General features: G+C 39.7%; 2 protein-coding genes across 8 annotated transcripts; one reads left to right on the top strand and one right to left on the bottom strand.

The window, feature by feature from the left end:
• Window positions 1-1,047: 1,047 nt before the first annotated feature.
• Window positions 1,048-17,453, bottom strand: RPP30 (ribonuclease P/MRP subunit p30). Its single transcript, XM_036385566.2, has 11 exons — window positions 17,336-17,453; window positions 16,579-16,634; window positions 16,204-16,260; window positions 15,414-15,488; window positions 14,809-14,880; window positions 10,192-10,281; window positions 7,989-8,105; window positions 4,508-4,537; window positions 4,063-4,100; window positions 2,856-2,935; window positions 1,048-1,496 (listed from the first exon to the last, which is right to left on the bottom strand). Exons 1-11 carry the CDS (start codon window positions 17,415-17,417, stop codon window positions 1,387-1,389), a joined length of 807 nt encoding a protein of 268 aa, XP_036241459.1. The 5' UTR covers window positions 17,418-17,453; the 3' UTR covers window positions 1,048-1,386.
• Window positions 17,454-23,539: 6,086 nt separating this feature from the next.
• Window positions 23,540-53,029, top strand: HTR7 (5-hydroxytryptamine receptor 7). 7 transcript variants are annotated; one of them, XR_004980457.2, is made up of 4 exons: window positions 23,540-24,336; window positions 45,552-46,298; window positions 50,139-50,252; window positions 52,424-53,029. XR_004980457.2 is itself a non-coding variant. In XM_036385863.2 (3 exons), the coding sequence occupies exons 1-3, from the start codon at window positions 23,810-23,812 to the stop codon at window positions 52,458-52,460; spliced, it is 1,311 nt and encodes a 436-aa protein (XP_036241756.1). In that variant the 5' UTR covers window positions 23,540-23,809; the 3' UTR covers window positions 52,461-53,029. The 7 variants fall into 7 exon arrangements, 4 of the variants coding, with proteins under 4 accessions (XP_036241756.1, XP_036241755.1, XP_036241759.1 ...); XM_036385863.2 differs by lacking the exon at window positions 50,139-50,252; XM_036385862.2 differs by having other exon boundaries at window positions 50,139-53,029.
• Window positions 53,030-72,089: the final 19,060 nt, after the last annotated feature.

The raw sequence follows: 72,089 nt of genomic DNA, 5'->3' as shown, positions 1-72,089 counted from the left end.
TAAATCCATCCTTTTTTAGTTTAAACCCATTATCTTTTGTCCTATCACAACAGGCTCTGATGAATATCCTGGAGTAATCTTTCTTATAAGACCCTTTAAACACTGAAAGGCCCCAGTAAGGTGGTGCTGGAGCCTTCTACTCTCCAGCCTGAACAACCCCAGCTCTCTCAGTACTTCCACACAGAAATGCTCCATCCTTCTTCCCAGCTTTGTGGCCCTCTCTGGACACACTCTAACAGCTCCACATTCTTCCTGTGCTGAGGACACAGCACTCCAGGTGGGAGAGAGCAGAGCAGAGGGGTATTTACATGCTGCATTCAGTTCAATGCCTGATTATCCACTGGGTGGCCTGACAGACAAATATGTCAGAGGATCTCACACTACTTCACCAACCCATGTCAGCTGGCTTTATAGTCTGCTGACCAAAGCAATGTCCTGGGCAGTATCCTGAGGTGGAGTCAGAAGTAGGCAGCAATGAATAGCTTTTCCTGGAAAGCCAGTTTTGGAGTGAAGTTGCACAAAACCCAGAGGAGCAAGAAGAACCACCTATTCTGTCTGCAGGCACCTCTCCTAGACTGAGGCCAGCAGCTTCTCACAGGTGCTTTTCTCACACAAGCGCCGTAACTCACGAGTGCCACCCTGCCAGCCACAGGCCTGATGTGTGCACGCATCCTACTCCACAGAAATCACAGCTCACCTCCACCTGCTGCCCTTTGCTGCAAGCCACAACTTCCCTGCTTGTTTCTGCCCAATTACCTGCACACTGGCAGCAAGCCTGGCAAGAAACAGAAATGACATCAGTGCTGGCTAACTCAGTGCGTTCATCACCTAACTCAGCAGCAGTTCAATCATTCAGGCACCCAAGTGGCCACAACAATGTGCTTCAGAAAACTGGGGGAGAAGACACTTTATTAGATACAGTGCTTCAGGAGCTAATTGAAAAGTTTCTTCACAGGCCACTTGAAGGTAAACTTCATCTACAGGCTTGCAGCTGTAGAGAGATGTGTTTAAAACTTGAGAAACCAGAGGAGCTAGACTATGAAGGCATGTGTTCTTAGACATGTTTTTAATACAAAAGGAATGCACGTGTACAAGTAAAAACTTCCACGTTAGAAATGTTCTGTTGAGTTTGCATTAACTCCAGGACACCTAAGGGAGGGTGAAGAGTCAGTCTCCTGCCCTTGGCCAGAAGCCCAGCATGACCTTTCAGATGTGGTGAATACTATTCAGCAGTCTCATTCACACAGTTTTTCTCACTTGCATGCTGGAAGAATAATTCTTCTGCAGGCTGAGCAAGGTAATAAGGGAAAAATTAGGTTGGCTGGAGGAAGACTCAACACTGGGTAAAGACGAGATGGAGGCTTCTGTTGACAACTTGTTCAGTCCTCAAGCTTGAGTCTTAGCTTTTTTGCAGGCTGGCACTGCTGTTTCTTCCTCCTCAACCTTGCGAGGCTTCTTCACCGTGTACACCACGCCACAGGCACTCTTTCGAGTTTCTGGAATACACAAGCAGAAGCTGCAGTACCAGCACCTCAAATGCTGAAATAAAATGCATTTAAGGCATACTCAGTTCAGGTGTCCATGCCCCAACCCACAGCTGGACATGAGGAGCAGCCAGCCAGTCAGCACACACAGCAGGGAAGCAACCTGCAAGGGCAGGAGCTTGGGATTCACTGCATTACAGAGTGGAGAAAATACCGGGGCAAATACAATGGTGGGTGTAGAATTATAGCAAACCAAGGAACACCAAGGTCTGCAGGGGCTGAGGAGCTGCAGAGACACAAAACCATAGGAAACCAGGCTTAGTCAGTTCAATAATCACAGAAGGACACATTCTTGAAGCGCTGTCAAAAGCACTTCTGAGCCAAACATACTGTTCTTAAAAAAACACTAAAAAATGCATTCACATACCCCAGGATTCTTAGACTATGTGGGCACAATTGTATTGGCAGAGGATCCCCTACATACCAAGGAAGTATTTTATGGTATTCAAGAATTTTATTTACAAAACTCTCAACATTATAATGAAATACTGGTCAAATAACCTACTGAGCCCAATCCAATTTTGTAATTACTGGTGGGAAGCTTCTCTGCAAAATCTGAGTTAGAAGAGATTGCCTATTCCCTACAAATACTCTATTAGCAGAGAGGTTCTGCAAGAACCTTGAGAAAAATATATTGACTTATTCTGGGCTAGTATCCTCTCTGGGACAAGGGAAATGACAGTTGCTATTTAATTTCACAGATAAGATAGATGACAGGCTTGAGAAATCTCACATAAATTTGATAAACTCTGTATTTCTATGTAGATGAGCAGCAGGCCGGAGGAGAACCTGTTGATTTTGCCATGAGTTTGAAATGTTCCACACTGAAGAGTGAATCAGAAATAATCCACCTATTAAAGTATCAGAAAGGGACATGACTAAGCTGCTTCTGCACACATGCTGCAAAAAGGCAAATGCAAAACACATGCATACCCATTTTATGACGTCAATCACTGAGTTTTTGTGAGTGTCACCAAGATCAGCATTCAAACCTTTCCAAAATGGGGTAGTTTCACTATGAAGCACAGCAGCAGGTTCCTATTTTGGTTCAATCCTTTATGACTCATTAATCTGGTTGCATGAGTCCTCCAGCACAGACAGCGCCGCCAGTTCAGCCACTGATTTGCCAACATGGCAACGAGGGAAAATAAAACAGCCTTGCCACACAAGCTCCTCTTCATGCACTGGACAAAGAAGTAAAACCTGATCTGACTTGCTCTGTAAGGTCTCAGACCTTTTGGAGAATATGCATCCACAAGAACTCAGTTTAACAAACATACACATTATTTACAGGAGCTTCCAAGTGCTCACCTCCATGCAGCATGGTGGCTCTGCAGTTGGTGGACACAGCTGCCTTTGCTTCACCTTCTGACAGGCCAAACAGCAAACCTCTGTCACTGCTGCTCAGGATCAAACACACAGGAAGCAACACACACAACAGGGAAGGCTCTCTGCACGACAGGCTTGCTTACTCTACAAATAACTGGGAATTAGCAAAGCTGTAACTCAAAGTGACATTTTGCATAAGGTTACCCAGAAGCAGAAATGAGACACCCAACTCTCCTGGCTGCAGTTCCCCAGCAGCCCTCCTGGAAAGCTCCTGGCAATGTTGCTTCTTTCCAGACAAGAAGCTGTACTTTTGAAAATAAAAGTCTGTCAACACAGAAACATTTTAGATATGCATAATCAAGAAAAAAAATTACCCCTCAGAAAATTTCAGCTTTGGGGACAGGGCACTGTCTGATACATAAGCATTATGCTGAAGTTTCCAGCCACCTTTAGCAAGGATGATACCACCTTAGCTATGTTAATTTGGCTTGAACCTGACTGCTCATTTTAAGAGGGAAGAAAAAACATTGTGCAAAAAATCCTTCCAGGCCACACAGCCTCCCACATGGTTCTCATGACTCAGAGCATGCTCCTTCCCTTCCAGGGACAGGCCAAATATGTGCTTCAGGGGTGGGGAGAGTAACAAAAATGCATCTGAACTCCTAAAAGAAGGGAAGACAAGACACTCTCCTTTGTTTCTAGAACACAACAATGTTATTTAACATTACATGTATAACTAAGGACTGGAAAATCCAGAACAGAAGTAGTTACTGCTCAGATAGGAACTTCAAATTTTACATAAAACCAATTTTATAGCTTCTGCTACCAAAAATGTGACACTTTGGAGATACTAAGTAATAATTTCTCATATGGTTCATAGCGTCCTTAGATTTTTATGGGTTTTATTAATTTCTCCATTTACACCCACACAACATTAATGCACATCACAACAAAACATTCCTGGAGCTGAACACAAACATTGTTAGTTACAGTGACTTCTCATGCCACCCCATGACCAAGATCTGTTGCTCCTTCCACACACATTCAGAGCCCTGATTCACTGAATGGGTCACCAACAAGTACCACTGTATAAAGTTCAAGGACTGTAAAGGATGAAAAGAATTTCAAAACCACTTTGAACTTTCCAATGCTACTACTAACTGCTGCCTTGGACTTTGGGAAAGGATACAGATTAGCCACATCATAAGGACCTCGGAGCTCCAGAGGCTAAAACAAAACAAAGAAGTTTGGATATGTGAATGCCTGTGCTGTTAGGCTGACAGTGTGAGCAGGCAGGGCAAGGCTATCAGATAGGCAAGATTAAATGCTATATAATAGCAAGCTACTGAAGATAACAGTAAATCAAGCAAATACCAATATTTTGGCAGAGTGTCCATCTGGGACAAAACTGTCATGAAAAATACCACAGCAGCAGCAAAAAAATCCCCCAAAAACCAACAAAACAAAACAACTAACCAAAAAAAATAAGTCCCAAAACCCACAATACAATTCTTTGGCAATGGCAACCATATTTAAACATACATTTTTATATGTTTAATGTGTAATTAAAGCTGTATTTTCAGCCACAGATAAATTTCAAATTGTTCTGACTTTAAAAAAAATCTGGGACTTACCCTTTCAGCTGCACTAGATATAACTACGTTCTGGAAAACAAAAGAGTACAAACATTCATCTGTCAGACAGCACCAAGAAATGAAAAAAAATCAGCAAGATGCAAAAAAATTTTTTAGCATTAGCTAAGTTCAGGCTCAGAGCCCAATTAAACATCAGAGTATCTGATGCCCTCAGATGAACTCTGTCAGGGTGGGAATCTTAATTTGGGGACATGATAAACTTAGTTATTGCCCTGTCCCCTACACAGACAAGACACAGACACAAGCCCTCCCTTGCCATTACAAACCTCTCACAGTCAGATAAGAGATTAGTAAGCACATCTCATTTTAGAGTGACAGGCTAAGCAGTGTAAGTGTCCAGAGTGATGGCATTAAGCAATCACCTATCAGCCTGTATCTCTCATAGTGGACTTCAAAGTGCCCTTAAGGGTAAAGAAAAAAATGCAGAGCTGCAGGCACTGTGTTAAGAAGTGTGCCCTTTATTTACACCAGTTGAAAAAGGCCCCACATAAACAACAACTCACCCTGAGCTGTAACAGAAATAGATTTAGGAGCCCAGGATCCCCCAGAAGCAGCTTACAGATAGTGCCTTGAGACAGTTTGGTGCTCCCAGATTTTCAGGCTATGCTGTGGCAGTACCACTCATGCTAAGCATTCATGTTAGCCTTGACCATACCCACACTGGCTCAGGAAATGTATCTACACTTAGGAAATGGCAGCCACTTTGTGCCACACACTCCTCTCCCTTAACACTGGCACCCCTGTGAAAATCACCAGGCAGAGAAATCCTTCTCCCTTCTCTCCCAAAAGGTTTCTGCAAAACAGGCATGTGACTACACTGGGGCTGGCAGATCCCACAGCTCAGCTGCCACAGCTCTTCTGATGCTGAGCTCCAAGGATGTTCACCTATGGGGGGCCTGTTTAGCTCAGGTGCTAACTCTGCAGCAGCAAAATCTCCTTGCACCTTTAATTATACTGAATAAAAAAGGCCTTGGGAATTCCTGCTTGAGTGGGTGAGAATTAGAATTGTGCTGAGGCAGAGACAGACTTTCCCTCTCCGATGTCAGTACCACCAACACATCACCCATCTCTGGTTTCAGGGTGGGCTTTCCCCACACTGCTCTGCTTCCCCTGCCACCTCCTCAGCACAAAGAGCTGGGCAGGCACTGCAAGAAAATGCCCTGTGTGCAGCCAGAATTCAACAGCTGAAAGACCAGTGTAAAACTGACTGCATGTTCACAGTGTGCCAAAGGTTTCCTCATGTGCTGAGGAGAAGAGCATGGGACAGATGACTCTGCCTCACCACAAGGAAAGCCAGAAGCAGAAGCAATATATACATCAGAGTGACTTAACAGCACACATCCTGACAGAGCCCTAGGACATTGTTTTTTTCTGAATACTTCACCTTTAAAACGACTACACTATGGATCCCAAAGGTGCTTTTGGGCATAAGTGGTGCTGACTGCAAGAGTTTGCTGAGAAAATTCAAGTTTCCTGCTGCAAACTGTAGCAACTAATGCCTGTCACCCAGGCTCAGAGGAGCTCCCAGAGCAGCTGTATGAGCCATCTGAAGGCAGCACAGGACTGTGGATCACTGCTGTGCACTGGAGATACAGTGCTGTGGATCACTGCTGTGCACTGGAGATACGCCCTGCCTGGTTCAAAGGCTTTCACTAGGGGATGGGTAACATGGAGGAGGGACACAAGAGCAGATAAGAAAAGCACTGCTGGCAAGTGAAGAGCAGCAGGCAAAGGCAAATCCAAGGCAAGAGCTAAAGGCAAATCTAAAAGGCAAAACACTATCTCCCCAGGTAAAGCAGACAGCAGCTGTTCAGTACATTGCTCCAGGCAGCCTCCAACTCAGTTACCAAAACACAGGAGGTGAGGGACTGTGGCTATACACACCTTATGTCTGGCAAGGCAGGGGAGTTTCTCCTTCATTCCCTGCACATTTTAATATTTTAAAGACACTGCTCAATGCCAGCTCTGATATCACAAGTAAATTTCTGAAGGTTTCTCTGCCCTGCTATAATAGAGGAGGAATAAAAGTATCCAAAAGCTACTATGGGTTGAGCAACTACACGTTACAGAACAGAAGCAGCCTATGGACCAGCCATCCCATGTTTCATTGAAACAAAGGCCTCTACCTCACTGACAGAGCAAACTCTCAGTAAGGGAGAGTTGGTCCACAGCCTACTGAGTCTGGAGGCAAAGAACAAAGACAAGCTAGCAGTCCTCTTCCAGTGCCTGACAACAACTTGTCTGTGCAGCTCCAGCTGATTTACCTTCCAGTCACAGATGAAACCCTGACTGACAGATGCAGAGTGAAAGGGCACCGTGCATAGACTGAACATCTCGCTTGCCCTATCCATGATACCAACACAGCTGGTGCTCTCCAGTTCATCAACGAGCACATGAGAAGCACATCCTGAACTGCACAGAGGAAAGAGGAACAATATCAAAAAGGGAATTCCAGAGGAAAGTGGTCTGGTGTGTATAGAAGTCATGTCCAAGTCAGTACTTCATGTCATCACCTGCCAGAGCTGGGCTTCTCAGGACAGGCTGTGCAAACACTCTTCTGTAGCACCAAGGAAATTAATCTGTTTGACCCACCCTACTGTTCTATAAAAGCTGCCATGCTTGAGGAGAACTGAGGTAATGAGGGATCTACTTTTAATTTACCTTCCAAGCTCTACATCCCACTTCAGATTTTCAAATCCAGCTTCTCTGACTAGCTACATGTGGCAGAGGCCATTTGCAATACAGAAGAGGGAGCTACAATTTCTGTTAAATTTGATATGACCCCCTATTAAAAAACATGGCATGAGAGGACACAGCATAAAACAGCTTAACCTGGTAGCCTGGGAGGAGGTAAGTTATGACAGCAATGTGTTACAGGCATCTCAAAGTTACTTCTTCCTTGGGTTTCAGTAGCATGGAAGAATGCAGCTCATCTGACTGCAGCAAAGCCTTGGCTGACAGCCAGCTAGCTGTGTGGTCTATTTTGGACACAGAGAATTTACTTGTTAACAAAACAAGATTTCTACTTTTTTTAAAAATTGTTTTTTAGCCCCCATATTCAAATTAGGCAGTCAAAAGAGCTTTTGGTTAATGAGAAATATGAAGTGGAAGATTTTAAAGAAATAAATGAATTTCAGTTCTAGTGCAAACCTTAGATGTCTGGCACTTTAATCTCCCTCCATCCCCTCCCACTTTTGTTTTTGGGAATTGCATACCATAACAACACATGGGTTGTTCTGGAAAAAGAATCTAACAGCTTGATAGCTTAAGAAGAAAGCATGCAGTGGTGCAAGATTGGAAGTATCTGGAGCTACAATGATTGTGTCCTTGTGTTAGTAGGCCAAGATTTAGTCACAGCTTCAGATGTCCCAGCATCAAATTCATTTAAAATGGCTCAGTCTGTACAACTCCAGAAAAATTTGAACTGATTTAATTACCTTGTTTTCACTTGAGAGCTTACCTTTCCTTTGCAGATCTGCATCAGGCTGATGGCATTTGAAATTGTGTATCTTCTCATAGTAGAGTCTTTGATGGCAGGTGTGTAAAGAAGTTCAAAGTAGATGCCTCGATCTATTGCCTTCACATGAAAGAGAGTGATCAAAAATCAAAAGGAGAGAAGCCTAACAATCTAACAACTGCTGTCTGCTATTGATGCAGCTTACTCTCACTTTAACTGTGTCACATACAAAAAAAAAATTGTTCCAGTAAGAGCACAGCATAGCATGAAAGGCGAGTGGGGGAAGGCTTCACTGTACACCAGATACGTGTGCATAAATCTTGGACAGATAAATGAGGTTTAACAAACAAGTACCAACCACTTATTTGCTGTAATTGGCTATCACTACTATATACACACAATCAGAGTCAAGGAGACAGATAACCATTGCTGGTAATCTGCTGTCTTGAAACTTTGAGGACCCAAGTCCTCTAGTCCCACACCCTACTGTAAGAAAGATCATCACTTCCCTCAGCAGCCATGCATTGCAGATGAAGAATTCCTCCTTGCACAAAAGCAGCAACGAGGACCCTTCTCCTGTCTCACAGCATACTCTGGTGTTTGTGACAATGTTAGAAAACATTGAGTCAGAGAAGAGGTTTCAAATAGTAACACTGGTTATGTTTTCAGCTGCTTTGACATCCTTTGCTGTCACAGTGCCTCACCAAAAGCCCAGTATTCTTGTTTTTGCAAAGACAGAAAGGTTAAGCAACTTGCACACAGTGTGCTAGCAATAAAGACACAATGTAAGGCCAGGAGTTCTTTTTTCCATGGCAATCCTACATTTGCCTGAAATGATACTCTGCTCTTACACAAATATTATTAAAATAGGCTACAATGGTAATACTGTAAGAGAGTCCATTAACTGAATACAGCTGGAATTAATCCAGCTCCCACCCATGCATGACCTCTGTATGCAGCACAACAGAAGCTGTACATGCATCAAATGTTTTACATAGATCTGGCCTGATAACTGCAAACAAGAGAAGCCTGAATTTAACAAAACCAAACAGGTGATGGCAATACACCAATTTCCAGTCAAGGTGGTTTTTAACCTCATCCCTACCACTTCAGCTGCCTGCCAATCTGTCTGGCACTGTAACAACCAAAACTGACTGCCCCAGGATGCACAGACCAGGCCAACAGACAGACTGCCTTGAGGCTGGGAGTGTGGAAGATGAGAGGTAGCTTGCAAGGAAAATGTCTCCCAACACAGGGCTCTAAGAGCCACACAGATCCTTACCTGGGCCACCTGCTGCACTTTTAGACAGCTAGGGTACTTTCATACAGTGTTTCATACAAAATTGTTATTCCAAGTGGAATGTTGAAATCCTCAGTTTACCATAAATGCCAGTGTATTATTGCTATTCTGTCTCAGAATTAATTCTAGTTAAATTTGAATTTTTATTCTAGGTCAAACTTTATAAGAAAAGGAAGTAGGATTACTAGCCAATTCCAAATTTAAAATTTTGAGAACTAAGTTCTACATCAGCCAAGAATGCCCATGTGGAATGAACCTTTACATATACTCAGAGGAGAAAACAAGTTCCCATAAGAGCACATCCAGATTAGGTTTTCTGGCAAACTACCAACAGCAGGCAGAACTATATTTGATCCACACTGATAGCCATCTTGGGTCCCACAGCATATATTTAGCAATGCTACATTGGGTTCATTTACCAAGACATTCTTTTGTCCAAGTATGGATTCAATACAGTTGTCTTTCAAGTAACCAGCATAACATCCTTCTCCTAAATTAACACTGCCATTCACATTTCCTGTCTTTTAAATCAAAGAGCTGTTTATCTGTTTTGACACAGCTGTACCATTTCTGGTTTGGGAAGCAGCTTTGTCAGCACTCACACCATATCTCCCTGCTTAGCAGCACAGTGGCCTGAAGGCTCTGTTTCCACTCCTTGGGAACACCACTTCTGCCTTCTTAAGTGGGGGACAGGAGGAGAAAAAGAAAGAACATACATCAATGTGTATTAAGTGCTGCAGTGGAGGCCCTGAAGTGAAGGACATTTGAAACAAAACTATACATTATGCAAGAAAATAAAAGAACCACTTGGATAGGAATGGTGGGTGGAAAGCAGTAGGAATTCGACTCAGATTTTGTATTTAATGTCAGTCTAACAGCAAGAATACAATTTAGATGTAAATTTACCATATTCACAGGGGGCCTTCGGAAGTAGAATGGCAGCTTTTCTGTTACATTTATGCAGACCAGATCCACATCTAGTGTTGTGCAAGCAATCTGCAGCAAAGAAATAGGAACAGATTATTAGATATGCCAAAAAATACATAACCAACTTAAGGTGCACTAATATTCTCCTTCATTTCTTAAAGCAACAAATGCCTCTCCAGGGTGAGATCAATTTTAAAATTAAGAAGTACTATGCATTGCAGATAGGCCAATACAACAGCAGCATTTGCGACTTCAAACCCAAGTCTTCCCTTTCTTACAGAACTAATTTTACAATAAAATAATGGTCAACCCCAAAGCAGTACTTACTTTGTTTTTATCTGACAGAGGACACGCAGAAGCAATGTTGGCTTTTGACAAAACAACTCACAGATAATAAAGACCAACCCCAGTTTAGAAAGGGAAGAGCCCAGAACTGCCCCTTGTCCCATCATGCTCTGCTTCCAGTGCAGCACCTGTTTGTTTTCAGGATTAATTTCTTTTACCAGCATGGTAAAATAGAGAAAAAAGAGAATAGAGAAAAGCATGAAAAAGCACTCCCTTTCCTGGCTGAGTGCAGCTCCTCCTGACAGCCACACCTCTGGCAGAGTCTGGAGGCAGCACTGAAGGCTGCAGTTTAAGAATTTAGCTTTGAATTCACACCACAATTTACAGGTTGTATTAAGAGACAGAGGAAAGGAACAAGGGGCAGAGGCTCCTCACACTGAGATACAGGGAAAATTAAGGGGACCTAAAAGGGAGTCCTTGATTAATCTCATGCACCCAAGGTAGGAATTGTGTATGCCTACTCTGAAAGGATGATTGCACAGGGCCAGACTAACATCTGTAAGCAGTGTTGTAACAAAGAAGGTAAGACAGGATGGAGAAGTTGAAAAGGAATTTTCTGTGGGTAGGGGAACTCTCTGCACTCAGAAACATGGCAGCAACTGCTCCAAATACACCTGGGCCAGGTGCCAACCATTCATCCCTCCTCCCACTGGCACAAAAGCAGTAGGGGCTGTGAGGAGCCCCAGGGGAAGGGCTGCTCTAACACAAGGCACACTGCTGCTTGGCAAACTGGTCTTCTACCAGTTTGTTCACATGGAATTTGGATGGAGATGAGAGCAGAGGCCCAGCTTTAGGAATGTTTCTTAGCTGTTGATAGCACTCTCTCCTAGACAAGACAGCCACAGTACACATGCAGGCAAACCACAACATTTTTGAAGTTGAAATGTCTCTGCCAGAACATTCAGACTAAACTTTTTCTTCATGCCCTACCTTTATCTTTATCCTCCAATAGGCAGGACATGGGCTGCCTGTGGAATCTATGGCATAGAATTAGATTTGCAAGAGGAAGTTCAGCCCTACTACAGTCAGCTTCCCTCCTTTTCTTACATGAGGTACAAACTACTACACAGAGGTGATTTATGGGAACATGCACAGAACAAATAGCTCTGAATCATGCCCTAGGAAATATGTCAGTGAGGTCATAAAAAATTCAGGAAGAGATTATGGCAAAAATTAAGGGAAGTGAGAATAGACATCTGACACATGCAAGTTGTCCTATTTGATGAGAAATCAAGCCTTCCAGAAACACTGGAAAACTCTTTACCATTTTGCAAATTTAGCACAGGGGCACAGGGAGTGACTCAAAAGCCAGGATATCTACAGGATTCCAGTGACATGAACATGTCAGAAAATATGGAAACCAAGGAAAAACAAACTCCGAGTCTTATTCCTCACATAAGAGGAATTCCTGCACTGTATGAAAAACTGGAGAGCAGATTTCTCCAAGAACTCTAATGTTCAGCCTAGCTCTGGCTCCCAAACAAATCAAATATGCAGTCAAGCTAAGGCTACCCTGGCTGCTGAAAAGATCTGAAGTGCAACGACTTCATCCAGAAAATGACGTGCAGCAAGTTGCACAGCCCAGCAACTGCCTGGCAGCACTGTGGGCAAGAGCCCCATCTGCTGGGAGAACCCCAGCAGCCGTTAATAAATACATCTGCCCCTGTCTGGGCACTCTGAAGCAAGCTCTGGCAAACTTTTAGGAATAAACATTAAAATTTGACTTTGCACTACATCTTCAGGCGTACATAGGTAGGTTTTTTTTAGATACTAGTGATGTGCTAAGTGCTTACAAACAGCAGACAGAGCTAACTAAAACAATCATTAAAACAATCAGAAATCTTAGAAAGCAAAAAGCAGCAAGTACTCTATTACCTGCATGGAGTGGGCATTCCTGCTGCAGGCCAAAACAATCTTTTTGGGAGATTTAAACAAGGAGCCCATTCTACAATTCACAAATGTGGCTTCCTCATCCCCTTAAGGACATAAATTATTTGAAGAATTTGAGCACATCTTTCAGTACATATCACTGCCACACTCAGCCACAAAAGAACTTCCCTGGCTTGTGACAAAAGGGCACAGACTAGTTTTTGGGCCATGCTAAAATTGGAGTACACCTCCAATGGTCATGTAATTTTTTCACAAAAACATGAAAAATCTTGTTCTATGGAGAAAATACAAGTGCCAAATTGTTGGTGAGAAAGATGATGCTCTTGAGCTCATGCTGAGTTACCAAAAGCCAATAGGAAGTTAATTTGTCATGCAAGACCCACTCTTGAAGGCTTTATTCTTAATAAAGAAATATCCATGAGTTGTAAGAGGCAAACTGTATGTGCTGAAACCACGTGTGTAAAGTCCCTTTCACCTGTGTGATACCTCTGTGAAACTGAATCAGCTCTCCACAGCGAGACATTCTAAAATCTCTAAACAAAAGGCAGCCATACAAACCTGCCTTGAATGTGAAGGATGAATGAAGTCTTTCACCTCATGCACTTTGCAGGAAACACGCCTGGGTTCCCTCCCCAGCTCAAAGTGCTGCTAGCATGGAAGCAATGGAGGTAATCTCACTGAAAATCCTGCTTCTTTCCTCACAGCCTGTCCATCACCTGCCAGAGCGTCAGCTTAGCCAAGCACTGTGTGCACTGGCCTGCCGGAGCACAGCACCCGCTCTGCGCTGGCACAACTCTGCGTGGCTGCCTGCCTGCTGAATCACTCTGGGAAAGGGCATCTGCCTGGAAAAGAACTTGGCAAAACCTCTGGTTACTGCTCAGCCAAAAGCAGGCTCCTCCAAGCAAACTGCCATGCAGCTGAGAAGCAAAGCAGACAGGGACCTGCAGAAATGAGTGGCTGCTTAAACACTGCCACAGCTGGATGTGCAACTGCAGCAGGAGGAGTGATATGGCTGAAAATAAACACTAATAACCCTTAAGTGAGAGAATACCCTTTTCCCAAAAAAACAACACAGCACACCCCAGCTGATCACCTATTTTCAGGTGCTTGTTTAAGCACATGATAAACTGAGCTCACTTGAGAAATGAGATTTTACACTATTGCCAGAGATCAAAAGAAAGAGGTGGAGGGTGGCCAGCAAAAAATATTTTAAACCATTTGCCTCTGTGACACCCTGAAGAGTCCTAAAATCTTTTAAGGGAAATAAAATTCAGAAATTTGTTTCATTTTGCTGTAACTCTTATAATTAATGTTTGAATTCTGCTGAAAAATTCTCTAAAGTTCATATTCTTTGACAGCCTCCTGCTTTGTAGTTTACTTGGACAAGACTTGAAATAGGAGGAGAAATACTGTAGAAAAACAAAACAGAATAATACAATTTTAATGTGGCAAAACAGGTACTCAGCAGTACTAGAAAGTGGCTTTAAGTTATTAAAAAAAAAAAAAAACAACCACCAGACTCAGTTTTAAACTGAGAAGCTCCCTTTGAAAGTAAATTCTTCAAAGAAACTCACTTCTTTTTTTGCTGTCCCTGTCCCTCCTTCACACTGCTTTAAACTGCATGCCTGCCTGCCAAGGCTAACAGAGATGGAACACTTCCACCTACTCACCCAATTCAGACTTAATATTTACAAGCTTACTACAGGATGGACATCAAGTTTTGGGTTTTGTAAGAAAAATTGTGACAAAAACATTACTTTTTTCAAGGTGCTCCACCCAATCAGAACATCAACAGCTGTTATCAAGTATTTGAGAACAATTTTAATAAAATATGAAGGAAATGGAGGTGAACAGCCATCAGGTAACTCACAGAACCACATTAGTTCCACTTTAAAATCCTCCCTAGCATTTTTGCAATCAGGAGTAACTAGTTCTAACAGAAGATCACAAGTGCATTGTGATGGGAAGTTGTCAAGAGTTTGAGAAGTTAAAGCTGAAGACAGAAGTTTTCTACATGATGATAGTACACATATATTGGAGGAAAAAAAAGGATGTTTTCTCTCCTCACTATAGTACAAGGCACATAAAGGCGACCACAGTGCAGGGCATACAAGCCCTTTCATCAGGTAGACAAGGAAAATGTTTCAGACTTTAACCTGTCACCTCAGGGTCCTGCAGCCTCCTGCAAATCCTCCCAAACCCCTCAGCCCATCAACTGCCCTGGCAGCCTGGATTGTTTGATTAACTCCAAGAGGTCTTTATAAAATGTGAAATAAAATCAAAACAAAATCATGTACTTAAATTAGCACAAGGCACTAAAGGCTACTGAATGAGCATGACTGATGAGACGATTGTACTTACATGGAACAGTTTCTCAGTTTTTGGAAATACTGCTATGATGTCATATAACCTTATGTTTGCAGATGTTGATCTCTATAAAAGGAGCAAACAATTACTACTTTGAATTCTGATAGATGACAAAGCCACGCACAATGATTACAACCAAAAAATAAAGAAAAAAAAAACCCTTTTTCCCTGTCAAGTACTAAAACAAAGCCAATAATCATCCAATTACACAGCAGCTTTCTACAATGAAGTCATTCATTCTCAATTGGAGGCTTGTCCCACCAATTTACTAAGACACTTTTTGCTTTGATCTTGTAGTACAAAAACATAACCAGATGCAAGGGTTGCTCTTGGTCTTCTAGTTCATGCACAGAAGTCCAGAAACCAAGGAACAGAACTGTTGTTCCCTAATGATCACAAATGATCAACAGAAGCCATATACGCTCTTGTAAGTCTGCATCTCCTCATGATCACATTACTTGTTAGAGATGCAATCTCAGAAACCACAGCTGAGTGCCCTATAAATTCCAGAATCTTGTCCCCATAGAACTTCCAAAGTTTCATTCATTCATTGAGAAAAGGAAATAAAAGTTTCAAAATTCCTTGTTGAGTATACTTACCAAGAGATTACAGTGGGAAGGATCAGAAACAACAAGTGTTAGCCGGGTCAAGACTTTAACTCTTTTAGATGTCCCCTACAGAAAAAAGAGTAATATAAGAAAAATTAATAACCCAAAGGAAAAATTTGTGGTAATTTCCACCCAGTCTGCTATAAAAATAAAATGGTGTCATGCTTATAGTCTTGTTATACTCATTTTCTTAAGTCTGAATTACACTTCCCTAATTTACATTATCTCTTTGATATTATACCTGTTCTTACAAAAAATGATTTACTGTGTCTCTCTGGGGAAAGATGAATAGAAAGAAAAAAAAAAAAAACAAAAAAAAACAAAAAAAAAAAACAAAAAAACCATGCAGAAAAATTGAGTATGTTTTGCTATGATTCCCCAGGCAGGCCACAACTCCAAGGAAAAGCAGTTCTTGAATTAATCAATGTCAGTGACCCAAAACACATTATTGTACTTCTTTATATTCAAATTTTGCTCCATCAAAACCACAAAATTATTTTCAAAACTTAAATTTCAAGAACTGTACTGTGATTATTCAACTACAAGCAGATTCAAAATTCACACAAAGCAACTTCTTTAATAATTTCAAAAATAATGAATAGAGCCTACTCTGATGCGAGTTTACTATTCTTCCAATGCTTGGAGTTTGAACCATGAAATAATGGACAAATTTTTCTTTTTTGATTAACACCTCATACACAAAATCACATATACAAACATACAAAGATAAAAAAGGGTAACTCAGAATAACAGTGTATCTATAGAATGTAACTAGACATACTTGTACAATAGGTAAAGATGGAAACAACTCTGAAGGGGATACTGGCTTCATGATTTCCTTGAAAGAGAACAGAACAAAGTTATTAAAAATGTCATGGATTATGTTTACATGTAAACAAAAACTGTGTTCTAATCTTAAGAATAAATTTACTACACTAAGAAAACTATTTTTGTGAGACAGTACATGAACCATATTAAAAATTAATCCAAAGGCAGTTCTCCTGAAATATAAAATGGGAGTTTTGTTACAAATAAAGAGATTTGTGCTTGTGTCTAGATGTGCATTCTGCAGCTAAAGTTATCTGGAAACATGCAATAAGGCAGCAGATTTACTAAAGAAAACATAGTAAGAACAAAAAATCCCAAGAAAAATTACCTGTTTCTTTTCTTTAAAGTCAATGACATGATTAAGTGCAACTACAGAATATCCCACTGAAAAACACACAGTAAAAATTTGGTTAAAATATAGTAAAAACAATTCCAATGAGAAAACTGTAAAATACTCATTACTTAAATGTCCTAAAGTTAATAATCACGTACAAGTTTAGATTTCACAATATTTTTTAAGACAACTGGTTCACCCAAAAAGTGCTTTGAAATAGAAAAAAAAAAAAATCTGGTTCCCAGGTCTGGTTCCCAGGCTCCTGGGAGGATGACAGACTTGGCAGGGGCATTCAAACCTCCCGCCCCAAACACCGCACGGGCAGCACGCGGCTGTGCAACAGCTCCGCAGGAAAAGAGCCGGGCCCTACCAAACTGCAGGCGGAAAAACTTGTGCACGTAGGGACAAAACCAACTGTGGCACTGGGACAAGCAGGCAGAGACAGAGCTGCAAGGCGCAGCAGGAGCTTCCCCTGCGGCCCCGTCCCGGGCATAGGCAGCCCTGGGCACTGAGCTGGCAAAGAGCCGCGGGCTGAGCGGAGCGGCGCCGAGGGAAACGGAGGGAAGGGAAGGCTCATCCCGGGGAGTCCGGCTGTGCCACGCCAGCCCGCAGGCTCCGGCAGTGCCTGCCGAGCCAGGGGAGCCGCCGCTCGCGTCCCGCTGCCATCCTGGCCGGGGCCGGCCGCGCTCCCCAGCTCGGCCCCACCGAGCTCCGAGCCGGCCCCGCCGCCCGCCCCGCTCGCAGGACTCACGGTGCGCCGCGGCCTCCAGCAGGCTCTGCAGGGACTTCTTGTCCGCTCCCTGCGGCAGGTTCAGGTCGGCGAAGCCGGCCATGCTCCCGGCGCGGCGGGCGGGCCCAGGCCGGGCACGGCGGCGGCGCACGGCGGCGGCACCGCCCTCCCGCCCGCGGCAGCCTGGGCCCTGTAGTCCCGCCCGTCCGGGCCGGCGGCTCCCGTCGCCCCGCAGCGGGGCCGGGCTCCACGGGGCCCTGGCTGCCTCGCCGCCAGGCTGCGGTGGCCTGGGAAGGGCCGTGGGGTGATGGCTCGGGTCTCAGGCGGGGGCTCTGAAGGCGATTCCCCAGGATCGTGGTTCGTTCCCAGGCAACGCACCCCGGGCTGGCTCTGAGGGGCATCCCCCGAGTCAGGGCACCCCCGAGCGGCTCTGCCGCTCTCCGTGGCCGCAGCGGCGCCGGCCGAGGATCGCCGCGCCCCTCGGAGCCGCCGGGTGCCCACCAGGTGGAGCGGTAGCCTTGCTCCAGTGGCGTGTTAGCCCCTGTGAAACAGATTCGGCTCTGTCTGAACGTTGCCAATAAAAATCAAATCCAATCTTTTCTATTTATGCTTTCATAGTTACTCTCTTTCCTACAAAGCCCCGAGCTGCCATGTCAAAGATATCGCCTGACACCGAAGAGGACAGAGGAATTCTCACAGACTGATATTCAGATAAAAGTTCACTGTGTAGCACTGCCACAAAAAGTACTAATATTGTTCTACCGCTGATAAATAGCACACAATATGTAAAATACAAATGGAAGTTCTCAATAGGTGCTTTTTGGTGACTTAGAGCAGCTGCTGAAGACAGCAGGTCTGCAATTCCTGTCCAACTTCAGGCGGCCAGACCAGGTGGTCCTTCCCTTTTTCTATCTTCAAATTGGGCTAAATGCTCACCAGGGGAAGTCTATGAATTCTTGATATGGCAAAAAGGCTTCTAACCAAGGCCAAGGCTGCTGCCAAACCCTGAACCCTTAGAGGGTTTGATGCAGCTTGTGCCAGGTGAGTCCACAGGGCTTGTGGGGACCTGGGGCTCATTTCTACCAAAGAGATCACTTGGTTAACAAAGTATGGCTGAGAAACAACAGCGCCTTCTTGGCGTGTTTCTGGACATCTTCCCTGATGAGTTACAAATACCTGGGATGGTGGTAGCAGAGAAGCTACTTGTGGGTTGCAGACACTGGACTAGGAGTTGAAGCAGTTTTGAGGGTCAGTAGAAAACAGCTCCCACATCTGTATGGCAGGAAAGTTCCACATCACTCTGAAAGGGGTAAAAACCCCCAGCTGGTAAACCATTGTTGTTCATGCTACATCCATGGCAGCATTTTTTTCTCGACAATATTAGATCAAGATATGTCAGTAAAGAAGGTCTCTTTGAGCCCATCTGCATCTGTAAGTTGCTTGCCTGTTACATCACATCAGCCAATACTGCTTCTCTGCCAGCCATTTGAAGAAAGAGCACAACCTGAATGGTATTGCCAAGGTTTTTCTTCGATGTGTGTGAAAATGGAGCAGCTTGAGATATTATTCCAGGTTTTCTTTGGCTCAGTGTTTGATGTAACTTGATTTGTCTTAATGAATGTAAAGAGCGATCCAGAAGCATGTATCAGTTATTTCTGAACAGTCCTACTGCAGCAGTGTTCAGAGATACCAAAGAAGATTAAGCAGCCTTCGTGTTTGGTAATATACAAGCAAAAGAAACCTTTCTTTGAGGTGCTTAAAATGGAAGACATTTAAACAGATCTTCATGCAGAAGCTCTGCAGAACCCTGTTTGCTGTAATGGTGTAAGAATCTGAGTACGAAGCACTTTTAGCAGCAGGTATCATGAATCATGTACTCAGAACAGTGCACAGCATTCTTTCCTATGTTATTATTTAGTTATTACTGCTTTTATTTATGCCAGCCCCAGTGGTCTGAGGAGAGCTTCCTTATGGTCCTCACTGTTAAGCTGCAAGCTTCTAACATGCTTTGTTTCATTGCTGTCCTGAAGTTCTCCGTGGTGAAAACAGATCTCCTCACTCCAAGTGTTTCTTCCTCAATACACTTAGACCTCAAGACAGTCCTTTCAGTAAATTTTAATACAGAAACAGTTACAACTCTTCTAATACATTTTCAATGGGCAGCCCATGGTAGCAACTGTTAAGTTTTTTTTTTTGCTTTACTTCTGCATTTGGCACTTTTTAGGCACTAAGATTTTATTTAATACTATCTACCTCAGCAACTCAGTAACATGATTGTCACAGTCACTTTTATCATAACCTTGTAACCTTCAATATAAAAGTACAGATGGAGTTTTCAGAGTTGGGAGCTCTCATTTTGAGGGATACAGAATTTTAAGCATAAATGTCATCTTAATTGTTCATTTTCTTTTCAGATGCCAGCTTGCTGTTGTTAGTATTTGCTGGTTTCAAAAAAGGGAAGACAGAATTTCATATTTAAGTTGCACAGATGAATGTATTTATTTTGACAATGGTAAGAAATGGCCAAATATGGAAATAGTTACCTCTCTGTTTTACTGCCACAGAGTGATGATGATTTATCTTCACAAAGACAAGAAAAGGCAGAAAAGAGAAGTGCAGCTGCAACATATTTGCTAGAAATTAGACAAGTGTTAGTTGCTAAACAGTACATGCTGGGAATAAAAATCAAGGTTTCAGTAATACCTCTAGAAAAAAAAGAAAAGGAGGAGAGAAGAGGAGAGATATGACAGACAAATGAAAAAACAGTTTAAGGAGATAAGCTCTCTCAGGCAAGGAAGGACAAAAGAGGGGATAATAAGAAAGAACAAAAGAACAAGAAAAGTTTCTGATCTGATTGTTTATTGCATTGCATACTCACGTAACCTTCCTGCCATGTGTACAGTATTGAATGGCTTAAGAAGGGGAATGTAGCAGTGCCTTCAACTTTTTAGGCTAAGATGAGCAGGGCTATTGTTTTCTAGAGGCAGCTGTGTGAGGGAAGGTGTTACCATGCTGGGCTGTCAGCGTTTTCTCCTCTGCTGCTGAAGCTCTTGCACTGCATCCCTTGACCCATTTCAGTCGGGATCCTCCAAGTTTGCACAGACCTGCTGTCTGCAAGCACCAAGTCCTCCAGGGAGGGATGAAGGATCCAGGATTTAATGCAGGGTTTTTCAACAGAAACACTTTGATAGACACAGTCTGGCCCCACTAAATCAAAATGTGCTTGGGAAACTGCATAGCCTTAATGACCTGTCTTACCTTATCTCACTAACATGGCAGCAAAGAATTGATAGCAACAGCCACTGCTACAGTATACACTTAGTATCAATAACAAATGCTGAAGATGTTATGTGATCAGCACTTATGTTTCTGGAGGAGGGGAAAAATTAAACAGAGGAGTTAACTACTTTGGCAGAGGGAAAAAAATCAAAGAAAGAAGTTGTCTTTTGTTTTTCCTTTTTTTTTTCTTTTTATAATCTGAAATGTTTCTATATAACAATAATAAAATACCAAAGAGGAGATTTGTAAATAAAGTACGTTCTAAAATATTAACAAAATAGTTTAACTTCACTAAGTGCAGAAAGAATGGAGGACAAATGATTTAGCACAGAATTGGAGGTATATGTAAATGTTAAGAGGCATAGAGAGCCTAAATTACTCAAAGGACAGGATTTTACTAAGCTCAGCCAGAAAAATGATTTGATTATATTTTTGAAGCCTGATGGAAGGTGAAAAAGTAGTTTCTTGGGTAGAGAATAAATGTCAGCTTGTTATTCTTGACATCTAATTGGACATTTGTTTCACTTCTGTATTCTGTCTGGAACAATGTGTTAGAATTTTTAGATAGGATCACTGAAGACAAAAATGGGATGTACCCTTGGAAAGATAGAGTCCTACTTTCCTTTTTTGTTATTTTAAGTACCTAGAATAGATGTCATCTCATGGAATGATTGATTCTCTATGCTTTTCCAGGCACTGGCCATGTGAAACCCTCTAAACCCTCATGAAAAGCACCTCACCAGATTCAGCCCAGCCTGGGAAACTGGAAGTTATTTTAGGTGTGTTCCAGTAAAAAGCTTTCAAGGAGCATATTTTAGAGAGGTGTCAGCTGCTTTGTCTTGCCAGGGTTTTTCACATCTCTGCAATAGTACATAAATCCCTTTCTACAATGGTACATAAATTGTTTTAAATTGCTTTGTTTCTTCAAAGGTAAGATTACAACAGCAAATTCAAAGAGTGGTACCATGGCCTTTTAGAAGGAAAGAAATCAGGTGATTAACTTGGAATGAACTGTAAGGGAATTTAAGATACAGAAAAAAAGACAAGGTTCAGTCCTACTTTTGGGTTGGAATGGGTAGGAGTGATCCCTACCCTACCAAATGATCCTGTGTATCATCCACTGAGAACATTTAGAGAGTCACATCCCAGAAGTGTATTGAAAAGCTGTCAAGAAGAATGACTGATTTAATGAACTGTGTTAATGCATTTGCAGGAAGCACCAGATTATAATTTGCTCTGCCTTAGTGACATTTTAAGCAACTGAAAAATTGCTTTTAATGGGAGTATTAAACTGTACAATTTTATCAGCTTTTGCGAGAAGAATCTATTTTGAACAAAATTTACTAAGTTCCTAACTCCCTAGCTGTGCTTCAGACACTATTTTTGAAAAATATGTCCAACCAATAAGGAAACATTCTCTCTCCAAGTTTTGCCTTAATGTTTTAATTTAGATATATCCTTGCAATTTCTAAAGACCTTTTTCTTCCTAATATTTGCTTAACTGGAGAGGACAAAATACTTCATTTATCACCTGGCAGGGTAACTCGCCTGAAGCTCAAGGTTCATGAACACATGTTGGGTGGTTAAACAGGGATTTTTATTTTGTGTTTTCATTGCTTTTGTTGTGATTTGACACAATAAAGCAACTAACATAGTGTGGGAAAACACTTGACTGAACAGGAAAATGCTTTCAACTTGGTAATGGTCAAGGAGCTGCCCAACAAGATTTCATCCTTATCATTGCTTATTTTATTATCTTAGTCAAATCAAGATGTGGGGGTGGTGGGAAGGGCAGCAATTGAACAACCAAACCCTGCATTTTGGACCACAGGAGGCTCTGCCTGTGCTCAGTTTGTGTTCTTGTGAGTCAAGTATAGAAGCCTCAGTTGCTATGGATTTGTGTTTCACTATTCTGTAGGACTGTCAGCTGGGGGTTTTGTTGGTTTTTTTTTTCCCAATAACTGGATACTCATTAGGTTTGTCTTCAAAGCAGATTTTAAAATTGTATAATGTGGAACCATCCTGCAGCCTTCCTTACTACTGAGCCACACAAACAGTTCTTCCCTGTCCTGTGCATACTTCAATAAAACTTTCTGTGTTGTTGCAAGAGCTCCCCTCATTTAAACCTCACGGTTACTAATACCTCTGGGACCAATAGTTTTCATTTCCTCTCCTTCTCTAGTTCACCTGGCTTCTGTCTTATGTTGACAATGTCCTGAGGGACACTCAGGAGCAGGTGTTTCTTGGTTTTAGTCCTTACTGTCTGGCATGTTACTATATCAATGGGTGTGATCTGCTGGCATTCCATGTGTAACTCACAATACAAACAGTTAATTTTCACCCCACTCTGAGGCAAGAATAGGAGGACTTTAGGAATTGAGAAAGCTAGTGAGTCCCAGAAATTGGCTTGTATCTAAGAGTCCAGGGAACCTACAAGAAAACCAGGTAATGCAAGCAATAGGAGTTTGTTGGTTTTAGCTTTACAGAAGGAATTACACATGGAGCACTGAGTAAATTCAAAATCAGGGTATCAAAATATTAGTAGAAGAGAAACTATAGGTGATGGTACTCACACCAACTTATTATGAAGGAGAACTTGCAAGCTTGGATGCAGAGAGAAGTGCTTACATACACGGGACGTGCCACAGGGCTGTGCTGGAGCCGGCAAACCGAGAGGCGCCAGCCCCGCTCTGGTCAGGCCACCTCCGCCTGCGGCCGCAGCTTCCCGGGCGAGACCTGTGTGCATATAACACATATACACATGTTCATAGATACACATATACACAGGTACAGGGGATCCCAGAGCGCCCCTCGTCCGGGGCGGCCGCGAAGGAGAAGCCACAGGAGGAACCGGCTCCCGGACTGCGGGGAAGGGGCGCACCCCCACCGGCAGCTCAGAGGGCAGGAGGGAGAGGAAGGCGGAGCGGTTCCCATCCCGTCGCCTGTCGGAAAGCAGCCGCGGGTGGGAGGGAGCGGCCGCAGCCCCCGCCCGCCCCTGTGCCCGCGGGCTGGGGGCGATAGCGCCGTGCCCGCCCGGGATGCGCGGCGGGCGAGCGCAGCTGCCCCGGGGGAAGTTGCGGGCTGGGCCCCCACGGGCCGCCCGGCCGGCTGCGAGGGGGCGGGCGGCGCCGGGCGCCCGAGGAGGAGCCCGAGCATCCCGGCGCCGGGGACAGCCGGAGAGCGGGCGGCGAGGCTTCATGGGCTGCTCACGGCAGCATGGTGCTCGCCCTCAACGGCAGCCACCTCTCCGGTAACCTGCGGCCCCTGGCGCTGGAGGAGCCGCGGGCGCTGGGCGGCGGCAGGATGATCGCCGGCTCCTGGCCCCCGCGCAGCCTGGCCAAGCTCGGCCCGTCGCCCCCCCCGTCGGCGCTGCCCACGGCGAGCCCCCTCCCCGCCAACGACACCCAGTGCGGGGAGCAGATCCTCAGCTACGGCAGCGCGGAGAAAGTTCTCATCGGGGCCGTGCTCTGCCTCATCACCCTGCTGACCATCGCCGGCAACTGCCTGGTGGTGATCTCCGTTTGCTTCGTGAAGAAGCTGCGGCAGCCCTCCAACTATCTCATCGTCTCGCTGGCCCTGGCCGATCTCTCGGTGGCCCTGGCCGTCATGCCCTTCGTCAGCGTCACCGACCTTATCGGCGGGGAGTGGATCTTCGGGCGCCTCTTCTGCAACGTCTTCATCGCCATGGATGTCATGTGCTGCACGGCCTCCATCATGACCCTCTGTGTGATAAGTATCGACAGGTGAGAGAGCCCGGCGCCCCGAGCCCTGTCCCGGCCTCCCGCCGCTCCGGGCACCGGCCGCGCCGCTGCCCGCACCCCGGCGCGGGGGCCCGGCACTGAGCGGTCCCACCTGCGCTCTGCTGCCTCCTCCTCCTCCTCCGGGTCCCTGGACATGAGCCGTGCTCAGAGCAGGGAGCGAGGCGAGGGCCGGCCCGCAGCCCCTCTGTTGGAAGGAGCCCGCCGGAGCAGGGTGAGCTGCCGCCCGTGCGCCAGCCCGAGTGCCTGCTTGTCCCTCTGGGTATCTTCCTTGCTGCTACTCGGGAGCCAGGGTGTCAAAGCAAAGCCGGACCTAAACTGTCACCGTTTACCACGGCTCTGTGCAAGTAAATAGGGCATTTCCAGCTGCTTTAATATTTGGAACATATGTCTTTAAACTGCTTTACACCACAGGTAGATTTGAGCTGATTCTTTCAAAGTGACAGTGCAACCTCACTGGGTTCAGCGGAGTTTTACCAGACCAGAGAAGGTGCAGTAATTATAGCTTGCTAAGGTTTTATCTTTATTCTAGGACAATCCCAGAATAGGTCAATTTCATTTTTGACAAATAATGTTTTGTTTGAAGGAAAATTTACTTTCAAACGTTTGCTTTTTAAAAATTTGCACCTGCTGTCTTAAAAACCAATTATGCTCATTGGCATTTAGCTTCTTCCAAAAGATACAGTGATTGGGGTAACAAGGAGGTGTGTACACACTACAGAAGAATATCTTAGGTGTTCAGTTCTGATGTAAAAACCATACCATAGAGCCCACATTTGCCTGTGTCAGTCCTCTACAGGGGAAGGCTGACAGATTCCTTTTTTCCATGTAGGTTCTGTTCTAAAGTAAGTTGCAGCCTGTAGCTTCCCTTTTCCACAGCCTAAATTCTATGCCAAAAATTTTAACAGCTAGAAGGTAATTTTTCATTAAAAGTTCACACAATTGGCTGAAATTGAAAAACCTCGTAACTAGATTTTAGAAGTAGTTTACCAACTCTGATATCCAACAGCAGCCTTGACTGTTTACTTCAGAAAGTTTTAAGAAAAGCTCTACATTAGGTTTCTGCAATGCAGCAATCTTTCAAAAGCAATTCCTACAGTAAATGGAGGTTGTTTCCTATCAGGAAGCATCACAGTTTGTGTTAATTTCAGAACTTTAATTTCTGTACAAGCATCCTCTGCTCTAGTACTTTTTATTTTGTGACTTCAATATTGGCCAGCAGTTAGCTGAATGCTGCAAAGCATCTTGTGACAATGAAATCCACATACAGATTCTGACAGTATGAAACTATCTGTTTTCATGGTGTTGGTTTGATTTTTTAAATTGCTGTTACATTGACATTTGCTTAACTTTAATTTATCTAAGTTGATTTTTAAACTTAATTCCTGTATTGCAAGAGCATATGAATAGGCTTATCTACCTTCCCAGTGTTATTCTCTGCTTTTCTATTCTATTTGTAAGATAGAGGATTTCATTTTTACACTCTGTCCCCATTAAGTATTCCTATTCTTTGATTGTTTTTATGTCCATCTGAGCTCTCCATCTCTACCAACCTTTTGAAAACAGGTTGACATAATTAAGCTTTCTTAAGGATGTGTGATGATTCACACTGTAGCACTGGGCTCTTGCTCTTTTCTATTTCTTAGTTTAACATTTGAGGTCCCTGCTGTGTGCTGAACAGGGGCTTTGACTGAACTGGTGACGCTGATGACTGCATCTCTTATTGTTCTCAGTTCTCCCTCCACTCCCCTCTCCCTCTAAAATACTAACAAGAGATGTATCTCTGTTTTGAGAAAGAACATAACCTCTTGTAAATGGCTGATTTTCACCAGCTAGTGCTGATTTAAACTAGAATTATTCTCTTGTCTTTGTGTTCTCACTTCTTTCACTGAATGTTTATTGAACACCATCTCTTCATAATTCAGTATACTGTTGTCTACTACCTACTTGAAATTAAAATTCTGTGACTTATGAGGCTTAACCTCTGCCACCCAAATCCATTATATAGTTGAGATAGTGGGTATCATAAATAAAAGGAGACAAGCCAGCAATTCATTAACAAAATGTCTCTACTAGTTGGCAATAAAGAATTAAAAAATCTCCATGATTTGTAATCCTATTTAAAAGTAATTAATCTTACACCGCTGTAATACTGCTAAGCCCACCAAATATTAGTTTTGGATATTAAGAAATCTTTGAATAGTGCATATCTACAAAATATGCAAAGCAGGGAGGCAGCATGAAAATCAAATGTGAATGATGAAATGTTGCCAGTATAGCTTTGATGGTAATGGTGCTGTCACATTGGCAGCTGTTCTTACATGTATGTAGTTAGGAAGTCCTTGAATGATCACTGAGGAAAATTTCTCTCCGAGAGCACATACGTCCAGTTTAAGTTTTGTTTGTGCTACAGGAGCTGCACATCACAATGTATACAGTGCATGAGAGACCGTTTCCACAAGGTCCATTTTTCCAAGGCTTTGGTGAAATCACTTCCATGTTTTGTTATGTAGGAGGAGAAGATTAGCAATGATACCTCCCTTACTAGTCTTACTATCACAGGGCAGCCTATACAAATACAGGACCAGGAAATTTCAATCAGAAATTACAGAAGCAGAGAACGTGAATGAAATTCACTGTCTTTCAAGTTGGCCACTATCCTCAGAGGCATTTAGAGGTACTTAAAACTTGAAAATCCTGAGGGTACATGGGAGACATTTCTTTAGGAAGTAGGGCTAAGACAGGACAAGGAAACATTTTTGAAATGTAATTAAGAATTGTGCTATCACCTGTCTCTTTAGGGCACTATAGGAAACTTTTGTTGTGATCCAGTAACATCACTCGTGAAGTAAAAGATGAGGCTGTTGTAAGCAGTGCAGAGAGAACAAAAAAATTGACTATTTTAAAATTTGTTGAATCTCTAGCTTCTTCCCAAAGCAGATATGAGAATCATGTATATAGCTGAAAGAATATTGCTATTGAATTAATCTTAAAGAACCATATTTGTTGCAAACTGTTAGGCAGGGTTTATAAAGAGAAATAATACCTTTTATTAAACAAACAATTTAGTTAGTAAAGCAGAGGCATTGAGGAGCTACCAAGAAGGATAAAATGAGTAAATTGAAAAGGCTTTTAGATTTGTTTTCCCTTGCAGAAATATGTGCTACTCAGCTTATGCCACTGAGAGCCCTGAAATGCCAGCAGCTGGCAGCCTATTGCTCACAGAGAGATTTTGCTGCACAGCCCTTACTGGTGGATGTGGTTTTTAGCTGAATATATCAGATCCTGAAAGAAGAATATTAGCATAGGATATACAAATGGACTGGTTTCATTCTGTTGGAAAACCTTGTATTTTTTTCCTAGTTAGACACACCAAGCACTTCTTGTACATTTTAAGTTGCTTCTGTTCTAAGTTGTACAAACTCTAAGGGTGCAAAGTAGATGTTAGTGCTGTTATGGGGATATCTAACTATGCACAGGGTGCACAAGGAAACAGCTAGGTTGGAAAGGTTGTTTGATTACCACAAAGATCTAAATTTGCGGAGATTTGGACTATTGTGCTTTTCTTCAGATCATATCTTCCCTTTTGTTCCACAACATAAAAACCTTCACAGATCTTTGTCAGGGGGACATGAGATGAACATATATTTTAGGTATCTCTAGCTTATTTAAGCCCTCACTTTGGAAGAAGGCTATCTGCTTACATGCAGGTCTGTCAGAACTAAAACAGATATGATGGAGAGACAAGAGTATTTCTGCCTTTTCAAATTTTTAAAGGATTAAACAGGGAAGACAACTTGCTACTCAGCCAATGATTACCTTTGCTATTCTCTCCCTCTGTGATATGAGTATTAGCTCTGCAGTAGGAGCTACGGAGGCTTTTGCAGGATAATTGAACAAAATTGAATTCATCTTTAAGAATTTCCTATTAGTGTGTTGGGATACTTTTTTCTTTTGCTCTTAAGGCTCCTCTTTTCTGGGTCTGAATTAAATAGATTATATCACATCACAATTCCTTTACATTCTTTACATTTAAGAGTGAGGAAACATTATGAGTGAATTATGAGGGATGGATACAAACCACATCTTAGTGGGGAATGAAAAATAAAGGGAATTAATTGTGTTTGAACTGGTGTTGTTTTCATGCTGATTCATCTTGCTGTTCTGACCCAAGATAGCTACAGAAATGCTGTTTTGTAGAGTATCCACAAGATAACTGCATAAGTAGCAATTTTTAATTCAATTTAAAAATAGTTCTTTGGCTTAGAAAGTGATAAAGAAACATAACTACTCAGATGCAGTTGAAGAATTATAGCACTTTCCCCACACCCACACAAGTAATGAAACACTTTTTTGGGAACTTTTCCAGTCTGTATCTTGGCCAACAATTCACGAGTATACCAGACTTCCATTAAATTGATGAGAATTTAGAATTTCTATGCAAATAAGTGGGCCTTTTTGTAGATTCTGTGATTTTTATATACAAGGATCAGCTCTCTCTCCCTGCCTGTGTTGCTACACTCCAAGTATGAGTACTTTTGCTTCTCCTTAGAATGTTCAATCCCAAAAGTTCACTGGCTTCTTGAGTCCTCATCCCATGTCTAGGAATTGTGCAGATCTCAAATTTCCTCAGAGGAAGAATTTGGAACAAAATTAAAATAAAGATTTAGGCACTTTCAATAGAATCCAGATGTCTAAATTGTACCTACATCCCAAGCTGATAATATGACCTGAAAACTGTTAGCAATTTGCTAAACCTAATGATAGCGAGTAGTCCTGTGTAGCTTCCTATTTGGTAGGAAGACTTTTTCTGCCTCAGTGCCATGGATGGAAAAGGCAGCAGCCTGTTCTGCCAGCCTGGCTCAGATCATTCACAAAATCCATGTAGAATATATATGCAGAAATAGCTAAGAAAAATTCCTCTCTGTAATATATTTTGGATCTAGAAAAAGCATAGACAGCCACCAGTAGTGCCACTCATGAGATTTTGTTTAATATATTTATATTCACACAGAAATAACTGAGAAATGAGGAAAAACCTAAAAGGAACTATAGGAAAAGTATGTGATGAAATTATTGCAGTTAAAGTCTATATTGCTGAAGAAAGTTTTGAGATCAGTAGGGGAACTAATTGCTAACAACAGCCATCCTCACAAGAGCCATTTTTTTCATTGTTTAGCCTGTTAAACAACAGTACTCTTTTTGAGCCTATAAATAACTTGTCTAGCTTATGAAAAACACAGAATTGATAAACTAAACTAAAGTGAAAAAGAACAGATTTGGTTTTACTCCTTTCCATGTAGTTTTTCTAATGCAGTCTGTTTAAAGAATGTTCCTTAAGCTGATGTAGTTTCTTTTTTGCAGAGAATTTATTGCTGAACACTTATGCAATCTCCATTTCATTCTTTATGTGTAAAAAATATACAATATAAATTTTTGGTCCAAAATTCAGAGATGAAGAAGTTCAGTTGGAAGTTGGATGCATTAAGCAGTGTAAGGCAGTGCAATGTTTATCTGTTGCTGAGAACCCACTCCAAATGAATAAATTATCTGGGGGTGTTTGTTGCATTACCATGATCCCATTTCTTCAGGTACCTTTCTGTGGCATCCTTGGGTATTATTTCCTGTGTCACAGGCACAGGAAAGAGATGCAGTTACTTAGAGAGTAACCAGATTTTAGCCACAGATATTGTTTTATTGTATCTTTGCAGAGAAATCAAGCTTCATGAGCACACTGCCAGATGCACAATAAGCAGGTGGGAATTAACAAATAAAAGATATTTTATAAAGCAGATGGACTATTTTGTGAAAACTTGACACAGGAAAAAAGTTTTAACATCAAAACCAGTGGAAGTTTTGTCCTTTTGCAGAGGAAAAAGGCATAAGATCTGAGGTTTGCTGGGTGTGTCTTCTGTCTGCACAGTAGAAGCTGACAAAGTTTGGAAAGCTGAAAGATGCTCTAGAAGAAAAATCTATAGATTGGTTATTCTCTTGCTGTTCTATACTGGATGCATTTAAGCAGTGTTACTGCAAGGGAGTCCCGAAGTGTGGAAAAGCAAGGTAACCCAGAGGTGGCAGTGCAGAGGGGACTGCAACTGGTGATTTTTCAAGGTGCATGAATGGGGACTTATAGTTCAGTGAGTAGCAGGAGATTTGAGATTAAACCACATTTACCTGAATGTCTTTTCTTGAAACTGGATGTTGCATTCCCCCCCCACATTTGAAACTATCTTCTGTTTGCTCCTACCAGGGTTTAAGACTGGATGAGTTTTCAGAAGTGATTTTGGGGTCTCTAATTCTTGGGGGTTCATCCAGACATTTCAAAGGAGCCTGATAAGTCAGAGGTAAGGGAACATTAATTCACATTTTTGCCAAGCAGGGCACTCTGGAGACATGTAAAAAGTGATTTCTTTCCTATCAAGGTAACAAAAATAGTTTCTGTAAGTAAGGTTGGATTTGCTTCAAGATTCACAGCAAAAATGCAATTCTAGAAACACTCCTCTTTGTTTTTGAAGGGAGCTTTCAAAATATATCCAAATATAATTAAAAAAATGCAAATGCATATCATACTGGCATGATGTGTAGTGTAACCTGATTACACTGGTATCAAAATATATTTTCCTAGTATTTTCTTGAACTGGATAAGTATCATAGAATGAAACATCAAAGCTTTTGTAGTTTTGTACACTGAAACAAGATTACTATATCAGTAGCAGCATGCCACATAAGAGTCTAGAAGAACAGAAATTTATCAGGGAATATTTTCACTTTCCTGAATTAATTTTCTCTGGAAATTATTTCTAAAACTCCCTGAAAATTATATAGCATATCTTATTCCTTTTAGTGAAACACAGTATTATATTTGATATTGTTGTTGAGTTTGAAATATTTAACTGGAAATATTTGTGGCAAATTTTGAAACTTGCTTCATCTGCAGTTGATAAGTACATATGGCACTGTCTGTCACCTTACAAACACCTTTTTTTTTCCCCTCTCAATATATAACACACAGATCTGGTCCTTCCTCTGTGGACCAGAAAGTCTGAGGAAAGCTGGTCGCTGTAGGTCTTGTATGAAAATAAAGAGGTTGAGAAATAGTTGAGTCTGCTGTCAGAAGAAAGACTGGGGAGCAAAATCACAGGTTCTGCCTTCTGCATGCCCAAAGCACAAGTAGCATGAAACAGTGCTCACTGCAGTTCTGTTCTAATGGTCACTGCTGTCTGTAAGGTGAGGACAACTTCTTTCACCTGGAAAGCTTACAACTTTTAGTTTTTCTTGTTGTACTGGATAGCTAAGTATTTCTGAAAGATTGAATAGTGTATATATATATATATTCCTATATATACTAAAAAGAGGCAAAAACCAGCTGAATTTTTTTAAACAATCTCTTACTGCAAATTTTCACTTTCAAACATCCCAGGATTAAATATGTCATAGTGAAAATTTGTTTTTATTCTGTTTGAATAGAGCAAAATTAGAGAGTGAGCGTCACTGATTTTTCTTTTCGTACCTTGCTGTTTATTCAAGGCTTTGTATAGAAATCTAGATTATCTGCTACATCTGTGTGGTTCTGTACATATTAGCATGTATGCAAATCTGGTGGTGACTCACTTCTAACAATAAACATGGCTTTTGGGTAGTGCACAGACAAGAATGAATTCTCTAGTAGTGCAGAAGAGAGATGTGCATGGAAATCAAATCAGAACTGAGCATATTCTGTCTATCGTGGCCTTCGCTATCGAATGGGAGGTAGCACAAGACACCACTGAAGGGGGTTTATTTCATCACTGATAGCTATTTCACTGCTAATTGTCATAATTGTTTAAAAACCAAACCAAAACACAAAGCCAAGAGGGATATTACAAAAATAACTTTTTTAAGTTAAGGAAAACTGGGGTGAAGTCTATTCTTAGAGGTACATTGTGTTGTGAAGAGAAAATTGGCAGCAGAGTTTTTTCCTGAGATATATCAAGGAAAAGGGTGGGATTTTGGTACAGTTAAACACTAAACCCAGTTTTTTTAGTTTGTAGAAGTTTAAAGTGTAGCCACAAGGAAAGTCTGTAATCTGACAAAAATCCTTTTTTGTGTACAGTTCTTATTTTTCTTAAGGAGATTGTGGGCAGTGCAGGCAGACCCATATGAAAGGTAACATTTTTCTCACACTGGAAATTATTTGTCCTGAAGGGTGTGGCAGATTGAGGGCAAGCAGAAGCTTTCCACATATTAATAGTGGTGGAAAAACGGGTCAGGGACCAAGGGAGAATGGGCAGAGCTTCTTGTATCTCAGACATTCACCAAGCTGGGTAAAATCAGAACTGGCAGCAAAGGCCTGCCTGCAAGAACACTACTTTTGAGGCAGACTTCTGTACAAATTTTTACTTTTGATTTTTTGGTTGAAAACTCTCCAGTCTTTTAGGAAGAGATTGTAATTGGAGATCCAGGCAAACACATCATGATGTCTCTTCCCAATAACCTGGCATGGAGCTGTGCCACCTTCACTGCCACTGAATAATACTGATGTCCTTGGTGGCATTTGAATCATAAATTCTTGTCAACCATACAAGTATCTGTAACCAGGAATATGGCCTATTGCTGCTGCAAGTGAAATTGGGCCACCAATAAGGAGCTTTAAGTACCTTATTTATAAACTGTTTGCTTTTCAGGAGATGTGTTGGAGACTGGGGACAATGTATTTCAACATATGGTTTGCAGATCTCTAGAGAGGGGCACAAAAGGTAACTGTAAAAATTCCAAGTCTGTGCCAGGAGCATCTGTTCACTAGAAGACTGTTCCCATGTGAGAAAATACAGGAATTTTTAAATTAAAGAATAGTGCCCTAGAAGATTTACTCTGATAACAGGCATTCATTCAGAAATTGTCAATCAGTGTAAATATGAGAAGGTAAAAATGGAAGGCATAAGTACAGATAACAGAGGTATATGCTATTATCTAAACTTATTGCAGAATTTACCACCTGTCATCTTGAATATAAGCCATGAAAAGATGTTGTGATTGTCATGAAATATTTCAGATATACAGTACAATTTGCCAGAATAATTTTCTGTAAGCAGTTCTCCATGTGGGTTGTTAAATTTTGTTTATTTTCTGTAGAAGTGGACATTTAGCAAGTAGTTGAAATATTAAATCCCTGAACAAAGTATTTCTTGTCTGGTCATAAATTACTTAGAAATATTTATACCCATGACCCAAAAGAGCTGCTGAAAAGATGCAAAGCTTTCCTTTAATAGTCTAATAAGATGTTTTGATGCTAAAAGTGGTACAGCTTTGGCTCAAAAGACTTAACTTTTGAATTGTTACGTACTGCAGTTTCCTTTTTACTCTAAATATCTGCATTTGAAGATCCACTTCTTATCACAAGCACTTTTAGCAACAATAGTGATTGTTGTGTCTCAAGAGTGTATTGTCCCATATGAAAAAGCTATTTTTGCAAAATGAATATGGTCATTAACAGAACACAATCTTTTTTTTTTTTTAAATAACAGAAAATAAAATAGCATTGTGGACCATTTGTCTATGAATTAAACAACACAAGAAGGATTTTAACATTTCCAAAGCCTGTTATTTAACACAAAGCTTCTGCACTGCTACTGTTGAAATAAAGGGAGGACCTTGTCAAATTTCTCAAGCACCTGCAGCTTGTGGTGAGCTACCTGAGGTGTCCAGCTGTGGTGATTCAGCCCACACTGATGCCAACGTTCTGCTCCTAAATTTAAATGAGTGTTTGAGGTTTTCTGCCTGGCAATGAAGCTGTTATCATTGGAAACTGTAGTCACAGAAATAAACCTTAGGTATTTTACTTTTTACCCACACAGAGCTGATGCCACCATATCTCAGAAGAACCTTAGAGTTGCCAACTTGTTGCTGAGGAAAAAACAAAAAAGCAAAGGAAATATATACTCACTGAGAGGTGGGAAGGAGGGCTGCTTTCTGCTGATCCCACTTGTGTGGTGTAGCATCTGTAAAATGAATATAAAAGAGAGTTCTGTGATCCTTGATAATCTTCACATCCTGCTATCTATCATCAGCTGTATTTCTGTTTTAGCGTAAATGTGTAATTCTAAATTCTGAGGAACACAAAAAGGTTACCAAGGCATTGTGACGCAATGTGAGGTATTGTGACCACGTATTGAGCTGGAAAAATGGGTATTTGTGAAAAATCAATAGCTGAATCTGTCCTCAAATTTTGTCATTCTAGATAGAAACCCCAGGGGAAGAGAGCCAGCAACTAATTTCTTGACAAGAAAAAAGCAAGAGATTAATTTTGTAGATTGGATGAACTATATTTTCATGCCTGTGAAGTTGGTGGTAGCAGTTTGTGTTGAAATGTGTTCTATATTTTAAAAATATTTAGTGTTGCAGATTTCACATTATTTTAAAAAGAAAGAAAAATACGAAGGATGTTGCTGATAAGAAGAATACAGTGTAGTGGAGATTTGTCGTAGGCAGGCCTGTGTTCATCTAGACAGAGAGGACACAGTGTCCTGGCAAACCTTTCCCCAGGTCTCCTGTCCAGTGGTCTCTAAGCTTACTTGCAGCTGCCTTTAAAAGGTAGACCTGGTGACACCTTAGATGGGGAGTATGGACTCCTGGAGTTGGATTAAATGTTACTGGTGCAAGCTGGAAAAAGCCACCCGTGTGGAACCACAGCCTGGCAGGTCTGAGCAAGACCCAGGAGATGCAAAGGTCATTAGAGTGGAGGACTTGTCAGCTAGAAAGAGATTTTGTCCACTTGGCCATTGCTTTCTTCATTCCAAAGGCTGCTGGCAAAAGTGAATAAATATTATGACAAATGAACTACTAAATATTGAGGTTGGGAAAGGCTGAACATACAGTTTTACTGACTGCAGTTTGGGTTTTGCTGCAGTTACTTCTCATCACTATATCTTTCTCTCCTTTAACCTTCTCCTTCAGGTAAAGGGCACCTGGGGCTCTGTATTTGTGGATTTTGAATGACTGTAAAGGGAAGAAATATTCATAAAATAATATTAAATTCCTGAAAACTTTCTATTTCCCATTTATATAGGAAAGCTCAACCTGACCAGTTTATTTATGGATACTAAATTCCAAAATATTACTAAATGAGACATTTTGTGAGGAAAATGAGAGCAGGCAGAAGAATTACACATGAAGGGAGAACTCGAGCCTGGGTGTTTAAGCATGCTGTAAGTGAATATGTTATTAAAATGAGTGCTAAGAAATAAATGACATACTCTTGAGAAGTGTGGTAGCTACAGTAAACCTTACATTCATTGGCATGAAAGATGATAAGACATGATAACCTCATTCTGTACCACATACTGAGCAGAAAATATACTGCTAAAATATCAAGACATTGCACAGAATCACTGTTTATATGAGTTACAGGGTAGGAATCACCTTATTAATGATAATAAGTGTCTGCTGGAAAGGACTGTGAGCAGCAGTTTTCTAAAAGGTTCTTGAATTGTAGACTCACAGTTTAATCTAACCTTCTCTGCCTTCCTTCCCTGATAGCTTCCCCTCATGCTGTGCTCTCCCCAGCCCACAGCCTCTGTTCCAAACCTGATATGATTTTTCCTGTGTTAAGACTTATTCATACTAGGAAGAGAGAAATTATTTTATGACTGTAGGGGAAGAAACTCCAGTGTGCATCTTTAAAAACAGCCAGATAAACACTATACAAGATGCCTCATATATCCCAAAGTTTTTGAAAAAATATTCTTAATTAAACCTGCTTTAGACTTGGATTTTCCTGTGTATCTAAAACAGTTAATTGATATAGTTTGTTTTTTGTCTGGCCAAACTTGGGCAAACAAGTAAAGCTTGAGGCCAACATTTATAATTTTCACATACCTGATCCACTGGAACACAGCAAAACTTTTCTGTGATTTAAAAAAAAAATCAGATCTGCCTTCAGGCCAATACAACTATGGACAAAGCCAAAAATGGCCAAGTAGGTTGGGTCTGTACTCAGATTCAGCTATAATGACTGTTCAAGTGCTCCTCAGGGCTACTGCAAAATTACTGTCATGGAGAAGCAAAGAGGAGAATGTGGACTTGGTCTTTCCAGCATTTTTCCTTCTGTCTCTTCAGAGGGAGGAAAAAAAAGAGGGGGAGGAGGGAAGAAGTATTCTAGAGGGGGTTGTTCCTTAAGTGCTTTATCTGGAGATATTATGTTTAAACTGTTTGTATTCAAGGAAGGAAGAGAAGGGACGTAATATCAGCACACTGAAATAGCTATTCCCTGAGGATACTTTGTTTTAATATAGTGGTATTAGCAGTTTAGTGGGCTGTGGTTTTTCATTTCATTCATCACTTATACGATGGAAATTTCTGAAATGTTTAATTTAATTGTACTGAAGACATCAGTCATGATTTTCTAGTTAAAGTTGTGGGAGGCTTTCATTTTGAAACACTATTATAACTTTCAAAATAATTCCTTTTAAGCTGATATTTAGTATCAATCCAAGCGTGACTCATGTAGTGAAGTTGGAGAAAATCACCTTAGCCATTTCTGCTTTATGGTAGTCATTGATTAAAAAACAAAAGACAGTTTTTCATAGCTCTGAAATTGAGCCTCCACACATTCTCTGACAATTCCCCTGGGTGTGAGGGACGAGAAGGTTGAGATGGGGAGAACACAAAAGGAAAATGAGGATTTTCCAGTTCCTATCTGCAAAACATATTCTTTTCCATTTTTGTTTGTTCAGAAACTGCCTCTGTTGAAAAGAGTAGGGATTTCATCTGAGCTGTTGCTTCAAGAAACCAGATCTTTAAAGGGATCTTTAAGTCCCCTGTAACACTATTGAACAAATTTCAAGTCAAGCCTCATCCTTCCCCAGTAGCTTTCAGATTCTCTCTTCTCCTCAAGCTCCCTGACAGCACCACCTCCCTCCAGCCATGCCCCATCATTTACTCAGATTCATTTTCCCTTTTCAGAGTTACCCAGTTCTCCTCTAACATACAGAAGGCCATATGAGATAAAACCTCTTTCCTAGCTTTTTCCAAACTATTTTCCTGCACGTTCAATTGCTAATGAACATTGCATCACAACCAGACAGAAATAAACAGGAATGCAATTCCTCTTTAATTCTTTTTCTAGAAAAGAGTTTTTCCTATCTTAGTCTCCCAGATAGTATCAGAAGGTTAAATATCTTCTCTGCCCTCTCACAAAGAAGCCAGGCATGTTGTAATAACTTAATAAAATGAAATACTGCATCATACACATAAAGATAAAAATGAATGTAAGACCCCATGTAACTAGATACTCAGGTATGAAAGTTGACATGATACAAATGCACTGCATTTGTTTCTATGGGTCTACAATATTTTGGGATAATAAAAAGGGTCTCAATGTGGAATAAGTTGAAATGTGAATTGTGATAGAAATAGTGTTTTCTGATATGAATCCCCTTATTGAAGATAGCAAAAAAACTAATTGCCGTCTTTGAAGAGGTTTCAATTTTCCTTTTTCTCTTTGATAAAATGATTTAACAACTATTCTGAATGATACCACAGGGTATGAACCTGTATTCACAAGCTTCTGCACTGGTGAAGCAGCTCGTGTGTATACTATGATGATTTCATGAAGAAATTTTCAGTAAATTAGATATTTCTTAAAAAGCCTGAGAAGTCTTTCTCTAGGGAATATTCCTAAAATGTTACTAGTATGTATTGTAAATCATACTTTATTCTATGTTTTGATTAATATAACTTATTACTTCAGAAAAAAAAGAAAAAAATAAGAAAAACATTTTTACTCTCTTCTCGCTTCTTTCACAAAAATAAATATATCTGTGTTAAATAAAGGAGCTTGCAGATCTGGGAGGAGAGGTGAGTGTGTGAAAAGACAGAAGTGGGTAGTATGTCCCTGATACAGTTACACATTTTCTTTCAGAAAAGGATGAAATTATTTTTTATTTTCCTCATCCTTCCACATTGTTGTACAGTGTAAAGAAAAATGATTCTTCCATTGTGTGACTTGCCCAGATTTGGAGAGGTTTGAAATGTTACAGATTATCTATCAAGAAGTGGGGTGAAAAGCCCTTTTGAGCTCTGTATATAATTAATCTTGTTGCACTCCGCAAGCAAACCACACTTGTATACAGGAAACAAGTGATGATGATGAAAGCTGGAGTTCAGACATTTTAAAAACATATAAAAATAGTAAGTCTTCCATTACAGAATGCAACTTAATTCTAAATAATTTGTGTCCAAAACCTTTCCAGTTTTGAAATGTATCTGGTTTCTAGGAGGCTGGTGAAGGATTAAACAGGCTGAAATCCACCTCCCTCCTTGTATCTCCTACAATAATGTCACTGGTGATGGTAGAAAAGGAAAAATACATAAGTATAATTTTCTTCAAAGAGAGTTAATAAAACCTTTTAGTCTATAATTTAGAATATTTACAAGGGTAATTGCAAAATATTGTGTGGGAAATACACATTATCTAACATTCAGGCAGTGCTGCAAGGTAAACACCAGCAACTGCATTTTGGGACTTTTCCTTCCAAGCAATGTATAGTTTGCAGTGGAAAATGAAAGGCTAAAGAACTGGTTTGTCATGGAGCTGAGAACAAGATGTGACAGGTGATAAATGCTTTGACAGGCATGCAGGGGGAGAATGAAAGGCAAAGGGTGAGGGCAGGTGAAAGAAATTTGCCAGGGTCTGAAAAGAAAGAGTAATATGGTTTCAGAATTACAAGCAAGGTAATAGAAGTTGAATGGAAAGATGTTACACATATTCTGGCAGTATGGGTGTTGTGTATTTCTTAGAAAGAGAACAGAATGCATCCCCCTACCCATGGGGTGAATGTGTAAGATTAGTAGGCAAAAATGAAGAAGGAAAAATACAGAGCTAACAGAGAAAGAGGAATAAGAGAGCAAGAAGGTGAAATAAAAATGAGTGAAATAAAATTACAAAAAATGAGCTAAAATCAATGAGAAAAATATGAGACTGTAAAGTTATACAATATGAAAGGAAGAAAGCCCAGTAAAGCACAGAGAAACTAAAATGTATGAGAGGAGAAAGCAACCTTCTACTATGCAAATTACATTCCTTTAGAATTAAGTTATTTAATTTTGATTGACTTAATCCTCCCCCACTGCCAGGAAAGCCTACACTTCTTGAATTCATCACAAATAACCCCCTACAATGATTTTGAGAAAAAGAAAAATCAAGTAAGAACATTTACTATGTAGAATAAATTAAATATGTGCCCACTATAGCAGTCGAAATGAAGGTCATCCTATTATAAAAAGAACTTAAGAAAATACATTTCATTAAGAAGAAATTAAGAAGAAAAAGGGGAATAATTTGAAGTGTCAACCTTAATGAGAAAAAGAAGGAGAATGTAAGAAGGGAGAAGAAAAAGGGGAATTAAGAAGAAAAAGAGGAATAATGTAAAGTGTTAACCTTACTGAAAGCAAAACAAGTGTTTCATTCTCATGTTTTCAAATAGCAAAATTAACACATCATCCTTTCAATTATAACAATGTTGAAATTTTATGAAATGTGAAGCATAAGCATCTAGAAGAATAGGTATCAAACCATAAATTTAAGATCCTTTGTATTTGTTTATTCACCATCAGCTGAGAAGGATGAAGCAGAGCTTTCTAGGATTTCTAGCAATCGAGATGTGGAAACTGACCACAGTGCCAAGACTTTATAAACTCTGCTAATTCACAGCATAGGAAAGATGCAACATTTAACTAGATATAACATAGAATTAATCAAAGTATTTTTCTCTCCCCTGAGTAGTGTTTTGATTTTGTTGTTTGTTCTGCTGTCTCACTCTACCATTGCATGATGTTTTGTTTAGGCTTTAAAGTGACCCAATTCATATTCTGAAAGGTTTCATATATGCATTGAAATTAGTAATTTTGAGCATTTCTGCTAAGGAGAAAAGTCTTTTACTGCCTCTAAAATATCCTCCTCTTCCCAGGAGAGTGATCCTGATGTGATTATGAGGCCAGTCTGTATTGCAGAAAGGTAAAGTACTTTTGTACAATAATTAACAAGGTAATTGTCACATTATGGACCATAGCTGTGCACTGCAATGCTCATGTCCCCCATTCAGGCCTTGCTATGCTTCTGTTCTTTTATTTCTGTCTCAATTACTGAAGTATGTGGTGGGAATAGTATTTCCCTGATCAGTTTGTATGTTGGTATATCTTGTTTTATTTAAAAGGAAGTCCGAGGGACAAGGCAACTCTTGCATTGTGTAAACACATAATTGAAAAGAAAACAGTATTTGCTGGGTGTTTTGACACAGCCATAACAGAAAGAATAGATTTGGTATTTGTTTCAACTTGTTACATTTACATTTGAAGGAAAGGAAAAAAATTATCTAGATATATTACTATACTAGAGAGAATATTTTTCCATGCTGGATAGATTTTAGGAATGGCCTTTTGCTCCTGTTCCTGTGAAGAGTCTTTTAATGTTGAGCTGAACCAAATAGAAAAAAATTATGAAAGATGATGAGAGAATCATAGCCAATAGAGAAAAGCCAGTAGATCAGCACAATTCTTCAGAATAAGTTATTATTGCAGGTGAAATACAGGATGGGATTCTGTAGATGTGGATTTGCCAAGAAATCCTGCATGGACATACATATTGAGGACAGAAAGCTTCTATGCTAGAGAAACAGAGCAGCAAAGGAGGAAATATTGTTGTGTCTTTGAAATAAAGCAGTTTTATGCCTCTTAAAATACAACAATAGAAGAACTGACAGAATCTCATATTAAGCACAACTCCTAATCAAATGGTAAGTGATAACAAAATATCTTGTGGTTCCTGGCAGAAATAGCTGTAATACACATACGTATCATTTCCAGTATAATGTTTCTAGTCCTATTCCATTGTAATCCAATCTGCTTCATAAAAGCATGGTCAGACAATGAAAGATCTAATCTGATTCTGGAATCTGTTAGATCAAGACAGTGATATCTGAGACATAAATGTGGACTACTAACTAGAATGGAAGCTTATCTGCCTATAAAGTACATGGAGACCAGAAACAGAGGAATTACATGTATGTACAACATTGCATAAGTGATGCTGATGTCACAATGCATTCAATTTATTACTGAATTGGCAAAAAGCTTCAAAATTATTTTAATTCCTTTAACTGTACGGTTTTCTATTGCTCTGTGACTTTGCCTACAGTGACACTCTTTTTATCTTTCTGCCATATAATGGAGCTAGGAGAGAAAGATTTAGGACACATGGTCACAAATTGCATCATCCTGTTACTATTTTCTTTCTATTGTTTAAGTCAATGTAGCTGTTAAGCCTCAGGTTGTTTCCTGGATATTTCAAAAGGTGTGAGGACTAGACCCATCTGTCTATGTGATCATAGGAATTTTTTAGCCCTGTAGGATAAAAACTATTCTCTGTGGTCATTGTAGTGGATTGATAGTAGAAAAGCCCACAAACTGAATTGTCTCAGGAGCAGACCTATATAGTTATAATGGTTTTACATTAAATTGTTTATGACAATTTATTGTCATTAAATGATAACCATTTAGAGATACTGGGGAAGAATTCTATGTCACAGGGAATCAGATTTTTGTAAAGCAAAGAGAAAGGATTTGTTTATTCACCTTTTCCATTGTTGTACATCGTGTGTGGCAAATGGGAATTGTGTACAATGGCTGGTGAAAGGGGGGAATTCTTTACCCCCTCCCAGGTTTGACCAGAGCTCCAGAAAAAGGATGGGGTAATTTTTCCTCCCCAGAGCTGTATATCCCTCACACCTGAATGGGACTGCAGCAGAACCCCCAGTGGGGAAGAAGAGACACTGAAGAAATCATAAGAAACCAGCCTAGAGCAGGGATGTGCTCATGTGTTTATACACATACATTTAACAAAAAGGTTTACTCTGCCCTTCACCTTTTGCCATCTTTTTGGTCTCTGCTGTTTCCTTCGAGCTCTCCAAGCAAGGGTCTGCTTCCCACATATGTGATGCAGTAGAGAAGCATTCACATCACCCTTTTTTGCTGTATCAATTGGACAGCAGTGCCATATTCTTCCTTCTCGTGTTTTCCACTCACCCAGCATCCTTGGAGTGGCAGCAGAACGTGAATGCTGTGTCTGCTATGCCTCTTGTAGGGCTGGAACAGCATCCTGCACCTCAGAGTTCTGCATGCAGCATCAGGCAAGGCTGAATGGAAAATGCCATGACCAATTTAGAAGAAATAAAGGCCATTCATCTGCCTTTGGGGAGTAACCCAGATAGAGAGCTCACTGTGCTGGGTGTAACATGGAGAGATGCCCTGTCTGGCAGAACCATTGAGTCAAGAAATTCAGAGCAGGAAAAATACAGAATAGCATTGCCCTTCTTTTAAAAGTGAGAACCCAGGCACAGTTTCTTCTCCACCAAGATCAAAATGAACATCTGTGGCATGTGAAAGAAGCAAATCTCAGAATAACAAGTTTGAGACACTTCTTTCATGTGGGGGATAGCTGAGACACATTAAATGGGCTTTTTAGGGACTCTGACTTAATTCTTTCCCAATAATAAAACCTCAAGGTGTTACTTACACTTGAATATGTTAAGTTCAGCTGATTTACCTTAATATTTTTATTAAAGTACTAGTTTAAGATTAAGCACTAAAAAGCATATTTTCCTACTGAATTTGACACAATATTTTTGAAGTTCATGAATCTATTAAGCCCCGAACACTCTCTAGTGTATTAGACAACAGTAGTGATTTACATTATTTTGACGTTGCAAATGAGTTTTCAAGGGTAATGGATTTCATATAGAAAGATTAAAAGATAACATTCCTTCATTTGTGCCTGCTGACTTCTTTCCCCCTATCATACTACATTTAGCAAAATGAATAAGGCAGAAGCAATGCTGGTGTATTTTTATGCTAATTAACGTATTTTAATTTCAAATAGCATTTCTGAAGAAAAGATACACTCCAAAAAAAGTGATGCCAGGGCAAAACTAATGAATTTTCATTCTTTTCAGTATACTTATGCTTTCATGAATTCTTTTTGTTATATTCTGGTGCATGAGAATGCATCAGTAGGCACTCAGAATATGCAGCCCACAGATCTGATTTGTACAGAAATCCAGCTTAACGTTTTTAGCTATGTAATAAACTTCACCCTAAAAGTGTTATTTTTAGCGACCAGTTGGGTAATAGCTATAGGAGCACATACTTCAGTAAGGCAGATAAGGATTTTTTTGAAAACAACACATTGTAAATGACAAGAAGGATGTGTTTAGCTGTTTTGTACCTAAACTGGGCTATTCTTAGACAAATTTTAAGGGTAGGCCACTCTTGTCCCCAAAAGTCTGCAGCTGAGAGCTCACCCTTGCTGCAGTTGCACTAATTAAAGCAGTGTGAGGTATACTTTAATTAGTTAAACTGAAGTTTCCTGCACTAATTCCTCTCTTCCGCATCTTGGAGCACCTTGGGAAACCCTTGGCTCCTGGGAGTGAGAATGGTTTTGGCCATGGTGCTATAAGTCAGAAATCTCCATGGTCTCTGCATGATGCCCATGGCTGCTGGGCCAGGGGCTATGTTCTAATGCTGATGGTGAGGGGCACAAGAAGCAGCCCTTTTTAGCAGCACAGTCCATGGATTGCACTGCTCTGATCCCAGACAATTCCAACTAGAATTCTTTGTTCATGGCCCCTCCAGGCACAGATTCACTGGCAAAATACTGATCTGCTGTAATTTACTTGTGCATCCCGTCAAGAATAGAGCACAATAAGCCAGTCTGTCCTTCTTGGAACACTTGTCACAAAAGCAATATAAAGCCAATGACATGGTTGAACAGGATTGTTGATACTTATCAGAACAGATCAATAAATGATGTTTCTTTTACTTCCATAACTCTAGCTTACCCAAGTGCTTGTATAAAGCAAGAGCACTGGGGCTACTGCACTGCAGTAAAATCAACAATGCATTCCACAGAGCCAGGCAAATCTCATGTTTGTTCTGCTAAGTGAATAGACTGAGAAAACATGCTCCTCAAAAATATTTTAAATCACATTGCTATACTTCTTGTTTGTAACACTCCAGAACTTTCACTATATGAATAAACACTGGTAGCTCTTGAAACCAAAACATTATTCAGGAACTTGATTTGAAAGAATTTCTTTTACAAGTAACAAAACAAATCACACTGATTTTCTCTAAATCCTTCTGGAGGAAGTGAAAAAGAACAATTTGGGGAGCTAACAGTAACTGATAGGTAAGTTCCAGTTTAGCAGAAGCCAAAATTGAAACTAAAAATCTTAGATCTAAATAAAGGCATGTGATTCTATCTAAGAGAAAATTCCCATTGTCAGAAAGGAAATACAGAAACTTTCTATAATTGAAAGTAAATTCAAACAGGATATTCTTACCCAGCTATGCAGAGCCATAGTACTACTTTTGTAATTAGAAAAAGATACTTAGTTTAAAATACCCCAAATTAGGAAATATAAAAGTTTTCAACAGACCTAATTTTTTTTTTCTATGAAAAACTGACCCATTATAAGCATTTTTCTTGTCTGTAAAACTGTGTTTTCTTCTCCGGTCTTTTTGAACTGGACAGATTTTTACTTTGTTCAGTCAAACCTTGGACAGTGAATAAATGTATTTTCTTTTTGATTAAGAGATGATAAAAAGAATTATTTTAGTACTGAAATAATCTATTGGTTTAAGTTTGTAGTTTGTTACTCCTGCCTGAAACATGAAGAAAGACAGTTCATCATCTCAGCTTAGTGGCAGAGCTCTTCCTAATTGTTGAATAGATAAGAAGAATGAAGATGAGTGCTTGCTTGTTATAATCATCCACTCAATACAAAAAGTGATAGACTTTGGGGAGTGAACATTCTTCTATACTCCAAGATTTCTTAAGGTAGCAAAATAAAATTTAGGTTTCAGAATTTCCTTAAAAGCCTAAATATGCTTTATGTGCATGAAGATTGAACAAATTCATAGAAATCACAGCCTGTTATGGCCAATGGGAGATTTCCTTCTGGAATAAAAGACCTTTTATATAGAATACTAACATTATAAATTTTAACATGAAAGACACATGAATTACAAGTTGGAAGTACTTGCAAAGAGAGGATTGAAAATTATGAAACGGAAAACTTAGCCAAAGATTTTGGTCTAGGGCAGAGTAAGTGAATAACTTTTAACAGTTAACCTCTGCCCTCTGTAGTAACTCTGTGCTATCCTTCCAGGTACCTGGGAATCACAAGACCCCTTACATACCCTGTGAGGCAGAATGGGAAGTGTATGGCCAAAATGATCCTGTGTGTCTGGCTTTTGTCTGCCTCTATCACCATACCCCCGCTCTTTGGCTGGGCCCAGAACGTCAACGATGAAAAGGTTTGCCTCATCAGTCAAGACTTTGGCTACACCATTTACTCCACAGCAGTTGCATTTTATATTCCAATGTCAGTGATGCTTTTCATGTACTATCAGATCTATAAAGCTGCCAGGAGGAGTGCTGCTAAACACAAGTTTTCTGGTTTTCCCCGTCTGGAAGAAATGGAAAGGATTTCTGTGAATGGACTTGTAAAACTGCACAAGGAATCTGAAGAATGTACTAATTTTTCACGACTCCTAAAGCATGAAAAGAAAAACATTTCCATCTTTAAAAGAGAACAGAAAGCTGCCACAACCCTTGGGATTATTGTTGGGGCTTTCACAATCTGCTGGCTGCCCTTTTTCCTCCTCTCAACTGCAAGGCCCTTCATCTGTGGTACAGCGTGCAGCTGCATCCCCCTCTGGGTGGAGAGAACATTTCTGTGGCTGGGCTATGCAAACTCCCTCATTAACCCTTTTATCTATGCCTTCTTCAACCGGGACCTGAGGACAACCTATCGCAACCTGCTGCAGTGCAGATACAGGAACATCAACCGCAAACTCTCGGCCGCGGGCATGCACGAGGCTCTGAAGCTTGCAGAAAAGCCAGAATTTGTTCTGTAAGGTCGCTCATCCTCTACTGTGATCATTTGCTGTTTTATCACATTGGCTTTTCCCCACAGGTTTGAAAGAAGCGTTGTAGGAAGAACCAGTTGAGCACTGTTAATGCAGTCAGCAGAAAACAAGGTAGAGCCCACCAGTCCTAATCAGCCTGGAAAAGCAAGACCATCACCTAAAGAATTTGGGTCTAAGGGGAATATAAGAAAGGATGGAAGTGAAACATAGCACAGGATGTTTGAGTGGTTTGTGAGGAAAAAGCAAAGTTGGCCTAACCCATTTGTTTGGCCCAAAAAATGTTTAGTAGGTCTGAATGTTGGATGCACCTTGTGTCCCAGAGATTCTTTGCTGTAATAAAGACCTGAGAATGGTGAAAAGTTAATTTCCTTCCACTTCAGTATTACAAAAATAAATCAGTAAAGAAGCTGAATCAAAGAACTTGTATTCCTTAGAAATATTCTTTATGATAAAACCCCATATGTTCATTAAACATTAATTTACTGGATTGCCTGGAAATGAACTATGTTGTGAAATTCAATATTGCCTTTGCACAGCAACTCTGGCACTGAAAGAATGTCACACTTCCAATGTGATTAAAAGAGTTTGAGTAAAGTCACATGGACCAGCATCTACTGCTGCATACAGCCCCGCAGCACAGTTAGCTGCAGTGCTGCTGTGCAAATCACACCAGGTAATCTTGTACCATATTTCTAATATAAAAAATGTGTCTGATTACAGTTTATTTCAGGATCTGTCTGGTCTTTGTCCATCTCTTCATTCCTTAATTCTCTTGGCTTTCTCAGCTGAGCACTTCTCTAATCTAGATGGAGACTCTCTGTGCACAAGTAATTTCTGTGATGTATGGCTAGTCCTTGTTCCACTTCAGTAGTTAATTTACTGTCTATTTGAAAGCTCTTCTACTTTCTGGGACTTCTTTCTCTTCTGAAGTCAGTAAGGAAAAAACAAACCTGAGACCTTATGACTTCAGAGACACCTGGACGTTATCCTTGAAATCTGATTTTACTCATCACTTGTGCTTAAAGTGATTTAAAGCCTTGCCGTGTGTACAAATAAAGACAATTTACTTTTTCTGGTTCTAGCTTTTTCTACCATCATTGCAGTTTGTCCTAGTATGTGATCATACTTCTCCTGACTTTAGTAACAGATCTCTTCTGTCAGTATGGCAGGGCCAAATAGTATAACAATTTTTTATTAAAAAAATAAAAATAATCTTATCAGTTATATTAATACATTACTAGTAATGTATTAATATAACATGCAGCAATTTTGTAAGATACTATTATAATAAAATAATAATAAAACAACTCATAAGATCAAGATGAGTTCTTTGGCCCAAGTTTGCACTGCACACCGTATTCCAGCTGAAGCAGAGGGCAAGGGTACATTACTGAACAAAGACTTCAATCTTCAGAGCTTGATCTGCTTTTTCAGATGTTGGGACACCAGTGAGGAGACATGTTCATTATCAAATTGCCTCAGCATCAAATCCCTCTTTAGGCTAATTTCTGTCCCTGCTTTCTCAAGTCTGAAGGCAAAATGACTTCAATGAGCTCAGTGATGTTCATTTGGGCTGAGCAGGGGGCAGTCAGTGCCAGAGCCCTTGTTCCAAGCTTACAGAGGTAACTGCAGACACTCGAGCCTCCCACTGGCACGTAGCCAAGGGCTGGGTGATGTGCTGAGCCACATGTACTGAAACAGGCTACAGCAATTTTAGATGCATTCATACGCTACAGTAGGGAGTACATTTTGGCCTCATTTTCACAGCAGAATTGTAGAGTAAGAGGCTGTATTCCAGCAGCAAAACAGTTTTCTAAAGAAGCTTCCAATTGATTTGGGACAGTCCTATTTATTTTCAATGTTCCAATATTATGCACAGGGACAAGAAAAAAATTGGGCCCAGAAGATCCACAACCTCTGGAGTATAGAGTTAACTCAAGCATATTTTCCATATTGAACATGAAATGATTGTTGTTTCTTTATTACTTATCAGAGTAGCTTTTGTTTGTTTGTTTCCAGCATAAATGAGAAGTTTTCAAGGCCCCCTGTAAGTTTTTTTCCTGTATAAGGACATCCATGGGAATATACAAATAGATGTATCTGGGAAGACTCCAAGTGGGACTATAAGACTCTGAAGGTGATTTTAGATTTCTGGACAGAAGATTCAGCATTTTTATTCTGCAGGAAAGCCTGAGAATCTGTGTTTCCTCCAAATAAGATGATTTTTATTTTTATTTTTTTTAATGGAATATGTGTCTTGTGAGTCAGAAATTGACATTTACCCAGCTGTCACTAAAGGCAGTTGCTTTCCTCTGGGAAAACATCCTGCAGGAGTCCAGCTTTCCTCTACCATCTGCTTCAGGTAATGAGAGCCCAGGAAGGAATAAGAGTTGTTATGGTGTTTATACCAATCATGGAAGTTTTTTGAGACAAACATCCATATATGATCTCTGGGTGTGTTTGGAAAGAAAAGAAAAACCAAAGAAAAAAATACGCCAAAAACCAAAACACTACAAAGTTTCTTCATACACCCAAATCAAAATAGAGACAAGTGGAACACCTTCTAGATGGAGCTGTATTTGAGGGGAAAAGTGAAGAAGCTGAGAAGATTAAAAGAATGTTCCACTGCCCAAGCACACAAAGAAGTTGAGAAGAAGAGAAAGTTTGCAGACAGAATTCTAGTGGGAAAAGGCTTTAGGAAGAAGAAGAAGAAGGACATAATTGTTTGGGTTTGTGAACAGGACATTTCTCTTTTTTAAAAGATAAATAATTAAATTGAACTGCATCACAATATCTAACTGCAGCAATAGCATTTTTTTCACTCAGACAATTCACTACGCTTGACAAGGGGGTGATACAAAAATGGGTGAATGAGAAGTCTATGTCAACATGTGATGTAGCAAATCCAAGAAGAGACTGCACTCTTTGTCTGTGTGTTCCTCCATGTATTTCCAGAGGAAAGCCAGAAGGGTGAATCAAGTAGATGGGGTTGTGAAAAAAATGGAAATAAAAGACTCCAGGAACCAGCCAGAGCACAGGCAGGCCAGCATAACACTGCCTAAGTGAAGAGGGAGAAAGTGAGACTTGTACTCCCCCTGGCCTCTCAGCACAGCTTTTAAGAGGGAGACTGTCTGTGGTGGGAGCCTCATTGCTAACACTTTTCCCAGCTCCCACCACCTGCCAGCCTGCACATCTAATACTGCAACACACTATTGGCACTTGCCAAACTCCTGTTTAGCAACAGCCTCGCTGGGGAGTAATAGAAATAGCAGAGTAGTAAAACTGTGACTTGATGATAATATCTTATTATTATGCCTCTACTGCTTCACATTTCAATTTCATAAAAAGAAAACTTTTTTTTTCATGCTCTGTTCGGAGCTAGCACCACCTGCAGAAAGATGTGTCAAAGACTAGCAAATTAATCAATTACAAAGAGACAAAGAAGGGAATTATGTATCAAATTAACACTATAAATAATGCAGACAAAATCCACTCACTTTTGCCCCTGGTCCCTGGCAGGAAAACAGATGTCCAGGCAGCCATTGGTCCAAAAAGTGCAGCATTATTTAAAGAACACTATGGAGTTAAGTTTTTTTATGACTGACCAAGATACTGCAGTTACAGAACTGGAAGGTGTTGGAAGCAATGCCATTGGTTTTTGTACTTTCCCTACCTATTTAATTTTCATATTATTTTTCTGATCCTACAGGAAAAAACCCTTTTAGATTACAGCATTCTCGAAGAAAGTGCAAGATCAACGCATCATCAAATCCTCTTCACAGTTTGCTTAAGAAGTAATTCTTGTCTTTTAAAATGTTTCTCAGGAAGACACAGAGAAAGAGAAAGGAGAAAATTAAGAGACTTGGGGAATGGTTTTAATATGCAAAATTATTAATATCCTGGAATAGAAGACACCTCTTATTTCAAATGCTGACGAGGTAGGGATTGTGAGGACTAGATTTTTTTTTTCAAGAAAGGCTCAAGCAAGTAAATTTAAAAATAGCTTAAGAAAAATTGAATCAGAAGGGTAATCTTTAAAATTTGCAAGAAATACAACATTAGGTCCCTCTTCATGGTTTTAAATCTTCTAATGTTGTTATCACCACTAAAGATTGGGTTCAGCATGAGTCTGAAGTGAATTATATTATTTATATCGACTTTCTAAACATTTGCCAAATGGGCCTGTCTTTCCCCACACCCAAATTCAGCTTCTCTGCTCTTTCACTGAATCCCTTCTCACCAAGGGATAGTTCCAAAAGGACAGAATGGCTTTTATTTGCAGAAAACTGAAAAGATGCTTATGATTCCCAGAGTCATTTCTCAGTGCTCCAAGCTGAAAACCCCCATTGAGCTACTTCTAAAGGATATTAATATATGATGATTGCTGAGGGTAATATTTTGATGATTTGTGTAACGTTGTGACTTTACTGATTGAAATTATAATTTGTCTCTTTTGCAATCTTTAACATAGAGCTAGTTGAGTTACTTCAGAAAAAAATGTGTTCAAATGTATCAAAGTTTGCAGAAGAGTTCATCCAGTTTTATAAACCAACATACCAGACTGAATAAATATTTTGCCTTTTGTTTTCTGTCTACTCAGTCAAAATCAACGATATTTCATTAATTCAGTAGTTGTGTGGTCTTGCTAGTTCCAGGAAATTGTGTTTACAGTATACTTATTTTTACCTTTTGCAAGAGAAGAGAAAGCAAGCCACTGAAGTATACTTAGTTCAGCCCTTTAAAAAAATCTCCTTTGAAGCATGGAAAAATAGAAAAGAATGCATCTGGATAAACTCATTATTGCCTCAGAAAACTTGGCATCTCTTGCTAAACTAACCAGGTCTGTGTAAAAACAACAGGGATGTCTCAGTCAAATCTACCATCCTGAAGGTGGTTGCAAGGAAAATACAAATTGGGCAAATTAAATGAACATTTATTTCCCAACAGTAGTGCAAAAGCTGACAAACCCATAAATTTTATTTCTGTCTTCAAAGAAAGCAGTAAATGCAGCAAGGGAAAATCATGCTAAGGACCTTTCACTTGTCATTACAAGAAAAAAAAAATCAGAAGTTCAACTAAGCACATAAAGTTAATGCTGCAAAATAATTTTTTTTAATATTAGTATAACCTTTCTGAAATAGTCTTCTATCAGCCCAGAAAAGAGAAAAACAACATTCTCTGGGGTAAATTGTATAAAACCCAGAATTTTATTCTGGCATTAAAAGAAAGTCCACAGTTGCCTAAAGCATAGAATTTAAAATGTCTTCGTCTTTCCTTTATATCTAGTTTTGAACTTGGATATGATTACCAGCCTTCTTTTAATTTGGACAATTTTTTACCAGGATGTGTTTTCATGTAATAAAATATTTGAAATAAGTGAGAAGGCAGGTTTGTCTGTAAAAATGCCTGCTCCTGAAACAACCAGAGACATGAATAATGCCATGGTTTGAAGAGGGAGGCTGTCACAAGACAAAAGAGTACCTTGCTGCAAGATTGGAGAGGGATGCCCTGAAACCCTGTTTTGTAACCTTGCAGATGTTTGTGTTCAACATTTCAGCCTGGCTGCTGTACAAGAGTGGCTCTTCCCTTCACCCAGCTTGAGGGGAGAGGCAGGAATTTGATTATTCCATGCAAAGACTTTGCAGTAATTCTTTTCTACAGCCAATTTTATGGAAGCAAGGCAGAATAATTCTTCATTACTGCCCTGGCTCCTTTCTCTCCCTCTCACACGTGGGGTCTCCATGAGCACGTGGAGGTTTGTGCTGCCACCAGAGGTGGAAGGCTGCACCAAATGCAGGGCCCTCAATAAAGTCACCTCTATTTAGTGAAGGAATTTAGGGCTTTTGCTACTGAACTGCGTAAAACAGAGAACTTCCTCAGTTCTCACAACAACCTGAAATACGATGAGTACAAAGGACTGAAAACCCCCAGAATGCTCCACTTTCCCCCAGCTTCCTCATTTGTATGGGATTTTAGAGAATTACCTCAATAGACATGATCTAATTGCCTCTTGAGAAATGCTTCCATTTATTTCAGTGGTATATTTGGTCAGAGCTTTTAGTTGCTCCAGGACATCGCTCATCTAATTCATCCACTTTTTTAACAACAGGAGAAGTTCTGATTTCTCCAGGGAAAAAGAGTCATGACCAAATGTGCTTCAAAGCAGCCAGGAAAAGTCAAGCCAGACCAGGAAGAAGAAAAATGAAGAGTTGGCTTCTGAAGAACTGGATGGATTTATGAAATGCACTTCATCTTTCTTTGATGGGAGTGTGCTAAAAATATTCCATGAGCTCAATACATTGCATTAGATACATTTCTATTGGAAGTGCTCACATCTTGTTTGTTATGCAGGAAAATGCTGTTACATACAAATGAAAATAGTTTTCTGCCCGAGAAAGCCAAATAATTTCAGCAATAAGTTTGACAAGGGTGGGGGGAATGCCACTAAAACTCAAAGATAAAGCCCTGTACATATTTCCACCACATTTAACTATGTAGAAGAACATTTGCATGTTTACCATGCTTGTGGATCCCAGCATTGGTATTCATGTTCAGGGATTGTCAGTGATACTGAATGTATTTTGCTGTACTAAAAAAGAGAGGTTTTCAGGCAAATTCTGTCTCTGTGGATGGTTTCAGAGCTTGTGTTAAAGAGATGCTGTACACCTGCAATGGCATTGAGAATGACAACAATAAAAGCCAAATTTTTGTTAAAGATTTCTGTTGTATTAAGTAAATGTCTGTTACTTGTTGCATACATGTGGGTGGTTCTCCCAAACTTTTGTAAAAGCTGCTTTCAGTTATGCAGTGACAAAAGTTAAAGGACCAAATTAGAATGCACAGGTGTTACACCACAGCTAATTTACAAATATGATTGCTTTAATGTGATTTTCATGACCTGCCAATTTATAAATGTCTGTCATTTCAATTCAAATATGTATAAAAGGCTGGAGGATTTCCACAACACTTTGCTTTTTGTCTTACTGCCTAGCTAGAGAGAGAATTAAATTTTATTTTTGAAAATGTGTTTAAGAATTGTTATTCCTGCCAATGGTTTGTTATAATTAAAACAGATCCCTTTTGGCTTGACAAAAACTAAATAGGTGAATATAAATGACCATTTTTCCCAGGGAAAATTGATTCAAGGCACTGTTCCTTAAAAACAGCTCTTAACTTTTTTTGGGGTTTTTTTCTTTTTTTTTTTTTGGAGCTTCTCTTATTAATTTCCCTTCAGAATTTCTAAACTATGCACAGTTATACAATGCACAATGCAGAAACACATCCCATTCCCAAAGTCTGTCTTCTTTAAAAGTACACCTCAATGAGAATTTGCCTTATTTCCATAGCTGTGGGATTTGTGATAATTTAATCCCTTGCAGTTTAAACAAAATGCTGCTGGTAAATCATCCATGAGCCATTGGGGCTTCAATTTCCTTTGTTTATATCAATATAAAAGTTCAGCATAGCTGCCTAAATAAGGAGTCAGACATACCAGAAGAGGCCAATTAATTCCTTATTGGCAAGGAATCAGCATAGGAACATATCAAATATATGTTAAGGCTATATAAAGCCTAGAACAGAGAGCCTAATCCTTATTCTACACCTGATCCTGACACCCCAAGATGACTCCTGTGGTTCCATGAGAGCACCAGAGTGGCAGATTTTCATTTCACTTGGTCAGCAAGGCTCATTTCAGTGTCTTACTGATATAACCACTCACTGTGAACTCTGCCTCTGAAACAAAATGAGTCTTACAGTTTATTTTATTTTCTAGAGGGAATGACAAAGAAATGCTTTTTACTTGGTTAGCCTGAAGTATTTAACAGGAAAAGGGACAGTTATTGGCAAAGGCCAGTGGACCAGTTCTGGTTGCATTTTATGAGAATATATTCAGAGGAACTCAGCTGAAGGCAAAACTACATTGGCAAATTATATTATAACTGAACCTAGTGAGAAAGGGAAATAGTTTCACAAATGTAACAAGAAAAAAGGGGAAAAATGGAGGGAGGGGTTCATTTTTTTTAAAAAAACCCAAGCCTTAAAATGAAGGGCAGTGGCTGTACTCTGAAACTAATTTTCAAGCTTTATGGTCTCAGTTGCACGTCCATCTCACAAAGGCAATGAAACAATTTTACTTTGATGAATTAGACTGTCATTTTCCTTGTTCATGATGTTGTGTCAAAACCTTAACTTGAAGTGAAATGGAAAAATTATAAGTTATATGAGTATTTTAAAGGATTAAAAAAATACCCAAGTAAAAAATAGCTACCAGTGAAAAATTTCTGTGAAAATGTATGTGGTTTTTAATGTCATTATTTTAAGCATAAGGGCAAAAGAGTCAGAAAGAGCTTTTGGCTGCTAGGGAGCTACAGTTCCAGGCAGATGTATCCATACATATATATAACACACACACACTTATGTCCCTTGTATTTTAGGGTGTTACTTCCTCATGAAAAGAAGGTAGTGAATCTATTATTACCTGATAAACATTTGTTTTTTTTTCTACCTATTACATTCTCACAGAAATTATGAGGCTATCTGTGGCATCACAGACCTATAAAGTGGCAGTTCTACCTGTTTTACCACAAAAAGTTTTTCACCCAGGATCTTTCAGACACATAAACAACACAGAGAGTATTAGGAACTACACAGTGCTGATAGTCTGCCACAGGAGATGAGGCTCATTTTTATTCCTGCTGTGACTGTCAGGGCTGTCACCTCTCACAAACCCAGACTGCAGCAGCTAGGAGAGAGACCCAAGGCTATGTGCAAATACCAGCAAAATAATGCACACAATATTTTAGAGAATTAGGAAGGAAATAGGGCTGATCCAAGGAGGTCAGGAGATGAGACAGCCTGGTGGGATGAGGAGCTGAGCTTCCAGTAGTTCCTGTAGCCCCCACTACAAGGGCAGCACATGGAGCTGCCCCACACTGGGATTGTCCAAGTCCCCAGGCTGGGGGTACAATGACAGCAGAGTGGGTGATGCCAGAAGCAAGGCTCAGAACCACTCCTCTGGATCTGCAGAGGGCTACATCTCTCTAACCCTGCCACTAAAACCTGTTCTGGGATGTCACACCGAGCAGCTTGCATTTTCAAAGGGCTGCCCTATGGGAGTTACCATTGCATTTAGCAGTTACCATTATCATTTAATAAAATAAATGACTTTAAAAAACTGCATACCCCTTGATCTTTCACTATCCACCTGATCCTGTCTTTTCCCCATATACTCTTATGATTAACAGACCACTGAGATATTTGGTGGACAAGCCTACTACACCTTTATTATACCTCTCCTGCACTTCCCTAATCTTTTTTATTCTACAAAATTAAAGCCTTTTCCTGTCTGTCCCCTTTATTCTACCAGTAAAGTTCTTACTAAATTATGTGGCTTTATCAAGATGACAAAGTAATTAATTTGCTTCAGACATGAGCAAAAAATAAATCCAGTGATAAAAGAAGGAAGTCTTTTTTATTATCACAATATACACTGATAAAAATGTTATGTGGAAGCACGAAAATAATATCAAAGTCTACTATGCAAGCAGCCAGATGATCTCATTTTTAAAAGATAAAAGTGAATTCTATGTATTATTTCAGCCAGCTGGGACTTTTAATATGCAAAATTCACCAGAGGTTTGAGATGGAACTCCAGTTTAGGTCATATATTTCTTATATATATATTTCATATATAATCATATGTAATTGATTATATAAATAAAATATATAAATGATTATATATATTATATAAATATATATATATATAAATATATAAATATATATATATATTATATATATATAATCATATCTATTTAACCGTGACAAGGTCTGGTAAAACATAAAGATGGGTAACACAAGAGACTCTTTTCCCCAAATAGCTTACCAAGAAATACAAACATGATGAAATGAAGCTCTTCACATTCTAATTAGCCGTGCTGAAAATACTGAGTATCTTTTGTTGTAATATGAGTTTTATTTGTAAGAATAAATTGCTGTCACTTACATTGAAAATTATTCAAATTTATACAGCAGACTAATTTAGCAGAAAAGGAAATAGGGTTCTTCTGTATTAGGTATCAAGTTATAATATGCTTTTAAAATGTATAAGCCTAGAGTAATATTAAAATGCTAATTTGGATAGTATTTAAAAGGTAATTACTTTTATACAATAAAAGAAGAAGTCTACTGAATCCTAATCCCTGTTTCATGTGCTTTTTTGAACTAATGCTACATTAAATAGAGAATCCATTTGTTTAAGTGATTTTAATTTAGATACCTGGAAGACATTATCATCTACAAAAATGTCTGGTTTTTTTCAGCTCAGCTAATGGAAAATCCTTACTGTATTAAATTCAATGTTGAAGAAAGTACCTATACTTGTGGGAGAGTGGTGAAAGAATGAGGGATTTTTAATGACTCTCCTGAAGAAAGCGTGGTTTGGTTGCTCAGCACAAGTGCTGCTACAAAGAGCCCTGGCAGGAGCCATATGGAGCAGGTTGAGCCTGATTGCTCCTAAACAAAAGCTGATTTCATCTATTCAAGCCCTTTCAGGGAAGGGTGAATGTGGAAAAATTTTATTTGCATTTCAGACCAGAGAAGTCTGCTCAGACTAGCCAGCATATTTTGTCCAACTTCTTGAATTATATAATCTAACCTCTTGTCTATGCTAATATTTTCAATGCATAGAGGACATCCATCTTGGAACATCCTCAGAAAATGATATTCAGGTGTTTTATAACATATTTCATTCATGTTAATGGATTTTTTTAAATTTTATTTTAAAATCTGTTCAATCAATGCTTATTTCTTTAGCCAGAATATTTTTCTATGGTTGACTACCTCTATGAATTGCTTTGTTACAAATACCACTTATCTAAGTTGGGTATTTAGCCAAATAAACAGAAATTATTTCTAGAATCAAAAAAGCTAGTAATGTTCTTTAATTTGTAAGAAAGATAGAGAGGATATTTTGATTTTTCCCCAACATATTATGAAAGAGATTTTCAGAAGACAGAGTGTTTTGAAACTGCTCTCAAAAAATCAGTTTTTCATGTAACATCTCAGTTCTGAGCAAAGCTTATCTCTTGCAGTTTCAATTACCAGATTCAGGAAAGATGAAAGACACAAACAGCAGCACAGCCATGGTGGGAACTCACACCAGAGAAAAGCTGTACTTGAGACCCTGAGCATGTTCTGCAATTCTCCAGAGCCAGGGCAAAGCAAGCAAGGGGTTACAGCTGTGTCCTCAGCATGGGGCTACTTCCCAGGGCCTGAATGCAGATGTGGAGAGGGAGCAGAGTGTCCAGGTGAGGTGTGGCACACAGCACACCCCTGTCGAGAGCTTTTTGCAGGTTGAGGAGTTTTTGCAAGACAATGGCCACATTCAGCCAATGCACAATCCTGCCTGCTTGTAGCAATGGACAATGGACACGTTCACAACCAATGAATAATGGACATACTCAGGAATGGGCTCGGTACATCCTTGAAAGACATACAAGAAGAAGAATCATTTAGACTCAGCAAGTTTGTCAGCAAGCTTGGGAAAGTAAGAAAGAAGTGAGTCATGGGTGGGCCAGACAACCACAGCAGGACGCGTGAAAAGTTAGATGATCCAACCAGCATTCTAATTCAGATGTGTGAACAGCTGGGATTAACCAATCATGTATTAGCTAGAGACACGTGGACAGTAGAGATTTATTATAAATATAGTCTTTTTAGGGATATAGTCTTTTTAGGGATAATATAGTCTTTTTAGGGATCAGCTTCACTGGATCATATTGGTTATGGTGTGATGTACCTGAACTTCTGCACCCCGCACATCCCTGCTCTGGGCACAGAGTGCCCAGGTGAGGAGTGGCACACAGCAGCACATCCCTGCTCTGGGCACAGAGCAGAGTGCCCAGGTGAGGAGTGGCACACAGCAGCACATCCCTGCTCTGGGCACAGCATGGAGCAGAGTGCCCAGGTGAGGAGTGGCACACAGCAGCACATCCCTGCTCTGGGCACAGAGTGCCCAGGTGAGGAGTGGCACACAGCAGCACATCCCTGCTCTGGGCACACCTGTGCCCAGCTCTGTGGCCAGAGCTCAGCCTGACGAGGAGTAAGAGCTCAGTAAGCTTTGTTCTTCTCAAGCTAGATATCTATTGAACATTACTTAATTTTTAGCAAGAATATGAAGCCCTCTAAAAAATCTGATCAAGTTACAGCCAGTGCAGATGAACCACATAGGAGTCTTTCACACAGTGAAACTCAGGTTGATCTATGAGAATTAAAATGAGAAATGTTAAGAACCTCTCTGCTCTTCTAGGTCATTTACATATGCCCACTCTACATTCATTAGTTTGACATTTACTGCTTTTATTCTGTCAGCAGAAAGATGACTTGATTTTCACTGTTGCTATTACAATGTCACAGGTATAATAGCACTATGAACAGTGCAATAGATTTACAGAGTGAATAAAATATGATTTCTGAGGAGTAATTGCTGGTAGGAAACTAAATTTTAATAACAACTTACATCAAGTTGGCAATTAACTAAATAGAATTATTTTGTGATCATGATTTTTAGATGAATCATTAGAGACAAACCCCCAACAAAAAGCTTATATCTCATCTAAAACATTACAAAAATAAATATATTGTAAGTGATCATATTCTTGAAAAGGACAGCAAAAGCAAGAAGCAAGGCAAGAGAAAAATGGTAGAAAATTCAGTAGTAATCAGACCAAAATGGAACTGAAGGAACACATGACTTCATAGCCTACCACTTCAGATGCTAATTTAAGGAGTTCTTTATCCAGTGAATGCATTGTGGAAGTACAGTCAAAATTGTGGATAAAATTCCAGGAGCAGAAAACAGGACTCAAGTTTACAGTTTCCCAGGTGAGCTTCATATCATCCTACAGAATCATGAAGAACATCCTGAAAAATATAAATTACTGCTCCCCTAGGGAGGGCTTCAGAGCAGAGGCTCTTCTTCAGCCATAACAAACTGATGTGATATTCCCTGCCTCAGTGAGGCCTTACGAAGGATGTGTGACCTCCTAACACCCAGCAGCTGGAGTTAGTGAGAAATTGGGCAAGCTCCTTTATTTGGATTTGTCCTAGTGAATTTATCCCTCATTCCTAGCTATCTACAAAAGTCTAGATGGCAGAAATACTTTCACTTTTACAGCTGAAGCTAAAAAAGTACCTGTTGCATACAATAAAGAAATATTTTACATACTATACTATAAGCTTGGATTTGGCAGGGGAAGCCCATGTAACACTCAAAATGCAATGTGGAAAACCTGAGAAATTAAAACAGCTTTTATAACATACAGTCTCTTACTCTTGTGCTCCAATATGACTTTTCTGAGTGAAAGATCTTCAGACCATTGAGCATAAAAGCTTTTGTATAAGGCAAGTTTTAAAATGTTATTTAAAATTACTCTGTTGCCACAAAAGTACATTCTAGTCTTTGTAATGTTCCCTTTAGAACATTCCCAGATAATTGGCAGGACAAAATTGTTGTTTGTTAAATTATCACCTAGAAGTGGTGGGGAATAGATTATAATTTCCTCTATTTCCATGAATTGGCCTACCTAATTTACTGGTTAAGCAGCACAGCAGATTGCAGAAGAAAATAACCTGAATGAGCTCCAAAAATATATTTCTCTTTATCTGCTATAGTTCCATAAACTGCAGCTCACATAGATAAATCTTTTTCCATTTAGACTTCAAACTCTTATCTTCATGTTACAGTCCGTAGAGCCTAAACTGTGATTTAGTGAACAAAACAGTAGAAAAGACTGACCAGTTCTGATAAAACACAGAAAAAAGATTAAGGCTTTATTGGAGAAAATGGTCCTGAGATTACTTGGGACACAAACTCATATGGGTATCTCTGTCCTCCAAGTGACATTTGATAATATTTCAGCCTTTCTAATTTGTAGCACAGATTTTGCTTCTTGGCTAACAAGGGCTTTGAAAGGAGCTGGAAGACATTGGCCCTTTGTGAATTATAGTGGAAACAAGCAGCTCTGCCTCTTGCTGGTGCCAAACAAAGATCATTGCTGGCTGCCTAATTTGGATCCGTGAGCACCCACAAAGCAAATTTTTTCCAGGTGTTGTTTATTAGAAGACAGAGGATTAATTTTTTCCCTATAGGAAGATAAGCCAGAGCATAATTTGTTTTTTTAATATGGATTTCCCCCCAGCCCACAGCCAGCTCAAGTTGATGGGTCTGTGATTAATAAAACATCCTGTGGGTTGCACAGCTGAGTCTGAGTGCACTCCCTGCCTCCCTGTATCCTGTACACCAGGCTAGTAGTTAGTAAATTTGAGTTTATTCTTACAGAAAGGTCACAAAGGTCAGAAAAATTTCTTTTCCTATACTTTCTTGGTCTTCCATGATGATTATTCAGCACAAAAAAATTTATATTCTTATAAGTTCACTTTCACTTTTGAATTATTTTAAAAACAGAACAATTCTTAGCTGTGGGGCAATATTGGTAAACTGAAAGTTTCAAATAGTCTTTTTACTCAAGATTTAAGCCAGCAAACAACAAACACAAAGTTAACAGATCAGTTTTAGTCTTTACATCTGTACTTCCTGCTGTCTTTGAAAAGGACTAACTCTCATTAATTAGAAATTATTGATATATACAGGTTCACAGATAAATTTACTTTAAGCACAGTAAATTTGATGCTTTCCTTTACTGACCAAAAGGATATGATGCAGATGTTTAAGAAGTTACATAATTTAATACACATGTACTCAGAATCTTAAAATTGAAGTGTTGAAACTGGTGAATGACATTTCTAATTAAATATTAGCAGATCTGAGCTACAGATTAAAGGTGCTTTAACTGGTGGTATGCATGCAGCTGTTTTGAGAATGGCAACTGAAATTTAATGGACTTGAAGAAAAAAACAACATTTTATAATTGATTTAAGTAACAAAAAGGAAGGGGATTTGGTGTGTTTTGCCCTTCAAAAACTTTTCAATTCAACAATAAAACTTTTAATTACCTATGGTGGCAGAACCAGTATTTGAATGAGCTGAATATTTTCTCAGTCCCTCTCTTCCTCATCATTTCAGAAGTGAATAATAACAAATAAATGCACATTTTATCTATGGATTCAAAGAAGAAAAGAGGCTTTATAGTTTTGCAGAGAATTCAGCTGAGAACACTAAAACCAGGGCATCTTGTCTGAGACTGTATTTACTAAAAGCTGGCCTGGCAGTTAAGACCACAGTGGAGTCAGATTTGTAGTTTGATACTTCAACCAACTCAATAATACGACACTTCAAGCTTTGATCCTTGATCAATGGATTTTTGAGAAGCAACTTAGAAAAACAATGTCAGCAAATATTTTGACTTTAGTTTTTTTTTTTTCATAGTATTTTTCTTTCTCTGTAACCTTTTTGCATGTATCAGTTCACTTCAGAAAACCTTCCATTTGTGTTTAAAGTGTTATTCAGGTTTTTCATTTAACCTGCAGTGCAACAGTCTTCTGTTGTAATGTAATTTAACTAGCAGTGAAATTCTGTTGTAATGTAATTTAACTAGCAGTGAAATTATTTTAAATATTAACTTAAATAAACTCCAATATTAAAAAATGGACTTATTCATATACATGAATCCCAAGAGCACAATTATAATAGAAGTGATAGTCTGAAATATTTTGTGAATATTTGAGAATGGATAAAGAAGCAGGAAGATGTACAGAAAATCAGAAAGCCCATGTTTCATTTATCTACTTAGGCAGGAATGAGTATGACATCACATTGCTGGGTAGTGATAGTGCTGGCTGTCAGGAGGAGGCAGAGCCATGCCTGGGAGTCTCATTTTTGCATTTCTCCTAGGAAAGTTTTCTGTAAAGAAACACTTCCTAACCAAGGTGACAAGCTGGTGTATTACTATTAGCACATTCCCAAAAAAGTTTCACTATTAAATGTATTTGAGGGCAGCTTGCATGCACTGAAATTAAATAGTCTCAAAGTATTTCAGATAAACTGCTTTTTTGTTTGATTTTGTAAACTGCGGGTACAGTCTGCTCTTCTCACAGAAGTTTTAGTGTTATTTCACTAGTAGGTAATTAGTTTAGATAAAAGGCCTTTAGATCTTTGAAATAAATCCATTTATATATCAAGAATGCTGATTTAGACAAAAAATATCTTCTGATTATGAGAACACATGTAATGAATGATCATCTCTGGGCATTTTGTGACCCAAGTGCACTAGTTCAGATGAAGAAAACTCTTACTATTGTGACAAATATTTTATAAAATTCTGGAATTTCTAAATTACTCTCCACTCACTAATTCCAACAAGCCCTCTGGGGGCAATACCCCACTTTTAGGCTCTTTTTTGATATTTTGCTGCTTTCCTTCACCTAGCATTCAGACTGTGTCATCTTGCTGTCATCCCACCCACACCTCCAAGACCTCAATGTATTTTGTTTAAATTTCTCTTTTGTAAACCTTGACTCAACCAACATTTTTCTCTCTATTCAATACAATGCCACTGAAACAACTTTTGTAGATCCTCTTTTGCTCCACCATCTAATTCCTGTGCTGGTTGTCCCAAAAGGAAATAAATGGAATTGCAATGCTACAGTGTCTGAAGAGACACATTAGCATTAATAAACAGGAAACACTACAGAAAGATTACTTTAATGTGTATCTCCTCTGATTATCATTCAGCTTAGGGCATAGTTACCTTGAAAAGGAGGCTTTAAGTTCCTATTTACAATGTTTAATTAGAATGTAGATTTGAAATAAAAAATTTAGTTACATAGAAAAAGTTGCACAGAATGAGCGTTTTATCCATTGTACTAAAACTTAACTCTTGCTTGTGATTCTTCTGTGCTGATCTATGCTGAAATGCCAATACTGGCAGCACCAGAACACTGACAAGGCTAAGGAGAAAAATAATGTACTTGTAATGGATGTGATGCTGAATAGAAGAGTCCAGAAGGGAAACTTTAATACTAATCTTAGTCTACTAATTAAACAACCATTTAAAACAACTTAAAACCATTTATTCTTTTCACATTCAGTAAAAAAGAAAAACTAAAAAAAGGGTAACATTTAAGAAGTTAGAAGTTTAATTAAGAGCTTCAAAAAAAAGAGTATATTTATTCTGGTATGTATTTTACAAGAATAATGCAGTGCTAAAAAGGTTCCAAGTTTAAAAAGGCTACATTTGGTTCTTTGGCTTCATCTACATGACTTCACATGAACATTATCACCAAGGGATGCTTTTCTTTCTAAAGCAGGATTTCAACTTTTTCAATCAAAAGAACACCAACACCCTGTTTCCCTGTGCTAGCTATTTTCAGGAATTACTGACTAATGCCAATGGCAAGAGACCCCCCATTACTAATTAAACAACCAGCAGCTGTAAACCAGAGGCAATCAACATTGAACAACTAGATGACAGGCACCAGAGAAAATACTTTTATCAAATAACCATCAGTTTCTGTTTCCCTGAAAGCACTAGAAAATATTTGAGGGGGAAAACATAACAAACCAAACTTGATGTGCTATTTGCATCTAAATTAATTTGAGTTCAGAGTGTGGTCATTTCAAGAGCTCTGCAGGGGAGGAAGGGATGCCCAGCAGATCAGCACTAACACCCAGCTCTGCACAGAGCCCACAGCTGATGGAGCCTGTGCTGGGGGCTCTGCCTCTCCAGCTCCCTGCCACAGGCAGCTTCAGAACCACGAGGAAATTTTTTCAAAGCACCTCTAACTTGTCAGGTTTCAGTAGGTGTCTGCTCCCAGAGGCAGCAGCCCTGTCTGAGGGGCTCACGTGCTGGACCATGAAACCCCCAGGAGAATTACTCACTGTGGAGTTAACAAAAGCAGGGAGGCAACATTTTCTGCATAATCCATATGCAGCACCATCTAAAATTAATCCAGCAACAAAAAGTACAGATGGAAAGGGCCCAACTGTTGCTATTCTGATGCTGACAGGTTTCAGAATATCAGCAATTTTTGAAAATCATCCTGGCTCTTATGCTTGGAAAACATTTTCAGACACAATCTGAACCTGCTGCAATGTGATTAAGGTGGATAAGCCATTGTTTTTCAGTGAAGAACACATTGCTGGCTTCCACCTGAAGAAGCTAAAACAGCAAGTATGAAACATTCTACAGCTTTGATTTAGAAAGTAGAGGAACATTTCTGCTTTTAACTTAATTTTTTCTGGTATAGATTAAAGTGTTGGGAAATTTGAGACATACCAAGCACTATTTCTGTCCTGCCCTGTTCAGCCAACCTTACTAACTGCTGCTTTGGAAAGTAAAAAATGTGAGTGGTTGGCAGAGCCAGTGACAGAGAATTACATGATTGTCCCTGTCTTAAATCCATGCAAGACATAGAAAACATTGGTTATTTGTCAGGCATTCACATCAAGTTCACACAATGCTTAGAGCATATATTTGTTTAATATATTAGACTTTCACTGCAAAGCTAGGATTGATCATACAAAGAAACAACTAGAAAAAAACCCCAATCAGTTGCAAAATAATTGTACTCCTGGAAATGAGAAAAATTGACAGAATGGCTCATGGCAGAAAGTTACAGAGGTAAAAGTAACTAACTTTGCACTTACTGCTTATTCCATGAGGAAAAATTAGAGAACATACATAAATTTAAGAATGTCACAAAGTCACAATGGCCTACAAGTGCAAAGATGTCTCTTTTACCCCCTTTTCCCAGGAAGCTCATTCTGAAAGCCAGGCCAAATGCTCGAATGCCCCTGTCAGGCCAGCAGTGCACAGAGCAGAGCATCCCTCCCTTCTGGGAGGGGCAAACCAGCAGAGCCACCAGCACCCAGCAGCAGGAGCAGGCTCTGCTCCACACATCCCCTCCATCCCTCTCCATCCCCTGAGTGGAAGGAGAGCTCATGTGTGCTGAGCCTGGCAGGCAGGAGCAGGAGCTGCCTTTTGCTCTTCTCCATCATTCCTAATATCACTCCTGCTTGCTCCAACATTGAATTCAGCAATGTTGCTGTGGTACCTCCTGAGGAACGCAGCTGGCTGCCTTCTGATCTTCCCCTGAGTGTGCCAAGCCTTTATGCACATTATGTTTCCATGCACATGGCAAAGGAAGCGAGACACATCTGGGAATGCCTCTCTGAGCGTGTGTCAGCTACGTGGGCACAAAAACCCCTGAGATGTGAAGAAAGTAAAACACAGCTCCTACAAAGTGTTACCTCAGCACACTCCACTTGCAAAACCAGGGGAGCCTTTTGCATACACAACAAGCAGAAGTTGCTGGGGAAAAAAATAGCCAGAAAAACGCAGTTTGTCCAGCAGTGCACAGAAAGAGCTGCCCCCTTACTGGTGGTGCCCTGCCTCCCACACAAGAACCTGCAGCAAGGGAGGTGCAGCTGCTTTTTCCCTTGCTTGGAAGGTGCAGAGTCAGATTCTGGTGTCTTCCAGGGAGGCTGCCATCCACTCTGTGTCATGGTGGGTTTGACCAAGAAGTCCTGAACTTGAGAGGAGCTGAATCATTTGGATGTACTTCACCTCCTTCATGCTTGGGACATTCAGCTGAAGTCTAATTCCTCAAGCAAGCATTGTCCTTCTCAATATGTGTGTTCCTAAATCCCACCTCTGTTTGCATACATATTGCTAGACTGAATAATTTGTCAACAGTAGCAATTAAAGTTAATATGAAAAGGCTGCAATTGAATAATTTGTTTTCCTTTTGTGCTTTGTTATTATGACTAGTACTTGTGTATTAATCATGAATCACTGCATGGCCTATGGATGCCATACACACCCACAGTGAGCCATAAGTAGTTTGAACATATTTTTTCACAGGCAACAGACTGCTTATCTGAGAGACCTCTGCTCTCCACAGGAAGTCTGACCTCAAATATTGCTTGTAAATCACTGAACTTTCAAAACAAAGCTCATTTACAGTGATCTACACCATTATGTTAGATCTACTTCAGTAGTAAGAAGCTACATTCGTATTTTTACATTCAGTAAAAGAAAATTATTCTAGCAAAATTATTTGTTTTACTATGTTTTATTATCTGGGAATTATTCCAAGTGAATAAATGTTGAGGAGATTTATTAATTTATCATTCTGCAATTAGTTTGATTTTGTAAAGATTTCTAAATTATCCCCAGAGGGATTTGCCCAGGCAATAGTAATTCTACTTTAGTCTCAGGGCAAACCAAAATAAGAGACATTATCAAGATAAAACAGTAATGGCCAAAATGAGAGTTTGAAGCTTCAGGAATGTCTGGACAAAATATAAAAGCTTATTTAAGGGATTGTTATCCTACTTTTGCAGATCTGCTCAGCATCTTTTTGCCTCCAAACAGAGACTGGGGAACACATTCTACCAAATGGTTCTGGTTTTAAATTGTTGCAAAAAAATGTTTATCAAGCAACCTTCTTTGGATAAAAATTTCTTCATTTAAGCAAATAATAATGACAACTTTTGTAAAAGCAGGTATTCTGCTCAAAATATATGATCATTTCTCTAGATTGACAGAAAAAAGCTACATTTTTCTATTTGGTCTGTCAAGTCCAGAACTTTAACTGAAAATTGCAGCATCTCCAAATGCCTTTAAAGCCTGTGTCTATGAATGAGTACCAGCCCTCACAACACACAGATCCCATGCAAGACAATTAAGAAATATTATTATCTAAATCCTGGTCTGTTGAATCTGAGAAATTTGCATTAAAAACAATTACTTTCAAAATAAATTCTTTCAGAAAGAGTCAACAATTTGCAATAAAACAACTCCTTTGCCTGCAAGATGAAGTTATAAAAAAGAAAGTGTTTTGCTATCAGAGTGGTATTTGCAGCTTCAAACCTGTCTCCATAGAAGACAAACATGGTAACAATTCTTGAAAAGAATTTAGAGTGCCTTAACGCAAACCCACGTGCATTCTGTAAGTAGAGACTTAACCCATTCATCCAACAACATTTAATCTTTTTCCACTTATGGAAACCCAGATCTGCTGTTTTATGTGTCTCTGTGGAAGCAAAGAGAGATGGCAGGCATGGGCATGGCTCTGAAGCTCAGTGATTTGGAACTCCTCTAGAGGCAGAGTGCTAGTTTCTGTTCTAGGAATGTTTAATTGAATTTCCAAAGTACTCAGAGAGGGAACTAGAACCAGTGCCTCTTGTCTCCAAGGTTAATGCCCTGCTGCTCTATAATGCTGGCATCTGGCCTGGCTGCACTTGGAGGCCAAGAGAACTGAAAGTGGACAAGGGAGGTGTTCCCCCCTTGCTATGTGACCTGGTGCTCTCAGAGATTGAAGGAGGGGATTTTAATCACCTCAGATTTATTTAAAAATTGAACTTCTCTTTCCTACTGAAGTGTAGTGCCACATAAATGGATTTTGTGATAGGGAGGCAAGGAGGGGGATGCTATTCCAGACTGTGTTGAGAGAAGCACAGCTCTGTCAGCAGACTTTAAAGTATTTTCTGAGAATGATGTCTAGAGAGATTTGCAAGACCTGAAAACCACACTATACATTTAAAACACTTTTTAAAAAATCAAGTAAAAATGTTAATGACTTGCAAGGCAGCTTGATTTGGGAAGGGGGAGCTTGATGAGACATGCATGGGATTGCTGTTAATGAATCAAAACACTGTGCTAGAAAAGTTTCACTTGCAGAGGAGCTCTGAAGCATTAAATTAGCACTCAGAGGCACTTGTTGATGTCCCTGGGTTGGTTTTCCATGAAATGCAATGCCCTTTGCAATATACTGAGCTGTCAAATAAAAGTCAGTGTATCACTTTTCCCTAAGGTTCAGAACTTCTCTTCCTAAAATATTAAGTAGATAAATGAGATTAAACTGCATTTGAGAGACAGATCAGAGATAAGAGATGCTTTAAAAAAACAGCTCTAGTAAATGTGAGCTCTGCTGAAGGTTTACAGCTCGGAGCTCAAATATGAGCTATTATTTTTCTCACTTCATCAGGTGTACTGAGTATTTCTGTCAATCCTGCAGCCCTCAGGAGAGACTAGTAGATCTGGCCCTGACATTTTTCTAATTTCTTTTGTATGGTTTTATTGTTAAAAGCTCATTTGCAATCAGAAGTCAAAGACAGTAATGAAGAGAACTAAGTCAGAGCACAATGCTGGTTGGGATTTTATTCCTACAGAGATTGCAGTGAACACTGGGAATCAGAAGTTCTTAGGGGAGCAACCAAAGAGAAAACTATAAAATTTATATAAGAAATTACAAAAGTGTTATTTTAAGCTGAACTTAAAGAACTATTTACAAGAATAAGCTCAAGCAATCAATCCACATGGGAGACAACTGCAGAAAAGCTGAACTGTAACTGTATTACACATCATCCCCATGCAAGTCCTTCAAAGCAATCCTAAATCACACAATTCTCTCTGTTTCCTATGTTAACTGACCCAAAACTCCCAGAAGCTCCATCAGCTCTGCTGTGCAGCCTGTGGCTGCCAGGGGGCCTGCAGGTAACACCAGGCAGTGGGTGGCCATCCCAAAGCAGCCTCCACCCTTCAGCACCCAGAGGATCAGCAAACAGGAGTGCCCCCATGTCAGAGCAAGCCAGGGAAAGGAACAGAGCTGCTCCAGGAGGAGACAATTTAACCTGCTTGAATTCCATGTGCACTGTTTTGTAACAGGAACTCAGAGACCTCAGGAACTCAGAAAAAGACTTGGAGTTTATTTGTGTGACCTGAATGCCTCTGATTCTGGAGGAATGGAGATTAGTAGCCTTCTGTTTCAGAAAACACAATATGTTTTATTGTCTCTATTTATTCTGGGGCTGGGGATGTGTGTGTGGTCATTTGGAAGGTAGGTTACATACCTAAGCTTTACTTCCTACAAACTATAGAAATGTTGCAATTAAATTATTCCTATTTCTTCCAAACCCACAAGTTATGTCAGTCCCTAGACAAAGGCTTATGCAGACAGCCAGTAAGGGAAAGGAAAAAAATGCTTCCTTTTTGGCCTGGTAACACAGGGCATTGAGATTCATAGCTGAAATCATGGTTAATCATGAGTCTCAAATCTTGCTCTTATGTGAAAGATTGGACTAGAGAAAACTCCTTTAGCTTAATGCCAAGATCAGCTTGGGCAACTTGAGGTGATCAGGCAGAATGAAGTCTTGCTCTGGAATGTGCCACATGGTTGAAGATATTCTTTTCTGCTTATTGGGAAGGAACGAGCACATATTCATAAAAACAAAAACAGCGGCCAAACAAATGCAAAGCCCTGACGTCCCAGGAGCAGCTCTGGCTTTTCCCAAGATCTGAACTCTTCAAAGACCTGTGAATCACAGCAGAGCCCTAACACAGCTCTTGAGAACCAACCAGAATATGTTGACAAATCTGAAGTGTCTGTTGGACAGCTCTACATCCAAAAGGAATCCAGCTCTTGGGGAAAAAAGTTACAAAAAAAAATCATAATCCAGGGGTTACTGAGTGTTATCTTGAGTATATAATTCACAGGTCTTTTAACCTTACATATAAATAGATGACTAAATAATTCCCACAGTGTGGAAATATTACAAGAGAATGTTTAAAAATTATTAGGAAAGGATATTTTTAAAATACTGAGGGGCTGAAGAAAATCTTATCCTGGTTTACCTTTATGAAAGAATATACTAGCTGTATAATTCCTCTCAATAACTTGAAACTTTCAGCTAAACAAACACAGAGTGACTATTTTCCTTCTGTTCTCTTAGGGTTTTTTTAATTAAAAATACCCAACCAACCACCCAGAGTCCCCACATCATTAGGGAGCAAAAACTCACACCCCAAGGCACAGTTGGCCATATGCAGTCCCTCTAATACTTTTGTTTAGCATTGACAAATCAGAGAGGTGTGGTATGATTTGTGCTTTTTCTATACAACACAATTTCCTAGCAAGCCAGACACACTAACGTGGGAAATGTACCTATAGGGGTCTTAGATGAAGTCTTTCCTTCCATAGCCATGATTTAAAATATTTAGGTTTTGCAAATGCACATATGCTTAAGTGCCTTTATAATAACAAACTAGTGCAGAAGACTTTTCTGCACATCTTAGGCACTGTGCCAAATACCTTCTCTGCTCCATCTTTCAGTCCTGCTCACTTTGGGAATGAGGACTGAGCTTTACTCTTCACTAATCAGCAAAAGACTTGCATCCTTTAAACTGTTGGTGATAACCATCATTCATTCAGCCCTCAGATAAGAGATTTCTAAAATAACAGTAAATCTGGCAACATCTCACCCATTGATCCAAAAAAGCAAGCAAGAAGAAATAGGAAATTTAGAGCAAGGGTTCTTGCAGGAGGTTTCAAAACATTCTCCACAGATATTCCTGTAATAGAAAAGCCCATCTGCTCCATACAAAGCTAATGAAATCACTTGGCATAATGTGTCTTTACTGCCCTCCTCATTGCCCAAGAATTCCTTCTCAAATGATAAAGAGCCATTTATAATGTAAAGTTGGAATCCATTTCAAATAAATTACCTTAACAGATAAATTCTATTAGGATCTTAAATATTCCAAAAAAAATCACATTTTAAATATTAGCAAAGAAGGGAAGTTTATACTTATTTATCACGAGATACAGGTCATTATGAAATCAGATCTATTAACAAGGATAATAGTTTCTTTTTTAGCCTAGATGAAGGCAATTTATGAGTGCTAGGAAATTTTGCAGATTGCCTGTGGGTAGAGCTTGGCATCAATGTAATTATGTGGGATCTCTGAAGGCATTTAAAGGCCAATTGACTGCTTTTAAATCATCTCTTTAAACTGGTGACAACTAGGATATAAAGATTTTGTGGCCAAATGAAAGAACATTATTTCAGTGTTGCCAATTCTGGCCCAGCAATTCACGAACCTTGAAAGTTCATACCCAGATATATTTTTTAGGGCATATATTAAAAATTAATCATAAATTGATGTTGAAAAAGACTAATTTTAAAAGAAATGAAAATATTCCAGAGCCGTTGGAGAAAAATTTGAATTAGTGAATGCTTTAATTATAGGAAGTAACTCACAAAGCTTGCCTGGTTACAGGGATCAGATCCAGGAAAAGAACATTTTCTTGGCCCATTCTTCATGTATTGCTTCGTGCATGCCTGCCACTATTAGCTTTCTGGCTATCTGTCAGAAGGGAATTACTGTGCATACAACTGTCAATCTGCTCATAATTTCAGACTTCCCACACACACTCTCTAACACATGCACTGAATCATTCCCAGCATCCAGGTTTACTGCCTATTGTATTTGAAAAGACAGCAGAAGCCATTTCCTTACTTCCTCCATGGAGTTCATATTACATATAATAGAGAGATATGTATCTCCCTGTCACCTCTGGATTACAATAAAGTTATATATTATAAGGTTCCTACATTGGTTCAGTTCTTCTCAATTCCCACATAACAACTGAGCTGTGCATTTTTATATGGCTGCTAACAATCCCTTTGGTTACATACATGAATTAAAGGGTATTAAGGTATGACTCAAATAGATTTTCAGTAAAATCTGTTCTGAATGAGTGGTTCAGTGCACTAGCAAGTAGAGTTCCTAATTTCCTCACCTAAGAAACCCACTGAAGGAGACCATTTCTGGCTGACCATTTCTTCTAGGTTTTGCATGGCAGGAGTCACAGCATTTAGTGCTGCACGGCTCAGGGACACTGAAGGGCAGAGTTTAACTGCTCAACAAGCACATCAGACCTTCTCATCCTCTCATGACACTTTCCTGCTTTTCACAGCAGTTCCAGGCAGTGGGGCACAGTGGAACAGCCACTAATCCACAGACCCTCCTGGG

The sequence above is a fragment of the Molothrus ater genome, chromosome 8 (genome assembly GCF_012460135.2).
Source record: "Molothrus ater isolate BHLD 08-10-18 breed brown headed cowbird chromosome 8, BPBGC_Mater_1.1, whole genome shotgun sequence".
Classification (NCBI taxonomy): domain Eukaryota; kingdom Metazoa; phylum Chordata; class Aves; order Passeriformes; family Icteridae; genus Molothrus; species Molothrus ater.
Note: the sequence above shows the minus strand (reverse complement) of the source record. Positions and strands in the feature narration are given on the sequence as shown.

What these genes read in the sequence shown, in the direction of transcription:
- RPP30 (XM_036385566.2), bottom strand. Translation starts at nt 17,417, where the DNA reads ATGGCCGGCTTCGCCGACCTGAACCTGCCGCAGGGAGCGGACAAGAAG. An exon ending in ACTTTAAAGAAAAGAAACAG is followed by an intron (nt 16,261 to 16,578) that starts GTAATTTTTCTT and finishes TTCTCTTTCAAG; the next exon opens with GAAATCATGAAGCCAGTATC. An exon ending in AGCCACCATGCTGCATGGAG is followed by an intron (nt 1,497 to 2,855) that starts GTGAGCACTTGG and finishes TGTGTATTCCAG; the next exon opens with AAACTCGAAAGAGTGCCTGT.
- HTR7 (XM_036385862.2), top strand. Translation starts at nt 23,810, where the DNA reads ATGGTGCTCGCCCTCAACGGCAGCCACCTCTCCGGTAACCTGCGGCCC. An exon ending in TGTGTGATAAGTATCGACAG is followed by an intron (nt 24,337 to 45,551) that starts GTGAGAGAGCCC and finishes CTATCCTTCCAG; the next exon opens with GTACCTGGGAATCACAAGAC. An exon ending in GAAAAGCCAGAATTTGTTCT is followed by an intron (nt 46,299 to 50,138) that starts GTAAGGTCGCTC and finishes AATGTTTCTCAG; the next exon opens with GAAGACACAGAGAAAGAGAA.